The sequence below is a fragment of the Nicotiana sylvestris genome, chromosome 10 (assembly GCF_000393655.2).
Source record: "Nicotiana sylvestris chromosome 10, ASM39365v2, whole genome shotgun sequence".
In the NCBI taxonomy this organism is placed as follows: Eukaryota; Viridiplantae; Streptophyta; class Magnoliopsida; order Solanales; family Solanaceae; genus Nicotiana; species Nicotiana sylvestris.
Genome location: NC_091066.1, coordinates 38,213,602 through 38,285,690, shown reverse-complemented (window position 1 = coordinate 38,285,690; position 72,089 = coordinate 38,213,602). Strand labels below are relative to the sequence as shown.

General features: G+C 37.3%; 2 protein-coding genes and 1 non-coding gene across 3 annotated transcripts; 2 read left to right on the top strand and 1 right to left on the bottom strand.

The window, feature by feature from the left end:
- Positions 1–18,269: 18,269 nt before the first annotated feature.
- On the bottom strand, positions 18,270–18,374 carry LOC138880596 (small nucleolar RNA R71). Its single transcript, XR_011403325.1, has one exon. It is a non-coding gene; the product is annotated as a small nucleolar RNA R71 (small nucleolar RNA).
- A 673-nt stretch (positions 18,375–19,047) lies between these two features.
- On the top strand, positions 19,048–20,169 carry LOC104236706 (uncharacterized). The gene is made up of 2 exons (XM_009790690.1): positions 19,048–19,418; positions 19,494–20,169. The coding sequence occupies exons 1-2, from the start codon at positions 19,048–19,050 to the stop codon at positions 20,167–20,169; spliced, it is 1,047 nt and encodes a 348-aa protein (XP_009788992.1).
- A 10,764-nt stretch (positions 20,170–30,933) lies between these two features.
- Positions 30,934–40,769, top strand: LOC104236701 (uncharacterized). Its single transcript, XM_009790686.2, has 7 exons — positions 30,934–32,326; positions 32,426–32,491; positions 35,441–35,585; positions 35,695–35,913; positions 39,548–39,734; positions 39,823–40,018; positions 40,335–40,769. Exons 1-7 carry the CDS (start codon positions 31,173–31,175, stop codon positions 40,447–40,449), a joined length of 2,082 nt encoding a protein of 693 aa, XP_009788988.1. The 5' UTR covers positions 30,934–31,172; the 3' UTR covers positions 40,450–40,769.
- Positions 40,770–72,089: the final 31,320 nt, after the last annotated feature.

The following is a 72,089-nucleotide window of genomic DNA, read 5'->3' as shown; positions in this document are numbered from 1 at the left end:
GAGGTGTGACAGCTCTGGCGACTCTACTGGGGACTTTTATTGGTAACCCAGAACCACTGGTTCGGGGTTAGAGATTCGAGCTTAGATAAATTGTTATATTTGACTTTATTTGATTTTTACATGTTTGAGCCTAATGTGCTAAATGTTGCTTTTACCGCTTTGATATTATTTGACTGTATATATAAACTGTGCCGAACCCTTCTCTCTTCACCTCCGGGGATGTGCTTACGGGTTGAGACTCCCTATTCTGTTAGTGTTATACCCTGAAATAAGAAAGAGGTCGGACAAGTTACGAAGCCGGATGGCCTTTTGGTTCCCGGTAAGTTGCCCCCTCCTCGACTCGAGTTGTCCGCTCGGGTACACACTCTAGTACACTGACCCAGGTTTTGAATATAGAATAACGTGACTTCATGTCGGATCCCTAGTAGGAACGCTTATTTGCATCACGTTGCATTTGACTTAGGGGACTCAACATAGGGGTTGGGTCCGTCTAGGACTAGCAACCTGAAATGAAAAGACCATTCTGATGCATCCTACTTGCTATGTACATATATTTGTTTCGAACTTGCATGTTGACCGGTTTCTGAATCTCGGGAAGGTTGGAAAATTGAAGGAAAAAAAAGGAAAAAGAATATATCAGTTAGGAAGTTAATTGATTATTTTAGAAAAAATCAATGACCAATTACTGGCGAAACTCTGGCGAAATTTTGAAAAAAAAAAGGAAAATATTTTATTTTGTTTTACTAAAAAATATAAAAAAAAGTCTTTTATTTTTTTTGGAAAAATAGATTGTTTTATTGTTTGTTGAAAATGAAAAAAAATCGTTATTTTGTCTTTTTCAAAAATAGAAAAGGAAAACAGATTGTCTTGCCAGGAAAAAATAAAAATGGAAAAGAGTCATGTTTTAAAATAGTTCGGTTAATTTGCCCGAACTACGCATGGTTTGATTCTCACCGGATGTGAGATACGTAGGCAACCCTCATCGGGTCCAACCCCCTTTTTTGCTAAAATAGCCAAAACCAATAAATAAATAAAAAACATGTCAAGATTTTTGATTTTGTCATAAATAAATCGGGTGATGTCCAACTTCCCCTTTTACAATAAAAAAATAGCAAAAACATATATGTCAAATTTCTAAGAAGTCGGGTGACGTTGTTTTATCAAAACATAGTCGAATGTTCCCGAACGGGATGCCGGAAGGCTGACTTTGCATAAACAGTCACTTTTGGGGTCATATTTAAGATTTGGTCCAGTTGACCCACACAGCCTTAAAAATCTTCGTCCCCGAGACGTTGAAAGGCCGTGTTTGCAATATTGAGTTTTCCAATTTGAAAAACGATAAAAAGAGTCATAAATAAGTCGGGTGATGTTGTTATGTCATAAATAGCCGAATATTCCCGAAAGGAACGCCGGAAGGCTGACTTTGCATAAACAGCCACTTTTGGGTCATGTTTAGGATTTTTGGTCTAGTTGACCCACACAGCTCTATAAATCTTCGTCCCCGAGGCGCTTAAGGGCCGTGTTTGCAACACCAGGTTTTTATTATAATTTTAAAAGAAAAAAAACAAAGAGTCGGCGGTCAGGTGAATACCGTTTGAATTTTGTCATAATAAGCCGAGCCAGCTTCGGCCGCGTCTTAAACCGTTCTTGCCGAAATAGCCTTAGAGTATCTTTCAGTTGTCGAAAGGTTATTTTCGTAAAAGAATGGACAAGTTGGTAAAGTGTCATAAAATAATCCTCCCCGGCCTCAAAATTCATGTGAGAATTGGAAGGGGCCACATTTGCAAAAATAGTCGTTTGGTTGCATTTGACAAACGGGGAAAGGAAGCTGGCCGTTTGTTTTTGAGTTTGTAAATCTTTTGATTAGATTATGCCGGTTGTTTGATTTTCAAGTTTGTAGGTCATCTTTAAACCTTTGAAACCCAGTTTGTTTTAATATGAAAATTAAAAAAAATGTTGAGTATTGTTTATCTTTATTGGTCCGAACTACGCTCGGTCTGATTCATGCGGGGTCATGATACGTAGGCAATCTCCATAAGATTCGACCACCACTAAAATAAAATAAAAAATAAAAAAATATAATAATAAATAAATAAAAGAGAGTGTGGAAGATTTTCAGGGGGCACAATTGTCTAACTGCTTAGGTACATTGTATCTCTGATATATGATTGTCTGTCCAATGCCCTAACACTAACGTGATGGCTTCCCTTTGATGTGTCCATATATAGAAAGTGGTTGGTTGTGGTAACTCCTCCCTGCAAAGCAAAATCAAAGGACAATGGCTCAGAACCGCAGAACCGAGTGGGTCGGTACTGATGACCGACAACAATTGGTCGAACGGAACAACGGGTTGGTAGAAGAAGTGAAAATGCTGAGACAGCATGTGGCAGACATGTATCAGGCATGGATAACGGGAAAAGCACCACCCCTTCCACCGCCAAGTCTTTTGAACTCGGTCATTTCCCAAGCACCCAACACCATAATGGAAGATCCCCCATACTCTCCATCCCAACCCACTTATGGCAGCTTTCCCAGCTATCCGAGTAGCTCCATCACTCCTCAATGCTTCTCCGCTCCCCAACACCACTTCTTTCCCCGTGACCTCAAAAGCCATACCTCACTTCCCAGGGACCCGACTCCATGAAATGCTTACATACCAATACAAGCACATCAAAAGCCATCTGGATCAGGTTTCTGGCCCTGTCAACATGCAAGAATGAAGAGGTTGCTGAAACGAGGAAAGGCTCTCACCCCCATCGGGGTATCTTATGTCAGTCTGTTTGAAAGGCTAAGGCATGCTGGCTCGATTGAGCCACTCCCCGCATGTACTCTAAATCCACTTGCAAGGAGCTTTGATCCGGCAGCGCGATGCGCCTACCACTCCAATGTCATAGGGCACAACATTGAGAGCTGTCATAGTTGGAGAAGGGAAGTAGAGAAAATGATCCGAGAAGGGCGGGTTGTGATTAATAACAGTGACATGGAGCACTCGAACCCCCTCGAGAACTTGCCGACGGAGGTTGATGAGATTGAAGCTGGTAATGGTCTCGGCAGTATTGATGCAAAGCTCAGTGGCTAAAATGCCAATTTTGATAAAGTGGGAGGACGTTTCGTTCCTTGGTCAGCAAGAGAGAAGCTTGTGGTGGCTCATTTTGTTGTCATTTCTGTTGTTCGGATTATTAGGGTTATAAGTCGGATGTTGTCTTGTCCAGTTTGTTTTAGGATTTTGTTCTGGATTGTTTTGTTTGTTTTGTTATTTAAACCATTTCACCGGTAGTCTAATACAAAATCCGGTCTTTTATTATTTCCAGTCATCTTTTTGTTTAGTCCTTTTATCATTTTTGTTCAATGCCGATTCTAGGGACATGACATGCGCACCCAGTTTGGGCCTAGTCTTAAAAGTTAATCATAAAACCCTGGGAAGGTGATCAAAGCATTTAAAGGAAATAAGAACGGTTTGAGATTATTTGGAGCCCGAGTCATGTGGAACTGGGGCAAGTTAAACACAAAGAAAACCGTTAAAGAAAGATTCGCCTAAATTGGCATGAGGGTCGTTCATAATAATGAGAATGAGAGTGTCGCCCAACGGTGCTTTAGAAGTGACAAATGAACAAACAGATGTTGAATATAATTGTCAAGTCCAGCACCATCGGAAGAGACTATAAATATATTGTTTAATCGTGTTGTTTGCACTTGGCATGTTTTGAAGACTGCAATGACGAAGGCATTTTGTTCTGCTACCCAAACACTCTATCCTTCGTTACCCCTTTTGAGCCTTATTTATTTTTCTTTCATACCCCTCGTTCGGAATCAGTAGCAACGAAGAAAAAAAAGAGAGAAAGAAAGAAAACAACAACGAAAAAAAAGAGAAAAAAAAGAAAAGAAAAGAAAAGAAAATTGATAACAAAGAAAAAAAGAAAATCAAATGAAAAAGAGGAATTGGGAACTACGTTTGACCTGATTCCTCAAAGAGGATACGTAGGCGCTTCATGGCTCGGTCATAGGGTGCATAATGGCCACAATGGTCATAGTGTACATGGTGTAATAAAAATAATAAAAAATAAGTAAATAATCCCCCAAGCAAGAAACTGGGTCAAGGGTTGAGCTTGTGGTAAGCAAAATTGGTTCCGAAGGTTGTAATTTTAAAACCCCAAATTTATTTTGTTTTTGAGCCTTTAATACCCTTTTTTCTAGCCTGTCCAAAAACCCACATTACGGTCCAAAGAAAGACCTTCTGACCAGTCTGCAAAAGATGCCAAGTCAGACAAATGAGAGTCTTACCGGCGAACATAACATTCTGTTCCACAGCAGAAAGGACTCTAATCTCCAGCAGAGAGAGTCATACCGGCAACACTCCAAATCCCCAGCTGGAAAGTGATACAAATGAGAGAGTCTTATCGGTGAAAATCTTCGCGGACACCATAAGGCGATGAAAGCTGAGAGAAAAACCAAAATGAGAGAGACTTGATAGTGAAAACCCTTCGGGCATTACAAGTCGAATAAGATTGAGAATCAGATGGGGAATTGTCAATTGAAGGTCTTGAAAGACGATTAACGACGGAGGATAGGCCACATATGCATGTCATGACCATTAGAGTCAGTGTCTGCATTTGATAGGTTTTTATTTATAGTTTCTTTTGTTACAGAGTCATTTTTTTCATTTGTCTTTTATTCTGTTCCCTTTTATCTTTTCCTTTCATAGAAAATTCCCCAGTAGAGTCTGTTTGGTTAGAACCAGCGGGAAATGATTTCAAAATAGGCCATCATCTATCCAATCATGCAAGATGAGATTTGACTAGTACATCCAAATGGTATAGTCAGCAAGGAACAAGCGCGAGGCCAGTGTCAAAAAAGATATCCCCAGCAAAAGGGAATTGACAAAAGGATTGACGAGTGTCAAGAGGGATATCCTTGCCAAAACCAAGGTTATAAACCTCAAGGCCAAGGCCCATGAACAAAGCAAGGAAAGCAGTGAGCATGATTTGGGGAAATTCATACTAGACTAAAAGGTCGGGGAAATGCCAGTTTCCGAACTATGCCACAAAAGAAGAGGGATATCCTCAGCAGAAAGGGATTATCCCCAGCAAATAATATCATCCCCAACAAGTTGTGGAACACACAGCAAGGAAGGAGAAAGGGAAAACCATCCCAGTAGGAGTATCAGAACCAACCACCACGTTTTAAAACTAACAAATTTTGTTTGATTTGAAACAGGTAAAGGAAATGGCATTGATGCCAGAAATGCATGCCACAAGGGATATCATCAAACTGGGGCAGAAAATTTTCCTTCCATTTAGAAAATTTTCTGGAAGTCAGGTACCCATTTGGGGAAAAATAAAGATAACAAGGGAAGTGATCTCTGAACCAGTGTTGCCCCCAACATAATAAGTTTCAATGGAGGAAGTTATTCCCCAGCAGACAGAACAAAGAGATGAAGCTTGTGCTCAGAAAAGCAAAAGGCCAGTATCATTCCCAACAGCCTTTCGAAGAGTGAAGCACTAGTTCTGAAAGAATCAGAATCCCCCAGCAGTGTTATCCTCGACAGCGTTATCCCCAGCTGATAACATTCTATCCCCCCAACAGGTAAGTAAATAATTCCCCAACAGTGTTATCCCCAGCAGTTTCGAGGAGTCCAACACAAGTTTGGTGAAAATCGGTATCCTCAGCGGTTCCTTTCGGGGAAAGGCAAAACGAGTCTCAAGGGAGTTAATCTTTGAAGGAAGAAGCTATGCATAAAACAAAAACACCAAAAAAAAAGAAAAAAAAAAGAAAAAAAAAGAAAAAAAAAGAGAAAAAAAGGAAGCAGTTTGCAGAGGAATGAAACATCCTACTTAAAAGGAAGTAATTTTGGAAGGAGTAAGATAACATATTTACTCAGCAGATTTATCCTCAGCAGTGTTATCCTTAGCAGGGTTACTCAGCAGTTCGCAGTGTTATCCCCAGTGGCTCATCGAGATGTAGAAGCATCCTCGACAGAGTTTTGGGCAACCCAGAGTGGGTAAGGAAGAAAAGGAAAAGTCATCCCCATCAAAATAATCCCCAGTAGTTTCGAGGGAAGACAACACAGGTAAGTAAATAATTCAGGAAGAAGGAAATGGTTCACGCATAGGAAACGCACTTCCTAAGTGAAGATTTCATTAATAGGAGAGGCATTTCCTCCTAAGTTTGTTTTACCCATAGGAGATGCATTTCCTCCTAAGTTTGTTTTGCCCATAGGAGAGGCATTTCCTCCTAAGTTTAGTTTCACCCATAGGAGAGGCATTTCCTCCTAAGTTTAGTTTTTACCCATAGGAGAGGCATTTCCTCCTAAGTTTAGTTTCACTCATAGGAGAGGCATTTCCTCCTAAGTTTAGTTTTTACCCATAGGAGAGGCATTTCCTCCTAAGTTTAGTTCACCCATAGGAGAGGCATTTCCTCCTAAGTTTAGTTTCATTCATAGGAGATGCATTTCCTCCTAAAGTTTAGTTTCACCTATAGGAGATGCATTTCCTCCTAAGTTTGTTTCACCCATAGGAGATGCATTTCCTCCTAAGTTTGTTTCACCCATAAGAAATGCATTTCCTCCTAAGTTTGTTTTAGTTTCACCCATAGGAGATGCATTTCCTCCTAAGTTGTTGTTGAACCAATAGGAGAGGCATTTCCTCCTAAGTTTAGTTTCACTCATAGGAGATGCATTTACTCCTAAGTTTGTTTTTACCCATAGGAGAGGCATTTCCTCCTAAGTTGTTGTTAAAAGCAGGAGTCCGCCTGGAAAATAGAGACATTCAATTTCAAATTTAGCAATCAGGAGTCCGCCTGGAGAATAGAGACATTCAATTTTAAATTTAGCAATCAGGAGTCCGCCTGGAGAACAGAGACATACTTTTCAAGTCTGATGTCAGGAGTCCGCCTGAAGAACAGAGACATACAGTTTAAATTTCAAAAGTCAGGAGTCCGCCTGGAGAATAGAGACATTCAATTTTAAATTTAGCAATCAGGAGTCCGCCTGGAGAACAGAGACATACTTTTCAAGTCTGATGTCAGGAGTCCGCCTGAAGAACGGAGACACACAGTTCAAGTATTGGTTGAAGTCAGGAGCCCCCCTGGATAACAGAATGGCGATTTATTGGTTGAAGTTAGGAGCCCGCCTGAAGAGAGGAATGACGTTTATTTTTAAAGTTGTTGTTGAAGTTGGGAGCCCGCCCATAGAACAGAGGCATACATTTCAGTCTTTTTATTCCAAGTGTTGAAGTTGGGAGCCCGCCCATAGAACAGAGGCATACATTTCAGTCTTTTTATTCCAAGTGTTGAAGTTGGGAGCCCGCCCATAGAACAGAGGCATACATTTCAGTCTTTTCATTTCAAGTGTTGAAGTTGGGAGCCCGCCCATAGAACAGAGGCAAACATTTCAGTCTTTTCATTTCAAGTGTTGAAGTTGGGAGCCCGCCCATAGAACAGAGGCATACATTTCAGTCTTTTTATTCCAAGTGTTGAAGTTGGGAGCCAGCCCATAGAACAGAGGCATACATTTCAGTCTTTTCATTTGAAGTGTTGAAGTTGGGAGCCCGCCCATAGAATAGAGGCATACATTTCAGTCTTTACATTTCAAGCGTTGAAGTTGGGAGCCCGCCCAGATAACAGAGGCATACATTTCAGTTTTTCATTTCAAGTATTGAAGTTGGGAGCCCGCCCATACAACAGAGGCATACATTTCAGGATCAAGTCAGAGGACAATAAAATAGAGGGTTACAATAGGAATCCCCAGCAGGAAACAATAAAAATCCCCAGCACCGGGAAGCAGAAGGTTGCAACAAGAGGTTCCAGCACAAACTCAAGTGCATGTGTCAAAAGGAAGAAAAGCATCGGAAGAAAAGCACTGGAAGAAACGCAAGCAGACAAGAAAGCAAGGCAACAAGAACAAATTGCAGTCTAGCCTAGCTTCTTGTTTTCTTTTAAGCATGGTGTAACAAGGAGATCGGTAAGCAGTGGTAATAGCATGCAACAACAGTAACAATGCAGTCTCACGGTAGTCCCAGCTACCAAAACTTCCCGAACTACATTGACCTGATTTCTGTTTAGCCCAGGATATGTAGGAAACCTTTGAAGCAAAGGTTCGGTCAAATCTTTTTTAAAAAAATGCTTCACACGGAGTACTCAGATGGACAAAAATCGCTCGCTTTATCTTTGCACGAAAACCCTTCGTGTCTTCGGGCAAAGAGGGGCAGCTGTAAGTACGTGATTTTTGCCCTATATGAGAATTACTCCCAAAAAATTCAAAAAATAAAATAATTTTCCTTGGTGTGCAATTTTGTGATATTTTGTGATATTTTGAATAATTATTTGTATTTGTCTGTGCATGTTTATTTGCTAAATTAATAAAAAAATACAAAAATATGTCGCATTTTGCATGTAGGATTTAATTCTACAATTTGTTAGTAATTAAGTTTGTTTACAAAAAAATAAAAATTTACAAAAATAGGCATCGTTTGCATTTTTAGCATTTAATGTCCAAATATATAATTTTATGCTTAATTACTACTTAATTGTGCGTTAATTGTTATTTGGAGTTAATTTGCGCTTTTATAACTTAATTTAGTTCTTAATAATAATTTAAGTATTTTTATAATTTAGTTTTAGAGAAATAAAAGAAGAAAAGAGAGCGAAAATATAAAGAAAGTCGGAATTGGGCCTCTTCTTCGATTTCAAGCCACAGGCCCAAAAATTGGCTCAATCTTCCCAAACGACCCAGTCCATTTCGAACTGGGTCGACCCACCCCATAACCCAACACCCCTATTATCTTACAAACAACACAAAACAAAACAAAAAAGAAGAAGAAAACCCTAAAAAATACTAACCCATCCGCCCCCCCCCCCCCTCTCTCTTTCTCTCTTCTCCTTCACCATCTTCAAGCTCCATCCATGGCTGCCCTACCCCCAACGACCACCCCCTCCAGCCCTTCCCCCTCACCCCGTCACACTCACACAAACACGCACAACTCCTTCATCTTCTTTCTTCAATAAGAAAAAAAACGCAGCCAACCCTCCGTCGAACCCCGTCGCGCTGCTGCATCGTCTGCTTCTTCGTAGTTGCTGCTGCATCGTCTGCTTCTTCTACTGTTGCTGCCCGCTGCTGCATCTTCTCCTTCTTCTACTGCTGCTGCCCGTCGAGCAGCTGATTCCAAACCACCTCGTCGTCGCTGGACAGAAAACCAACGAGCAACATGAGGTGAAGAAGAAGAAGCAGCAGTCTTGGAGATGTTGCTGTCCGCCACTGCTGCGTTTTGCTGCTGCCCACTGCTGCGTTTTGCTGCTGCCCGCTGCTGCTCCGTCATGCTGCTGCTTGTTTTTGCTACGACCAGCTATGGACGAGCTTCATCGAGCTCGAACTCGAGCTCCCATGGCTGCCGTTGCGTCTTCGTCTCCATTCACGCTGCTGCTACTATGTCGCGCTGCTGCCTGCTCCGACGTGTTGCTGCTGCTGTTCCATCGTGTTGAGCTGCTGCTCCTGGAACTGCTACTGTACCTGCTGCGTCGTCTTCAAACGACGCCAAACGACCATCTTCTTCGATCGTCGTTTCGATCCGGTTAGTGGGTTTAAGATTTGGGTTTAACATTCTTGTCTTGTTCATCGTTGAATTAATTTTTTTTAGTTTGTTCATGTGTTTTGTTGGTTTAATTTTCAGATTCAAATGAAAATTTAATTAATTGTTTTTCATTTTGTTTCATGTTAATTTTATTTATTTTTGTAAAAAGGAATTGTTAGTTTAGTTTTAATATAGAAAGGTATTAGTTTAAATCGTTCAAATCCGTTGTTTGTTGTTAATATAGATTTAGTTAGTGTTCATCTTGTTTGAAGTTCGTTTTTAATTTAGTAATATAATGAGAAGTTATGTTTTGGTTTTAATTTTTGGATCATGCATCTTTGTTATAAGTTTTGTTGGATTTAATTTAAGAAAGATTAGTTGATTATTTGAATATTAGTGATTTGAATATGTTTATTTGTTTTGTTTAAGTTTAATTCGAAGTTTGAACAAAGTTTGTTTGTTATTGTTATTGAATATTTTCATTCATGTTCATACTTTGTTTGGTTGATCTTGAATCCGAAATTTGTATAGTTTGATTTCTTGTTTATCATTTATGATTATTTATTGAATTTGTCTCATAATCTTGTTTAAGTTTAGTATAGGAATTGTTGGTTGTAATGTTGTTAGGGTTGATTTTAAGTTCAATATTATTGAATTTAGAAATCTGAATATACTTGTTTGTTGTTGTTGTTGTTGAATCGGAAAATAGGTTTGTTTGTTGCTAAAATATTGTTCAATCAAATTTTAGTTGTTCTTTGTTGTTCAATTTGTGTTCATGTGATTTGTTGTTGAAATATTGAAGAAATCATGTTCATGTGATTCGTTGTTTGAACATTGTTAGAAATTGATCATATTGTCTATATTTTGGTTAAGTTTGATTAATTGATTTGTTATAGCTGATGGGGTAATTTGGTAAATCGCAGTACGTTTGGGGGTAAAATAGTAATTGCAATAAGGTCGGAGGGGTAGTTTAGGAATTGTACATTTTTGTAATTTTTTATGTGAAGCATGGGTGACAAAATGAAATGGGGTGGGTTGTGATATAGTTATTTAATATAAAGGGGGGATAAGACAAATTTTAGTGTGGGGGAATCTTGTATTTGTTTATGTTAGGCATGGGGGACAAAATATAATGAGGTGGTGTGATATATTTATTTAATGTAATGGGGATGAGTGAGAAGATAATGGGTTTGGTAGAGAAAGGGATTGATTTTAATTGATTAAAGGGTTGGGATTATATATAGGAAGTCTTGAAAGACACAAGGAGAATACAGAGAGGGAAGAAGAAAGGACAGACAGAACAAAATACAGATAGAGAAAAAAGAGAGGAACGAATTTGGAACAAAAAGAAAATAAGAAGAGAAAAAAAAAGGCTGAACATTTAAGAGAGAAAAATTTCGAAAAATATTCTAACCTTCAAATAAAAAAAAACAAAAAAAAAATATTCTTCTTTCTTTCATTGTTTAAAATCAGCATTAATTGTTGTTGTTTCAAAAAGTTGGAAGCATTTGTTTTGGGATTACTACTCCACCGGTCTGTTGCTGGGTTGTTACTGTTGCTGGGCTATTGCTGCTGTGTTGTACTGTTATTACTGCTGCTGATTCTCATCTTCATTTTCTTTTGCTTCCAATATCAGGTACACAACTGAAAAGCTGGTTATTGTAATCCGAAATATGAATCATGAATACGAAAAAATGAAGAGTTGAAATTCTGAATTATATTCAATTATATTCTGAATTTTGTTTGTATAAATTATTTAGCTTGCAAAAAATCAGAATCATGTAGATATTTAATACATATAGTGGAACATTCAACGATAGCTTAACAAATGAACTATCTACATCTATTGCCTAAAAATAAATAAATGGTGTAGTAATTCCGTCGAGTCAAAAATCAAACGAATAGGCCATCTAGTAGGAAGTTGGTAGAAATATTGTTTAGTTAAATAATATTGGTTAATTTCAGCATGTAAATGGTCTAGGATTAAAATTAGAATTGCTATTTTTTTTTAATTTGACAAACTGAGAACATGCCTAGTATAATGTAACTAGGTAATAACATGTAAATAAATTAAGATATTTCTCCTTTATTTTGTAGAGACAAATTTCAATAAAAAATGTAGGCATTTTAGGACTGTCCTTTTAAAAATAAAATGAGATGAGCCTCGCCCAATAAAATGCACTAATTGCGGGGCCCTCAATAAATATTTAATTGAGTATTTAGAATTCGGGATGGACTGTTTAGTGAATTCCACAGTCTTACCCATAAATAATAATACGCTAATCGCTTTAGGCACGATTTAATAATAATACATTCTTAAACACGGGTGCGCATTTATGCGACCCAAATCCAAATCCTAAAACATTGAATAAAAATACGTTCCGGATCGCGGGTGCATTTTATGTGACGCAATCCAAAGACATGTTTTTAAACGATGTTCACATTCTTGTAAAAATAATAATAACAATTATGAAAGCGGTAAAAAGATAAAATTTGCACATAAGTTCATATTTGTATAAAATCAGATAATCAAGCCGAATATAACAGTTGAGCGACCGTGCTAGAACCACGGAACTCGGGAATGCCTAACACCTTCTCCCGGGTTAACAGAATTCCTTATCCGGATTTCTGGTTCGCAGACTGTAATACAGAGTCATTCTTTTCCTCGATTCGGGATTAAATTGGTGACTTGGGACACCCTAAATCTCCCAAGTGGCGACTCTGAAATAAATAAATAAATCCCGTTTCGATTGTCCTTTAATTGGAAAAAACTCCTTTGTCCCCACGCGGGGGCTGAAAAAGGAGGTGTGACAATAATTGTTATGACTCTGTTATGGTTTATTGCGCTTCATATGTTATTATCACCATTGTTCCCTTGCCGGGATATTTGTTTGATATTATTGTTCCCTTGCCAGGATATTTATTTGATAGTACTGTTCCCTTGCCGGGATGTTGTTGAAATATTATTGTTCCCTTGCCGGGAAGTTGTTATATTACTCTTGTTCCCTTGCGGGGATTCCTTGTGATTATTGTTGGCTTGTAACTAGGAGCGGGTGGTACACCTACCACAAGATATAATGAAATGGGAGCGGGTAGTACGCCTACCACAAGATATAATGAAATGGGAGCGGGTGGTACGCTTACCACAAGATATAATGAAATGGGAACGGGTGGTACGCCTACCACGAGATAAATGAAATGGGATCGGGTTGCACGCCTGCGACATGATGTGAAAAGAAAGTGAAACCTGCCTTTGTTTTCCTTATTTTTGTTAGTGGTTGGATTTTGACTCCTTTATAGTTCTCTTGATATTCTGTTTTACATTTTATTCCTCGAAGCATGTTTTCCCCCTCCCATCTTTACTTGTCTATTTCTGCTTTACTTTCCGCTGTATATTATATAACTGCACAGGTTTATTTGGTGGTCTGGTCCTAGCCTCGTCACTACTTCGCCGAGGTTAGGCTAGACACTTACCAGCACATGGGGTCGGTTGTGTTGATACTACTCTCTGAACTATGTGCAGATTCCGAAGCAGCTCTTAGACCGTAGTTGGAGGCTACCTTCAGTCCACGTGGAGATCCAAGGTAGACCTGCAGGCGTCCGCAAGCCCTGGCGTCTCCTCTATCTTTTATTTCCTGTTTCATCTTTTTGCTTCAGAAACAATGTGTTTTTTATTCTTGGACCTTGTATTTAGTAGTCTTAGACCGTTTGTGACACTGTGACACCAGGTTTTGGGTGATTAAGGCTTAAGTAGTTGTAATAGCTATAGAATCAGATATTTTATTATTTTTCTTCCGCTTAATTAAATATTTCGTTGTTTATACGCTATCGCTTTATATCTGTTAAAAATTAATTGGTTAATGGAGTAATTAGTTTAAAGGATTGACTTGCCTAGCTCACATTAGTAGGCGTCATCACGAGTCCCGAGGGTGGTAAATCCGGGTCGTGACATAATAATACAAAGAAACTAAGACAAAAGCTGAAAATAATAGTACAAAGAAACAGTACATACTTTCTGCATATCTGATATAAATGTGATCCCTTCACCCATTTTAAAATCTAGTGAAGTCTGTAGGTGAACAAAGAACCAGTTCCAAGTAAGTTTTATTTCTTTGTCAACAATAGCCCAAGCCAATGGATAAAAATGATTGGCATAATCTTGACCAACAGCCACCAACAGTTGACCTTTAGCTTTCCCTTTCAAAAATGTTCCATTCAATCCAATGAAAGTCTCAAACCACTCTTAAACCCAGACTTTATTGCTTGAAAACAATATACATCCTTAAAACCCTCCTTTTGCCTTCTTCAAGAGTATCTTTTTATAAGTTAATTATTACATCGCTCCCAGGATTGCTAAGTTTCTATTCATTGCCATAGGCAACAAGCTTATTATATTCATCTGAAAAACTACCTTCAAGTTTCTCCAAAATCATTTTTTTTGCCCTTTTGCACTTAGATTCACTAACATTTATATTAAATGCAACTTTCAAGCTTGTTATCATCTCTTTAACCTTAATTTTGGGATTATCTTGCAAGCCTTTTTAAAAGTAAGTAGCTATTGTATTTGCATCAACTCTTTGGTTTTCAAATGCAGCTTCACATGTGTGCTCAGGCTCTAAAGTCTTGAATTTAACCCCACCCCCTGAAGAATCTTTAGATATATGACAATCAAAGGGACAGTCACCAACACAGATGTACCTAAGCCTTGTTAGGTCACTTTTAACTTGCTGCTAGTCATATCTATTTGCAAGAGAATACATGTTGATCATTTTCATAGCTTCAGGTATATCTTTAAATGTCATTGACCTATCTAACTCTTTATAGTCAATTAACTTACCATTGATGTCCCTCTTCTTTTGTTAAAAAAGTTGCTCCAATCCATCAGAACTTAATTCAGGAGAATCAGAATCATTTTCCTCACTATCATTATCACTACAATCAGTAGCAGCTTCAACTTCTACTGTGTGTGACTCAATGTGACTGACTATATTAGGTACATCAATTGCTGGTTCACACTCTTCTACAGCAAACAAATTAATAACATTACACTGCTCACTAATAAAGTCTAATAAAGTCCTAATCCCAACATCCCCATCTATTTTATAGTATCTACTACCGGGACCCTTTACTATTAGTTGTTGCACCCCTATATACCCAAACTTGGTATCATATTCATCAACTAAATCAGCATAAGAGAACAAGTCAGAGTCAAAATCTTTATTGATGTGCACATACTTCTCTTTATATATCAGATGTGGCTTACTAGTCCATTCCCCACCATGAAGAAAAACTAACTCAACTAGCACCATCTATAAAAGGCTGCATAATAACCATGAATAAAGTTATTACAGCCTACCATAGTAAATGCATAAAGAAGTAACAAAGACAAGAGGTATAGAAATAATAAATAAATATATAAAGGAAAGCTTGAATAAACAAAAGAGGGGATAATAAAGGGAATAAAAGGTACAGAGGTAGATGAATAAAGAAACAAAATTGAATGAGGTACTATGATAAAGAAATGGACACAAGCATGCATAGGGGGGACCATATAATAAAGTATCAAACTTAGAGTCCTACCTCAATAAAATAAGCACAAAACATATCTTTAAGAGACCCACATGAGCATCATCTTCAAAATAAATGCAGGTGAAACAAGGGACCAAATAACAACAAGTCAGTTATTAACAAATACTTCAAATCCTTTTTCAGTTAAAAAACCAACCATATGCGACCCTTCTTTAAAAAGCAAAAGGGACCACACATACTTGAAATCCTAAACAAGAGAAAGTTCTTCTAAAACAAAGTAATAATAAACCAAATATTATCAATTCCACCAATGTACCCTAAACGACCAACAGAAACAGACAAATAATTAGGGTATAAAGTTGAAGTCACATGCAAACACAAACAACGACAAAAACACAGACAAAGTAAAACCCTAAATGACAAATCACATATCTCAGCATAGAATAGTGAAATCCCCAAACCACTAAGCATAATCTAAAAACCCTAACTTTAACAGAAAAGAAATGTGAACCCTAAGACAAAAATGCTTCATTTATAAACAACAAGCATATGAAACTAGCAGAAAAGTTTAGATTTTGGGGGGAAATTTTACCTTGGACAGCACTAAAAACTGAAAATAGAGGATTTTCTTTTGAACCTTCCACACTCTTCTCTCTTGTTTCTATTGAAAGTATGCAGACCAAATGACCCTCTTTGTAAATTTAGATGGATCTACTTATTTATTTAGTTGGCAAACGGGTCGCGGGTCCCGGGTGGAGACAGAAATATAATGGGTCTGTGGGATTTTAATTTGGTAGGGTCGATGACATGGCAGCTGACATGGATAAAATTGATGGGATCAGCTGTCACAGTGTCAAAACGTTAGGGTTAGGGGTAATTTTTAAAACATCATTAACGGTAGGGACGAGAATGGATGAAAAGTATAACGGCTGGCAGAAGTAAACAATAAACAATAGTATAGGGGCAATTTTGAACCTTTTCTCTTTATTGTATTGTATTGTATTGTTACTTTAAATACATTATTTTTTTGTTTTTTACTTAAATTTTATTGTATCGTATTGTTAAATTTGTAACGACGAAAACTGCCACTTTATGGAATGAAGGATTTGATGTGATGACGTCGTTACCTTGCTTTTTTTTTTATCTTGCCCTTTCTTATTATTAAATTATTATATTTTATCATTTACCCTACTTTTTTTTATATAATAACTCTACTCCATATCCTATTTTTTCTTAGTAATATTGCAAGTTTATTCTTCATATTGTTAGTGAGTGACATCATGAAACAACGGTAAACGATACAATCTTTTTAAACATTGTTGATGTTTAGCTTAAAGCATATATATTTCTATGTATATCGCCTCATATTTTACATTTGTTTCATAAATTTGGGATGTTAAATGCTATGATTTATATTAATTTGAAGTGTTTTTATGTGTGGGAATGATTCGGGAGCAACTGGGGCGAAACGCGCGAGATTTGAGCCAAAACGAACGAAACCGGGCAATGTGTGAATTTGGGCGCCACAGCCCTACCTGTGGCGCCAAAAATAGTAGCTCAAAATTGTGGGGCGCCGTGGAGGGTGCCTGGAGCTAGCCAGGGCACCGATGACGTGAAATTTCTCCAATTTCACCCGGGACAAGGTTATTCGGCCCTAGACCTACACAACACGTATAAAAGCAAGACTAAACCTATTTTTGAGGGGAGAGACGCACCTTGGAGCAAAAAGACACGCAGGAAACATTGAGGATCAGGAACATCTCAGAATTCTTCATCTTTTCTAGTATTTTCAATTAATCAAAACTTATGCAATTGTTTGATTATATCATGAGTGGCTAAGCACCCATTGTTCTGGGGTTGTGATTTAACCATGAATATTGTTGTTTAACGTTGACTTGACCTTGATTATAATTCACCAATATATTGTTGTTTCTTCAATTCTGTGTTTAATTGCTTAATTGTCTGGCCAGCAGTTAGGTTCTATTTACTATCTATGTTATGCTTGGGAAAGCCATGTTTAGATTAGAGAAGAATTGAAGAGAGCATGATCTTAACCCTTAGGGGGAGCGGATTTGTGGTTAGGATAGGAATATGCCTAGTCACCATGCTTAATTAAATATCGTGATCTTAATGCATTCTTAATAGATTGATTTCATAGGAATATAGGCGTTAATCTATTAAGAATAGGTGAGTAGTACTTCGGGAGAAGGCTATGAGAGCATTTATCGATTAATTAGCAACCATAAGTAAATTATATGAAAGGGAGAGTTAATTAGAACACAATACGAATGGTGAATCGATCACAACCCTGGAATATTTGTCTCTACTGAATACATAACAATCAACTCGTTACATGATAACTTAGTTATTATTTAGAATTGTAGTATAATATAATCATATTATTGGACTTTGATTTTAGCTGGATTGAATAACAATTTTAGTGATTTAGTGAGTAATTTACACAAGTCTCTATGGGTTTGACACTCAACTTATCATTATATTACTTGTCGACCACGTATACTTGTGTATGCATTTGGGAGCAACAAGTTTTTGGCGCCATTGTCGGGGACTTGAATATTAGCTACTTGCTAGTTTTTGCTTTAATTGTCTATTTCATCGAGTCTAACGTTACTTGATTGTTGCTCGGATCTCAGGAACTTTGATTGAATGCGTAGGGTCAGGAGCCAAGACCGACTTAAAGGCTTTGATCCTGAACCTGAGAGAACATTTCACAGGAGGTTGAGGGAAGCAAGGGACACGAACAATATTCAGGCACTTGTTCAATTTCCTGTGGACATGGCAGAGGAGCAACCCATGGCTGTTCAGGAGATGGCAATGCCCAACATTGCTAATGTCACCTCCAGTATAGTGAAGCCCAGGATCACTGGGCACTTTGATTTGAAACAGAGCATGATCCAGCTACTTCATGCAAACGGGCAATTTATGGGTCTTCCACACGAGGATCCACAGTAGCATATTTTGAACTTCTTGGAGATTAGTGATACTTACATCACTAACGAGGTCACTCCAGATTATGTGAGGCTTACACTTTTTCCATTCTCTCTATTGGGCGAGGCGAAGCGATGGCTAAAAGCAGAACTAGCTAATTCAATTACATCATGGAATGATTTGGCAAGAAAATTTCTGGCAAGGTTCTTCCCTTCAGGCAAAACTGCAAAGATCAGAAGTGAGATAGTTGCCTTCAAACAGAAAGTAGGAGAATCTTTATACTCAGCTTGGGAAAGGTTCAAGGGGCTACTCAGAGACTGTCCTCATCACAATCAGACGAATGAAGTGTTATCTCACACTTTCATAGAAGGGCTACAATCTGAAACAAAGATCGTGGTAGATGCTGCAGCTGGGGGGTCAAGTGTTGGAGAAAAGCTTTGACGAGATATATGCATTATTGAACAAATTCTCCAAGAGCAATCCGGATTGGCAGAGAGAGATGGGCAGACACACAGTGCAAAAGTCTGTAGGGGTTCTTGAGTTAGATGTCGTCTCAACATTATCAGCGTAAATTTCTACACTGACCAATCAAGTCAACCAGATGAACTTGAGTATCAACAAGCAACAGGTACAACATGTTCAAGCTTTTTGTGAAATATGTGGAGAGGGGCACACGAGCGACATATGCCCCGCAAACCTAGAGTCTGTCTACTTTGTGGGTAATTCAAATAGGGGTCAAACAAACCAATATGGGAACACTTACAATCCCAACTGGAGGAACCACCCAAACTTCTCTTGGGGTGGAAACCAAGGCACTCAGAATCAATACAGGCCTCAAACACCTCAACAGCAATATAGACCACCTCAGGTTGAACAACAAGCGAGTCCTACAAGTCACCTTGAAGACATGTTGAAAAAAGTTATGGCTGAACAGTAGGCCCTCTCTCAAAAAATGATGGCTGAGCAGCAAGCCCTCGCCACAACAGTGAGAAATTTATAGCGTCAAATGGGACAGCTTGCCAGTGCTCAAAACACTAGACCAGCTGGAGCTCTTCCAAGTGATACTGAGCCCAATCCTAAAGCTCAAGTCAATGCGTTTACCTTGAGAAATGGAAGAGCACTAGAAGAAGTTCCAAAGAAAAAGAAGAATACAGATCATCCTGAAGGAGAATTAGCTCCCAAGCCAGTTGAGGGGAATGAGCAAGATGATAAAAGACCCAAGCCAGTAATTGAGAGTAGGCCACCACCTCTGTTTCCACAAAGACTGCAGAAGCAAAGAGATGATGCTAAGTACAAGAAATTCCTAGATATTTTGAGCCAAGTGAGTGTGAATCTGCCTTTGGTGGAAATTTTGCAGGAAGTGCCTAAGTATGAAAGGTATCTCAAAGATATTGTGGCAAACAAATGAAGACATGCAGAGTTTGAAACAGTTGCACTTACTGAAGAGTGCAGTGCCACAGTTCAGAGTAAATTTCCTCCTAAGTTGAAGGATCCTGGGAGTTTCACAATTCCTTTGTCTCTTGAAAAACAAGAAGTTGGTAGAGCCTTCTGTGATTTAGGGGCCAGTATAAATTTGATGTCATCCTCTTTGTTCAAGCAACTCGGATTGGGGGCACTTAGACCTACTACAATCACTTTACAACTAGCAGATAGGTCACTAGTCATGCCCGAAGGAATTATTGAGGATGTGTTAGTTCGAGTGGGAAAGTTTATTCTTCTTGCTGATTTTATTGTTTTTAGTTACGAGGCAGATGAGGGAGTGCTCATTATTTTGGGGCGACCATTCTTAGCTACTGGTGAAGCAATTACTGATGTGAGAGCAGGGAAGTTAAAAATGAGAGTTGACAATGAGGAGGTCACTTTTAATGTGTACAAGGCACTTAAGCTTCCTAAGCATTATGAGGACTTGTGCATGATTACTGTGGTAGAATCGAAGGGGATAAAGCAGAGTCCTTATGTGAATTATAGTGATCCATATGGGACAACTGAGTTAAAGGAGGTGGTATTTCCAGCTGAGCGTGTTAAGATGATTGAGAAAAGAACTAGAGATGAAAGAGGAGACCTTCCGAGAGCGTGCAAAAAGGCTAGACTTCATGGGAGAAAGAAGAAGAGAAAGCGCCCAGCCTGAGCAAAATAGCAGAGTCGTGCCACGACTATAAATAAGGCACTTGTTGGGAGGTAACCCAACCTGTATATCTTTTATCTATTGATTACTTTTTTTTTAGTATCAAGTTTTGTGCTGTTTTTATTTTGCAGAGCAGGGGAAGTCTGAGTACCCAAAGTTGAAGTTGAGGAGCATGTTTGATCTTAAGTGTGGGGTCGTCACATTCCTTTAATATTGAGGATCATGTCCGAGCTAGGTCTGAGAGGGTCTCAAGGAGTATTTCTCACCCTTGTTTTAATATTTCTCTATGATCCTGCATTGAGGACTATGCATAATATAAGTGTGGGGTGGGGAAACTACTTTCTGGAGTATAATTGTTTTTATAACTCGTAGTAGACATAGTCTAGGTTAAAAAAAATAAGTAAATAAAAAAAAAGTTGCAAAAGCTCGGACTTTTCCCGACAATGGATCTTTTGGACAGTTTTCTTGAGGGATTAAAGTCTGATTTAAAAACACCAAAAAGATTTTCTTTTTTTTGAATATCTAGGTAGTATTCCTTGGTTTTTCTTTGGGCACCGGTTCTTTTCCAAGGATGTAGCTCGAACCGGGCACTTTAATTTCTTTTTAGGAGTAGTTTAGGAAGAAACTGAGTCGTTTTGAGATACTCATTGACATGGATTGATGCTAGCACATTAGGCTATGACATACATTCTGTTTTCCAGTGTATTTGGTTTGACTTGTGAAGCCTAAGTAAAGTAAATAGCCTATTTTGTGACGCCGTTTCTTAGTTGTTTGACTTGTATACTACATAGTGCAATGTTGCTTAAATTTCTCATTTAATTGTGCTTCCTTGACTTGAGAGTTGAACAAAACCGTCTTGATTGAGTCATGTGCAACGTGTGTGTGAGGATTTGTGATTTTCTGTGCTATCCTGTGTAGTCTAGAACTTGCCCCGTGTGTTAATTGAAGCGAAATTGTAAGTTGTGCTATATCTAGGAGATGACGTAGGCATTTTATTGCTTGATCATGGATGTGCTTGTCACATAATAATAGAATTTTTCGTTGCTAGCCTCTTTGAGCCTATAGACCTTTCTTTTGGCACCCACATTACAAGTCATCCCCTATTTTGTTCTTAATTTGATATTGATTGAACCTTTACCTCCTAAGGCACTTAGTCGCTAAAAGAAGTAAGGTTAGAGATTGGGGAGTAGCTTTTGAGTGGAACCATGGAAGGGCCCGTTGGTGCACTAAAGTTGAAATCAAAAGTCACTAGCCGATGAACTTTAATGTATGGAGTGTGTGAAGAAAAGAAAAAAAAAGAGAAAGGAAAAGAAAAATTGAAAGAAAAGAAAAAAATGATAGTGAAAGTATGTAGAAAATACTTCCAATTCTTAATAATTTGTGCTAGTGGGAGTATAGAAGTTCTTGAATGAACGTAAGGGCTATGTGTATATAGTTTGAGACAAGTAAATTGGTTGAGAAGAATATGTGCTTGAATTGTGAATGTAGTGTAGTAAAGTGCTTAGGAGAGTTAGTCACTATTTCTAAATGCACCATACCTGTCCCTTAGCCTACATTACAACTATAAAGTCCTAATTGATCCTAGATTTGGCTAGCTTAAATTAGTAGAGATATACACTACGGGCAAGCTTATGGTACAACCATGGGATGCATATGAATTCTTTGTGAGAGTGAGCGAATTTTGTTCAATTGTGCGATGTCCTTAATCTATATTCAAAAGTATATTTGAATGTGTGGACTATCTATATTCACTCTTTTGTTTGTTGGTAAGGGCACATGATCTCATGAATGATTGGTGATGTTGTAAACTTTCTTGTTGGGTAGGTGCATGAGTTGAGGGTGCTTAGTGGTTGCAAGTCGGCTCTTGAGTTTAGGTGGTGACAAATAGGTTGTTGGAATTTATTGAATTGAAATATTATACTTGGGTATGCTTAAACGGGAAGAATTTGAAATTTTGTGTGTTCATACTTGTGTGCCGATATTAATAATAGTCAAGGGTAGAGTGTGTGGTTAAAAGTTAAAGTGCTCCTCTAAAATTGATACTTGTACGTAGTTGGGGGGTTTATTAGATAGTCTCATTGCTCGAGGACGAGCAAGAGTCTAAGTGTTGGGTGTTGATGTTTAGCTTAAAGCATATATATATTTCTATGTATATCGCCTCATATTTTACATTTGTTTCGTGAATTTGGGATGTTAAATGCTATGATTTATATTAATTTGAAGTGTTTTTATGTGTAGGAATGATTCGGGAGCAACTGGGGGGCGATACGCGCGAGATTTGAGCCAAAACGAACGAAATTGGGCAATGTGCGAATTTGGGCGCCACCTGCCCTACCTGTGGCGCCAAAAATAGTAGCTCAAAATTGTGGGGCACCGTGGAGGGTGTCTGGCGCCGGTGACGTGAAATTTCTCCAATTTCACCCGGGACAAGGTTATTTCGGCCCTAGACCTACCTAACACGTATAAAAGCAAGACTAAACCTATTTTTGAGGGGAGAGACGTACCTTGGAGCAAAAAGACACGCAAGAAACATTGAGGAGCAGGAACATCTCAGAATTCTTCATCTTTTCTAGTATTTTCAATTAATCAAAACTTATGCAATTGTTTGATTACATCATGAGTGGCTAAACACCCATTGTTCTGGGGTTGTGATTTAGCCATGAATATTGTTGTTTAACGTTGACTTGACCTTGATTATAATTCACCAATATATGGTTGTTTCTTCAATTCTGTGTTTAATTGCTTAATTGTCTGGCCAGCAATTAGGTTCTATTTACTATCTATGCTATCCTTGGGAAAGCCATGTTTAGATTAGAGAAGAATTGAAGAGAGCATGATCTTAACCCTTAGGGGGAGCAGATTTGTGGTTAGGGTAGGAATATACCTAGTCACTGTGCTTAATTAAATATCGTGATTTTAATGTGTTCTTAATAGATTGATTTCATAGGAATATAGGCATTAATCTATTGAGAATAGGTGAATAGTACTTCGGGAGAAGGTTATGAGAGCATTTATCGATTAATTAGCAACCATGAGTGAATTATATGAAAGGGAGAGTTAATTAGAACACAATACGAATGGTGAATCGATCACAACTCTGGAATATTTGTCTCTACTGAATACACAACAATCAACTCGTTACTTGATAACTTAGTTATTATTTAGAATTGTAGTATAATATAATCATATTATTGGACTTTGATTTTAGCTGGATTGAATAACAATTTTAGTGATTTAGTGAGTAGTTTACACAAGTCTTTGTGGGTTCGACACTCAACTTATCATTATATTACTTGTCGACCACGTATACTTGCATGTGCGTTTGGGAGCAACAATTGTATTCATCAAATAATGCAATACAATACAATACATTATGAAACAATATATAACAAAATCCAAACAAGTTGTTGAGTGTACCCAAAAGGCTAAAAAAAAGGAGTAGGATGAGATAGAGGCATATTTAGAATTTGAAATTTATAAATTTTTACACGGACTTCAAGTTAATAATATAATAATAACTGAATTCATAATTAAATATTTATAAATACTTAGTCGATTTCTTAATACATAGGATCTGACTAAAAGTTAGTGGATCCGCACAAACCCATAGATTATACTATAATCCAGTTTTGGGGGAGGGAAAGATAAATAAATGATGATGGTCAATTAGGAAATTTTGCTTCATATTTGTACTTCTAACAATTTTTAATACGGATCATAAAGCAGATATCGAATATCGGATAGGAAACGGAAAAACTCTTTTATTTCTTTCTGAGATCTGATTGTTAAATGATAATTTTATAAATATAATATTTTTTTTATTTATCATCACCTTCCTCTATGTAGATTTTTTATTGTGTGATATGATTTTTCTTTCCTTTTTCATGTATGCTATTGGATTTTAGCAAATCAAATGTTACGCATGGAAATCCGAGTAACATGTGAAAAAAATCAAAAAGTGAAAATTGTTGTTATCGTTAGTTACATTATATAATACCAATCAAAGTTTAACTTATGCAATTTGAGAACAAAATAAAGGCGATTTAAATTTTTAATATACAGGGAAAAGAGTCGTATCACTATCCCTTAAATGATCTCTTAACGACAAAGGAGGCAGGAGTGCAAAGACAATAAGAGATTCGTATAGAAACAGACACCCTTAAGAGAGTGTATAATAGCTCATTGATCCGAGTATTGCTCCTCATGATTAATCTGAAGGGTTACTAACTCTTCTTGATGATGCCCGTTTGGCCAAAATGGCAAAAACTGCTTATTTTAAAAAGTACTTTTTTAGAAGTACTTTGAACATAATAATTTATGTTTGGCCAATTCATTTAAGAAGTATTTTTTACAATATTTGGTAAACAAATTGTGTTTGGCCAATCTTTCTGAAAAGTGCATTTGAGTGTCAAATTACCAAAAAGGATATTACCAAGGTCTTATAATTATTTTAAGGAGAAAAATGAACTTAAATATTTATCGTAAGAGACTTTTACTATTTTTTATTTTATTTAATTAAAATATATAATATAAAGTAAACATACATATTAAAGATTTAAATCAATATAACATATATAGTTATACCAAAGCATATAACATTATCTAGTATAATTATTTATTGTCCTAATCCAGTATGAATTAGAAGTCTATTTCACAAATTACAGTATATTGATAATCCACCGTGAAGTAATAAGCAAAATCACTCACACATGATAATATTTCTCAATAATTTCATCTCTAGTTATATCACACAATGCCTCCATATTAGTAGAAGACTTGCCTTGCATTTCTAAAGGACTACCAGAAGACCCATCTCCTTCCTCAATCTCTGCAGTAATGTCTTCATTAGCATAATAGTTGAATTCCTTATCGGTAGAAAAATGTGGTCGGATGAAATTAAGTATAACCATGGTAGTTGTAAAAAGATGATTCTGAGTGTCAAACTTGAAAGATGGCATTGAGCGTAAAATTTAAAAAACTTAGATATATAAAAAATTATTGTTTTCGTAAAAAAAATAGTTATGTATGTTTAAATTCAAGTTCAAGAAGAATAACTAATTATTAACAACACATAACACATATTTAATTTTTTAAAAATTTAAATTAAAAAAGAAACTAATTATTACCTAACCTAATTAACTTTGTCCTAAATTGTCATATGACCTATTGTTGGACTGTCACTAGGCTTAATTTGGAGGCTTTTTCTTCTTCTTTTAATAATATAAAGATTTTGTGATGCAATTGTAAATTTATTACCTATATGTGGGTCACAAATTAGATTTGATAATTATTTTAAAGATTTGGGATTAATAGCCTATAACATAAGAAATTATAAATGATTATTTGTAGGAAGAGCATAGATAATTCAAAGAAGGATGTAGTTTAGTGTGAGAAAGAAGAAGATAATTTGGAAAGTTACACGATATTACACAAAGAAAAAATCAAAAAAGAATTTGGAAAGTTACGATATATCCATATATATATGATATCTCCAATTTTAAAATAATGGTAGAAACTAGAAACATGGCGCAACTGGAGCTGACCGAGGACATGACCCTAGGCAGGAGAGTGTGGAGGTCGAAGATTAGGGTATAAGGTTCATAGGTAGTCAAGCGTTCCTCTTTGTCTTACTCAGTTCGCTAGTATTAGTGTTAGTATGATATCTTTTATTCATAGATGACTATTACTACCTATTATTAATCTCATAGATGACTATTTTTTGGAGGAATAGTCATCTATGAATTAAAATGAGAGATATGTAGGCTTTTTTCGTCCAAACATATATGCAGGTATTTTTTCAAAGGGAAAAAGGCCATTATTGCCCCCGTACTATTGGAATTTAAGCACGTTTGTCTCCCGTTACACTTTATGTTCAATCTCCACCCTACCGTTAATAAAGTTGATGCAATTACCCCTAACCCTAACGCCTCATCGATGTGGCTGCTGACCCCCTCTCTTTTTTCCAAGTCAGCTGCCAACTCAGACTTCCAACTCGTTATAAGCCCCAACCAACGGCTATTTACTCCCCAAAACCCAATTTTACTCCTAGTAATTTGACCCGTACCCAACGTCTTCTTTTCTCCCCCAAAATACACTCCATTGCTAAGAACTTAGGGCTCGACTGAAATCTTCCCAAAATTTCTCTTTTCTTCATTCTCGTCGTAGCTTTGGTTAATAAATGTCGCAAGGTAGATGTTCATCACAAATTAGGTGTCGTTGTGGCATTATAGCCAACCACTTCACTTCGTCGACTCCATATAACCCTGGAAGAAAATTCTACAAATGTCCGAGGCCTAAGGTTACCATATTGTTCTGGTTTTTTTTATTAGAATTTTACTTTAATTTTGAGTTTTCTTTTTGAATTATGTTTGAAAGCCTAGTTCATGCAGGTTTTGGGAATTTGAAGATGAAATCTTTCCGCAAAGTAATTGGACTAATATTAAAGATATAACATCGTCGATGGAGGAGATTAAGATGCAAAAGGACAAATTGATTGAAGAAGTAATTGTCATGAAGGCTATACACCAATATGAAATGGATAAAGTCGTCAAGTTGGAAGATAAACTTGCAAAGACAAGGATGTTTCTTATGATTTCTTGGGGACCGTTTCTTGGTTATTTTGCAACCTCGATGATGAAGTGACTTTTTTGCAACTTCAAAGTTGCTGATTTTGAGTTTTATATGTGTAGCTGACTTTTAGGTCAATTAAGCCATGTTGTAATAGTATTCTATTTTATAGTAGAATTTGTTGCTTTCCAGCAATGTTCTTTGATGATGATGTTGTAGTAGTATTTATTGGTTAGTTTTTCCCCTTATTGTATACCCTAAAGAAGGAGCTTTTTTTCTCCAACTCCTAAAGATGTTTGTTTTCTTTATAGGCTATGATAATATATTATTTAGTATACAAAAACTTTAAGGTTCCATTTCCAGCCATGTTCTGCAGATTCTATTTTGGCATGTTGAATAACTACATTCCAAGTGCAAAACTGGAAAAACAAAAGACAGCAGCAATCCAAGCTGCAGATTCTAAATGGCATGTTCTAAATTGCTTCCAATCCATTTCATTTGACACAAAAGATAGCAGCAAGTGTAAAACTGAAAAACTTACATTCCAGACATAAAAATTGTTAACTAGATAACTGAAAAACTGAAATTGGAAAGGGAACAGAATGGACAATAATTAACTGAACACCAACTGTCAACTTTCAAAGTATTCACCAACTATCAACATTCATAAAGTGAGTTTAATAAGACAACTGGATACCATATTATAACCCCCAAAAGATGTCTATCACCTAGTTATATCATGACATCCAAATGTCACAACTAAATAACCACAACCAAAATATAAAATATACTAACATGGCAGTAATTACAATACATCCAAAAATTTACAAATGTTTAATACTAGAAGCAAAGTCCCATTACTTTTGCTCCTTACCACTACCCTTTCTTGCTTTCAACTTGTTCAACCTTTGTTTGTTCAACTGATTTTTAGTGATGGCAGATTTTTCCAGCCATGTTAGGCCTTTTGCTGAGAAAGTAAGCTTTGAAGGCTGACTTGCACCTCTTGAATCACCAACAAATTCAATTTGCCTGGTTGCAATTGGTACATTTTTCTGCCTCAGCTGGAGTCTTGTCCTTACTTCTGAGATGCTCTTTGGTCTTAAAGCTATGTGAGGCTCAGGTTCAAAGTTAGGGATCTCAAAATCTAGATCATTGCTAGTTGGAAGTTGCCTTTGAACTGTAGGGGTTGGCATAAACACAAAGTTGTTGGACTGACTGTTTTGACTTGGCTGGGATGCTGATAAATGGAAGCCATCTTCAGTTGGAATATCTGCAGCAACTGGTGATGTAGGCTGTTCAGAATTAGGTTCATCAACCAAAGTTCTTTGTTTTTTATGCTTCCCCCTTGAATTGCCACTCATTGGTTGTTTTCCTTTAGAGTACTATTATCAAATAGAACAAAATTATATGTTAGAATAAGGCAGAATAAAATAGAAGTTCAAAGTTATTATTCAAGAGATAGATTACCTTGGCACATCCCCTAGCATTATGTCCATGTTCTCCATAATTATTACACGTCATTACTCTCCCTTTTCTAGATTGAAACCATTGCCCTTGTCTATTGGTTGACTCATTTGCCTCTCTTGTTCTTTTCACTTTTGGTCTGCCAGTCTGTCTTACAAATTCAGGTGGTTCTATATTCTGGGAAGGCTCTAACTTTCAGAACTTTTCTCCTCTCACAGGTTGTAACTTATGAGAATAAGTCTGGAGATATGCCTCTTTTGAAAGGTACCAGTGAATCTCACTTAAAGGATCAACCTTCTTGTACAGTAGGGCACAAATTGCATGAGGACATGGAATTCCACAAAGGTCCCGTATCCTACAAATGCATTTTTTTGCCCCCAGATTGACAATATGCCTATCACTACCTTCTGCCACCTCATAACCTTGGTTAGCACTATCATTCACATGACATTTTTGTGCAATCCTCATGAATTAGTTATGCAATCCCCACCCATCACTTTAGCTTCATTATCATTCAACATATTTATAACCTTGATTCTGATCTCCTCTAATATTTTTATAATTGGCTTGTATCTCGCTTGCAATATACATGCATTGAATGACTCAGTCAGGTTATTATCCACTGACTAGTTCTTGCAGGTAGTATCGAATAAGGCCCTACTCCAACAAGTAGGTGGATACTTGAACAGATCTTCACCAACAACTTTACCATCATTATCCAATTGACTCATACTCTTTAACTAATTTTGGAAATCTTCTTCATAGGTACTCCAAGCTGCCCACCACAGATAGTTCTTATATTCCCCAGATCCCCATCTCTTGCACCAATTTGCTTTCATGTGTCTAACACAAAATTGTGGTGTGCCTCAGGAAGAAATCCCTGAGATTGAATAAATCAGCCCCTACATATAAAGGAAAGAAGAAGTATGAGAATCTATATGTACAGATTGATAAAATAATTAAATAATTAAATAGTAAAGTAAACTGTTCATACCTTTTGCATATCTGAGATAAAAGTGATTCCTTCACCCATCTTAAGGTCCACTGACATTTGTAGATGACCTAAAACCATCCTAACTTCAGCAATATCTTTGAATGTCATTGATCCATCCAACTCTTTATAGTCAGTCAATTTATCATTAATGTCTCTCTTCTTTTGTTTAAAAAGTTTCTCTAGTGTGTCACAATCATAGTATGAAGAAACAACATATTCATTGTCATCACAATTATCACTTTCATCACAATCAGTGGCAGCTTCAAGTTCATCAGGTTCATCATGCTCATTGTGATGGGTTATGTTAGGTACATTAATACTTGGCTCACATTCTTCTACAACAAATATGTTACTAACATTAAGCTGGTTGTTCATAAAGTCTAGTAAAGTCCTAATGCCATAATCACCTTCTATTTTATAGTATGTACCAGAAGGACCATTAACTATTAGTTGTTGGACTCCTATATACCCCAAGTTAGAAACATATTCATCCACTAAATCATTATAGGAAAGCAAGTCAGAGTCAAAACCTTTCTTAATGTGCAGAAAATTTCTTGAGTATGCTACGAGTGGTTTCTTGACCCATTCTCCACCATGATGAAAGACCAAATCCAGGAGGACTATTGTTAGTAAACTGCAGAATAAAGTTAGTTAAAATTAATAAACTAATAGATATAAATAAAGGCATAAAGACATATAGATAATAAAATAGAATCAACCACAAATTGAATAAGTCAGTCAACATTAATAAACTAATAGATGCATCCATGGATATGGGGACCATACATTACAATATTAAAGGGAATAAAGCGTCCCAGCCCCACCCTCCAATAAATAACGCAGAAAAGAACAAATAAAAGCCAATATTAAAATTCTGATTCACTTATTTTCTATAAAAAAAAAAACCAAAAGAAGTTGGGACCACAAAATATTAAAATTGAAACCCTAAATCACCAAAAGACTATTTAATACCTGATGAGTCATATGCAAACAAAAAGAGTAGAATTAGAGTTTATTACTTTAAAACCACATGCAAGTGAATACAAAAATAAAACACACACTACCAGCTTGAAATTATCGACAAAGATAGGAGAAGTGAAAATCCTAACCAACCAAGAACTACTCTGTAAACCCTAACTTCAATAAATACCAAATTAGCAAAAATTAGAAACCCTATGACAACTACACACACCTATAAGCTTCAAATAATCGAAAAAGAAAAGGGGAACTGAAATCCCTAACCAACAAAGAACAAATCTGAAAGGGATTCGAAACACCAGTAAAACTTTCTTGGGAATTTTTTTTTGGGATAAAACAAGAAAGAGATAAAGCTAACAGAAACATCAAGTTTTTGGAGAAAAATTTCTTACCCTTGCTTGAAATCGCCACTGGAAGCAAGGATCCTGACCGGTTTGGTTCTCTCGTTTTCTTTGAAGTACCAGAAGGTTGACCAAAAGAGGTGAATAAGGTGTTTTAAAAAGGGTTAATTCTATTTATTTAGTGGGAAAACAGTTACGGGTTACAGATCAATCTGATTTGCGAGTGGGATTGGGTCAATCTGATTTGGTCGTCCGTTGGCAGCTGACTTGGAAAAAAGAGAGGGGTCAGCTGCCACATCGACGAAACGTTAGGGTTAGGGGTAATTACATAAACTTTATTAACGGTAGGACGGGAATTGAACCTAAAGTGTAACAGAGTACAAACGTGCTTAAATTCCAATAGTACCGGGGCAACAATGGCCTTTTTCCCTTTTTCAAAATACCTCCAGAAAATTTCTCTCCCTCGCGCTGTCTCTCTCCCCGACTCCCACATCCACGCAAAAAAGGAAAAAAAAGAAGCATATCTCTCTCTTTCTTCTTTATCAACCCTAATCCTCTGTATTTCAATTTTCTGTATTTCTTACTTTCAATTCAAATCCCTTCCTTCTTTATCTGCATATTTCAATCCCAACACCGACTGTCAAATCATTAGCATTCGATTCATGGCGAACAGAGATGCAGACCCCAATCTGGGGTACCTCACTCGAAAAGAAACAGAGGTAAAGCTTCCTAGACCTACACGGGTGAAGAACAAAACCCCAGCTCCAATCCAAATCACCGCCGAGCAAATCCTCCGGGAAGCTAGAGAACGTCAAGAGGCCGAAATCCGACCGCCGAAGCAAAAAATCACTGACCCGACCGAACTAGCCGATTACCGCCTCCGCAAGCGCAAGGAATTCGAAAGCTTAATCAGCCGAGTCCGCTGGAACAAAAGCGTGTGGGTAAAATATGCTAAATGGGAAGAATCACAAAAGGACTTCAAACGTGCTCGTTCAGTTTGGGAGCGAGCACTCGAAGTCGATTACAGGGATCATACGATGTGGCTGAAGTATGCTGACGTGGAGATGAAGAATAAGTTTGTGAATCATGCTCGTAATGTGTGGGATCGTGCTGTTACGCTTTTGCCTAGGGTTGATCAGTTATGGTACAAGTATATTCACATGGAAGAGATGCTTGGGAATGTAGCTGGCGCGAGGCAGATTTTTGAGAGGTGGATGACATGGATGCCGGACCAGCAAGGGTGGTTAAGTTACATTAAGTTTGAGTTGAGGTATAATGAGGTGGATAGGGCGAGGGCGATTTTCGAGAGATTCGTGCAGTGTCATCCGAAAGTTAGTGCATGGATTAGGTTCGCGAAATTTGAGTTTAAGAATGGGGAGGTAGCGAGGGCGAGGAATTGTTACGAGAGGGCTGTGGATAAGTTGGCGGACGATGAGGAAGCAGAGCAGTTGTTTGTGGCGTTCGCGGAGTTTGAGGAGAAGTGTAAGGAGACAGAGAGGGCAAGGTGCATTTATAAGTTTGCACTTGATCATATTCCGAAAGGGCGAGCTGAGGATTTGTACAGGAAGTTTGTGGCTTTTGAGAAACAGTATGGTGATAGGGAAGGTATTGAGGATGCTATTGTGGGGAAAAGGAGGTTCCAGTATGAGGATGAAGTAAGGAAGAATCCGCGGAACTATGACGCGTGGTTTGATTATCTTCGGTTGGAAGAGAGTGTAGGGAATAAAGAGAGGATTAGAGAGGTTTATGAGAGAGCCATTGCTAACGTTCCTCCTGCTGAAGAGAAGCGGTATTGGCAGCGATACATTTACTTATGGTAAATCTGATAGCTTATGCATTGAATGTGATATTTGAATTCTTTTTTGGATACCTTAGTATTGCAATTATGTTTATTCGCTGACTTTGCTCTTTTTAGGATTAATTATGCATTATATGAAGAGCTTGACGCACAAGACATGGAAAGGACCAGAGATGTCTACAGGTAAAATATCATTGTCGCGATTGAAAATGTAGCTATGTAGTTCATTTGGTTGATGAACCATGTTATTTATCATGCTTTATATTTAAAACTGATTGACCTGGATGGAGGGCCAAATGTAGTAATCTAGCTTTATCAACAGTGCTTTCCCTTATGTCTAGATTATCTCTTCCTTAATTAGAAGGCCTGCAAGGGTTCTGCGGCTTGTCTCGAAATTCTTCTAGTATTCTCCTATTAATTGCATGGATTAGGTATACTTTACCTTATCAAAAAAAAAATGCATGGTTTAGGTAATTATCGAAAAGAATTGCATGGTTTAGGTCGTTATACACTGACAGTAGGAGTGCTGAGTCAAACTGGTAAACCCAGAACTCCACCTTATAAACACAACTTATCAGTCTTGATTCTGCTCCATTCATTTGTCTTATTCGGCGTTGTAGCATGATCAGTATGCAGCAATTACATCTACCATTAATTTCTGGTGTACCGACCCCATTACTAAAGGATCATTACTTGTATTAAATGATCAAAACCATCCAAGGAAGCCTTCCAAGAATCCAACAAATAGTAGCGAGGGTTTAGTCAAAATAAGCGTCAATAGAGGAAGTGCGCAGAAGCAGCACATCAAGCTAATCACAGTCAAAGTATATAACAATATGCACAAATAGAGCATATAAGGTTATGCACCCTATCTCGACCAAGCAAGGTTAGGAATGCTACAGTTGAGTTCTGATATGCCTTTTGATGTTTTATACTGTAAACAGGGTAGATTTATCTCTATGAGTTAATACGAGACTAGTTCTTGCACAGTAAACATTTGGGGCAAAACATTTTATTCCTAGGATTCCTCAGCTTGCATTTATCCAGCAGAATTATTTTTTTGTTACGTAAAGTAAAATTTTATTCATGTATCAGCATCAATTGTATGCTGGTATAGACATCTGAGTACAAAAAACGTATCGTACATTGTAAAAAAACATGTTGCTCCAAAAAGAAAGTAAGAAATACAGTTAAACTTAAGAGTAGATACATTCTTCTTTTGTCTTTCATAATTCTTGAGTTTCTCTCCTTTCATATAAACTCCTAAATTGTCCCAGGTATTGTGTTCCAATTTCTTGAATGAACACCCCTCAGAGTCCTTTTCTGGCAACCTTGCAGCAGCTTCACTGTGCCTCTTGTCAGTCTACTGTTAACCCAACAACAACAACAAAACCCATAGGTGGGGTCTGGGGAGGGTAATACACATTACCTTACCGCTACCTTGTGAAGGCAGAGAGGCTATTTCCGATAGACCCTCAGCTCAAGGAACAGTGAAAATAAAGTAACAAACAGTGGCAACAACAATGCAATAGGAGCAAATGACACAACATGTAATAATAAAGAACCAGGAGTAAGAAAAATACAAAAATAGTACTAGTACTACAAGATTAAGAGACACTAACGACTACATGTCAACCTTCCACCCTAATTCTCGATCTCCAATGTTAACCCAAAATATTGAAAAAAAAGTCCCACAATTGTGACGTAATTTTGCAATGCATAAAAATATAGTTTGTGTCTTCTGGTGCTCTTCACAGAGAGGGAATCTACTGCAGATGTTCAAACTTGTTCTTCGTACATTTGGCTGTGTTAGGCATGCACTTTTGCTTACTAACTAAGTGAGAACACTGAACCTTGTAATGGGCATTGCTTTGCCAAATCTGTTTCGAAGGCCACTTGAGTACAGCGTTCTGTGTATTATGCAAAAGTGAGTAACAAGACTTGACTGTAAAAATACCATCCTTCTTGCCTTTCGAATGGATGCTGTCCTTTTTATCTAAACGTATGCAACAGGTTCCCAACTGTTGAAGCAAATGTTCTGTCTACTCCCAGATCATTGCAATCCCTTCTAAAGTATTCTGCCAACCACTGTTTGAGTAGTATTCTGAATTAGAGGCTTCCTGGTTTTATTCACCAGAATTCTTCCTTGTCTGTATATCCAGTTGATTTCCCTGTTTTCTGGTTGACTCTGTATTGTCGTGAGAATTATGTTGCATGAATTAAGGTCATTCACATTAATTATTACATATTCCTTTTTAATTTTATCAGGGAGTCCTCAAGCTGATTCCTCATCAGATGTTCTCATTCGCAATGATTTGGTTGTTCCAGTAGTTCAGTTTGATTCTGATTGTCCTGAATTGTGGGCTAAATGTGGTGATATGGAGGTGCTATGTTACTGGTGACAACAAATTAGCTTACAAACTGTTCGCTTCCCCTGTCTCTAGAGCGTGTCCTCCTTACTTATTAGCTTACGGGGTTCTATGGCCTCTTTGAATTTTGAAAATAAACCCACTATTCCTCTACTAATTGCATGCTTTAGGTAGCTATGATATGACAGTGGGAGTTCTGTAGTCAAAATGTTAAATCCAGAAACTCCTACTTAAAAACATAAAACTTATCAATATGAGCTCTGTCCCATTTAGTTGTTTTCTTCAATGTCTTTTCATAACCAATATGCAAGCAGAATTACATCTGGCATTTTACTGATTCCTTGGATTGATTAATATTTGGGGTGCTAAACTCATTATTAAAAATTCATTAGTTGTATTATCAAAAAAGAAGGGTCATTGGCTGTATTAAACAATCAAAACTATCAATGAAATCCTCCCAAGAATCTGCAAGGAACAGAAAAACGAAAGAAAGTATGTGACACATCTTTAGGTGTTCTGTGCTGTAAGCAGGTACATTTATCTCTTAGGATATATAGACAAGACCAATTACTTGTATCTCTGTAGCAAGCATTTGATTACAGGGATATCTTTCTTGCATTTAGCTACCTGAATTCCTCTCTTCTCTACACGTTTGAAATCTTTACCATCTTCTGTTGATTATCTGTTTCCTAGACCTGTGTTAACATAATTTAAGGTCTTTCAGGTAATTTCATATGTTACAGATTCCTTTTTATTTTATCAGGGAGTGTCTTAAGCTGATTCCGCATCAGAAGTTCTCATTTGCAAAGATTTGGTTGTTGGCTGCCCAGTTTGAGATCCGGCAGTTAAGACTCAAGGAAGCACGACTGCTACTTGGAGAAGCGATTGGAAGAGCTCCTAAAGACAAGGTATTTCCCCAAACATCTTTATGTGGATTGATTCTTCTTCTGATATTTCTGAGGTATTCCTTTGCATGTAACCTTACCTATATGTGTTTTTTTGTACTCTAACATACAGATATTTAAGAAGTACATTGAGATAGAGCTGCATCTTGGAAATATAGACCGTTGTAGAAAGCTTTATGAGAAGTACTTAGAATGGTCACCAGAAAATTGCTATGCTTGGAGCAAATTCGCCGAGTTAGAGAGGTCCTTGGATGAAACGGAGCGAGCCAGGGCTATTTTTGAGCTTGCAATTGACCAACCTGCGCTGGATATGCCAGAGTTACTATGGAAGGTATTTATGTTGTTCTACTGGCTGATATGCTTGTGTTTTGTCAATAAGTTATTTAGAATGTAATTATCTTCTATTGACTCATGCTCTTGCTTGGTGCTGCTGCTGGGACTCCAGGCAGTCCTATGCTGGATGTTGCCTCTAGCTCATTGTAATATTGTATAAAGATGGATTTCTTTCAGCATAGTTAACTAACTTGGCTTTGATATCAATCCCGGAAAAGGAATCTGCTCCATAGTCACTTGTCTAACTGAAGGTTAGCAGGTCACACCAGCAATGTTGGCATTATAAGAAAATTTTTAGCACCACTTGGTGCTTTGTGTACGTCAAGCCCATTTAGATTCCCAATGTCTAAAAATAAGCCTGTCTTTGAAGGGTGCACACGTTTTCTAATTACTGTAGAAGTTTTACCATGGACATCCAATTGACTCAACTAACTATCCTGTATGCTGTCCATACTCATGGCTATCATTTTGAAAATCCATGGTCTTTGTAAGTGCCATCAATGCCTGCAACTTATATGATCTGAAATTTCGAGGAAGTCAGTAATAGAAGAGTAGTTGTGAAGGAATGTCTGCACTAGGGAAAAACAACTAACTAGTCATGAGTATAGGCTTACCCTTTTTTTTGGATGGTAATAAAAATGGGATAAGAACTGAATAAGGCATGAAAAGAAAACTAAGCATTTGGAAAATGCTCCTCATGTTTTCATATGTGATGCATTTTGGAGACTAATGGACAATAATAGTAAGGAAGGAATTTAGCCTACAAACATTGACGACTTGGGACCGGTGCTGCGCAGCTGCGGATTCATTATTTGTCCTGCGTTCCATGTGTTCCTTGTTCTTTAATGTTTGAATTCTCTCAGACAAATATCATCAGGTTTAGCAAATCTTTGTCAAAACCATTTTTGGACTGACCTTCAGTTTGCTTCCCCCTTATATAAAGAACTAGTATTCTCATCCAGATACACAATGGGTTTTTTCATTAAGTGCTGGGATATTTTGAAGCACGACATCATGGAAGCCTTCAACAACTTCCATTCCCAGGAGATGTTTGAGAAAAGCTTCAATGCAACATACATAGCCTTGATTCCAAAGAAGACAATTGCGAAAGAATTGAGAGATTTCAGGTCAATTAGTTTGATAGGGAGTTTCTACAAACTGCTCTCAAAAGTTTTGACTGAAAGACTTAAGAAGGTGGTAGGAAAATTAGTAGATGCTTAACAAATGGCTTTCATCAAAGGAAAGCCAAATAATAGATGCAGTGTTGATTGCTAATGAAGCTGTGGATTCAAGAATTAAAAAGAAAGAACCCGGAATCCTATGCAAGCTAGATATTGAGAAGGCTTATGATCATGTCAACTGGAGCTTTATACTGAAATTGTTAGACAAATGGGTTTTGGGCAGAAATGGATCAGTTGGATGAAATTTTGCATATCTATTGTTACATTCTCCATTCTCATAAATGGATCTCCTGAAGGTTTCTTCCATGCACACAAAGGTCTAAGACAAGGCGATCCTTTATCTCCCTTTCTATTCATTATAGCCATGGAAGGATTGAACAACATGATTAAAACAACCAAAGTCAATGGATGGGTTAAAGGTTTCGAGGTTCACAGGAATGGGGCAAACAGTCTAGAGATTACACATCTTCAATATGCTGATGGTACTCTAGTCTTCTGTGACGCTGAAGAGGAGCAACCCAGGTTTCTAAGGATCATCTTGGTCTTATTTGAAGGAATTTCGGGACTACACATCAACTGGAGAAAGAGCCATATTTATCCCATTAATGAAGTTAATAACATGGAGCAACTGACACAGATAGTGGGAGGAGAAGTAGGGTCCCTACCTACTGTATACCTTGGGATGCCTCTTGGTGCAAGATCCAAATCCAAAGAGATTTGGAATTCAGTCATTGAAAAGTGTGAGAAGAAGCTGTCAAGATGGTAATCGCAATACCTATCAATGGGGGGCAGGCTAGTTTTAATCAACTTAGTATTAGACTCACTTCCTGCTTACATGATGTCTTTGTTCCCAATTCATGCCGGATTCATACAGAGACTGGACAAACTCCGAAGAGCCTTCCTTTGGCAAGGGAATAAGGAGAAAAAGGTCTTCCATTTAGTTAATGGAAGATTCTCACAATGGCCAAAAAACAAGGTGGTTTAGGAATAAGAAATTTGAAGAATCAAAGCAAGACTCTTAGATTGAAATGGCTTTGGAAATATTCTCAAGAACCTCAAACTTTATGGAGCAAAGTGATCAAAGCTAAGTACGGTGAGGAAAATAACTGGGTGTCAAACAAAGTCAGCACATCATATGGAGTTAGTGTGTGAAAATCCATCAGAGAACTTTGGCCTATAATGAAGATTCACTCTTCCATAAGAGTGAACAACGGAAGGAACACATCATTCTGGAATGATAATCGGGTGGGACATGGAAGCCTAAAGGAAAGATACCCCGATATTTTTGGTTTGGCACAAAACCAGCATAGGACAGTAGCTGATATGTGGAGTTATCAAGGATGGGAACTCACTCTTAGAAGACAGTTGAATGACTGGGAGATAACAAGATTAGCTGACCTCTACAAAGAGCTGGAAACATTTAAAGGATTACAGGAAGGGGTGGATTCACTTTGGTGGCAGAGGCACAAAAGAGGGGTCTATCAGGTGAATGATGCATATAAGATTTTGAATCAAAATGATCTCCAGATAGATGTTTGGCCATGGAAGCATATACGGAGAACAAAGATTCCATATAAGGTAGCATGTTTCTCTTGGCTACTAGCAAAGGATGCTGTATTAACCCAAGATAATCTCATAAAAAGAGGAATTTCTCTGTGTTCAAGATGTTTCCTATGTGGGGAAAACGCTGAGACTATTAGCCATTTATTTCTACATTGCAAGATAACTGACTAACTATGGAAAATCTTTATTAGTCTTAGGGGTATTTCATGGACAATGTCATGCAGGATTAATGAAGTTCTTTATAGTTGGGAAGAAGCTGGTGTTGAAGCAACTAACAGAGATAGATGGAGGACAGTCCCGACTTGTATCTAGTGGACAGTCTGGAGGGAAAGGAATGCTAGATGTTTTGAAGATAGAAGCAACTCAGTACAGAAGATCAACTCAATTGTATTCTTCTTTTTTGTTGTTGGTGTAAACAGATTTACACAGAAGATACATTGACAAAAATACTAGGATCTTGCTAGGTTGCACACCAGCACATCTACTTACCACCTACTGGTAAATTTGGTTTTCAGTACAACCTATGTACTGATGTTATTAATATATACAAAAGTTATCAATTTCAAAAAGTATTCTCATCCAGATTTGCTGATCTGGTTTAGGTCAGTAATAAACATTGCCTTTCCAAGTGTATAAGACAATTTAGTTGGAAAACTAGCATGCACAACGGTGAAGCTTCCCAGAAGCGTTCCTCTTGAGGAAACTATCTTGTATAGAATGCCAACAGATTGTCTTTCCTGTTATATATGTAGGCCTTTTTTACTTTTAACTTTTTCACAGTTGATTAAGAGTGGTTCAAGACCAAATCATGATATCTGTGCAATTTAGTCTTGGGACATGTATTTACATAGATTCTAACAAGCTACAACTACCGTGCACTTATGATAGGCTTACATCGACTTCGAGATCTTTGAGGGTGAATTTGATAGAACAAGAGCACTATATGAAAGACTTCTTAACCGCACAAAACACTTGAAGGTGTGGATAAGTTATGCGAATTTTGAGGCCTCGGCTGTGGATTCAGAGGTTGAGGAAGATATTGAGCAGAAGAAGAAGCGCCTGCAGCATGCCAGAGGTGAGAAAATGCTATCTTTATTAGTTTCTCCATTAATTTTGAATTTAATGTTGATAATAATTTTGTCTCTCTTTTTTTGCGCATTTAGATGTTTTTGAAAAGGCCATTACGTACTACCGAACTTCTGCTCCTGAATTGAAAGAAGAACGAGCAATGCTTTTAGAAGAATGGCTGAAAATGGAAAGCGGTTTTGGTGAGCTTGGGGATGTTAACTTAGTCCGTGCAAAGCTACCAAAGAAACTCAAGAAGAGAAGGCAAATAGACATGGAGGATGGTCCAGCAGCGTATGTTCTTTTACTATATATTTGCCTATTTCTGATGTGTTTGATCTTTTTCAATGTTTGCCGGCAAAAAGCAGTTGGGGAGACAGAAAATTTTCAGATGGTCGAGTCCCTGCATGTTGGTTTTACGTTGCAGAAAGAATGGATTCTGCCAAAGCTGTTTGCATATATGGCAAAGCTTAGTTTGTTTTTAGTCTGCATTCCTTTATGTAACTTGATAAGTCATCACTCCCAATTTATTAGTACTTGAATTAGCAAATTGCTGCAAGGACTAACTTTGTTTTGTACTGTTTGTGATGATGGTTCTAAATTTTTGCAGGTACGAGGAGTATATCGATTATCTTTTTCCCGAGGAAACACAAACCACCAACCTCAAGATCTTGGAAGCTGCTTATAAATGGAAGAAGCAGCGTGTCGCATCCGAGGAGGATTAGTATCTTTCTCTGTTAGCTTCCATTTGATTTTCTGAAATGTGGCTAGCACATTTGTCTTCCCCCCCCCCCCCTTCTGTTTTGTACTAATTGTTGGGTAAAAGTAAGAAAAGAAAAGATGAGAAGTGTTTGTAATTGACATTTATACCTTTCTATCTCAACAAATCTAATCTGGCATTGTTGTGTAGTCAAATCCAATGTTGTAGAGTGACGGAGAGTTCCAATTTTGGTCTTGACATTGTTTAGCTGTATTTAATGTTGGCCATATTTATGATGTATAAATTATATATCAGATGTAATTTTCTATCTTGAACATTTCCTCATATTGCCTTTTTTGGTAGCATAAGATAGTAGTATTTCGTTTGCCTAATTTCATTTCTCGTGGGATAATTAATTTCCTTAATGCTTGCAAATAGTGTCATAGGTCTTCCTAATGCCGCATTATTTGGTTGAATAAGTATTTTGGAACGTCTTAAATTTGTGGTTGAATTTTTTAATAAGAATAAATTAGCTAGAGTTCTCCTTAGCCTCGAGTAATATTCTAAGTGTAAGTGAGTCTCAGAATTTACTGATGGAGTAATCTTTCATTCTCCTTTATCGTCATTCTTTTGTCTCTTTGTCGAAGCAAAGGCTAGAACAAATGGAAATTCTTGCACTTTGCGGTCAGAAAATTGACAGGAGAAAAATAAGAGGAATATTAGTATCTTTGTTGATTTGCATAGAAGAGGAGAGCTTTAATGTAGCTGGTAAAATTGTTCTATGTGACTAGGAGGTAACATGTTCAAGCAATAACCTCTTGCAAAAATACAGGTAAGGGTGCATACAATAGACGTTTGTGGCCCAGTGAGCTGCCCTTTTATTTGCATAGAAGAGAAAAGGTAGAAGAAGTACAAATCAATAAGTAATTTAATTGAAAATAATGGATTGATTGTCGTAGTAACCGAGTATAGACTAGTCCTATTATACAAATGGCCGGCGGTTACTACATTATCGTTCAACAAATCTTATTGCGAAAATCTAATCACGATTTACTTGATGCCAAACTAATGTGTTGCTGGCTTTCGTTGTCCCCCTTTTATTCGTAAAAATTGCACGGGCGACTATACCCATTTTTTTAAAAAGTTTTAATTTGTACCCTTTTTTTAAATAACTTCAGCCCCTTTCTCCTTCTCCTTCTCTTCCTCTTCCTCTTGGACAAATTTAAACTCAGCTTACCTACACAACATTCAATCAAAAGATCCTGAGCATCTCGGGCAACACGAACATCTGGGGGCAACATTTCTTTAATAAATTTTATCATAGTTGTTGAAAAGCGATACACTGGTCAGTATAGTGAAAGAAAGCAAACCATTAATGAAACTAAGTTATTTAAATCAAATACTAGCAAATTCGTGAAAATTAAACGAGTTTCAGAGATTAAGAATAAAAAGCAACATTAAATATGTTCCAGTGGAGATAGAAACCTTTTAGTTCATCAATTTGGTATTTAAGAAGTATGCCAAATTGGAGGAATCTGACCAGGAGGATTACATAAGTTAGTGAGCACCTGTATTTTAATTCGCCAGTTACAAACAAAAACTTTAGCTATAAAGCTGAAGTCGCCAGTTACAAAATAAAAACTTCAGCTCTAGAGCTGAAGTTCGTCAGTTACAAAATAAAAACTTCAGCTCTTCGCCAGTTACAAAAACAAAAACTTCAGCAATTACAAACAAAAACTTCAGCAAATAGAGAACAAAACTTTAGCTACTATGCTTAAATTCAACAATTACAAACAAAAACTTCAGCACACTTGCTACTTCAGTCTCGTCTACTAGAATGCTGAAGTTTTGCGTGATTGTCTTTGCTACTTCAGCCCCGTATGCTGAAGTTACGCGAAAAAGTGAGTACGCTTGTAATTTTTTTTGCAAAGCGAGCACAAATTAAAATGTGACCCAAAAAACAGGTATAGATGCAAATGCCCCAATTATTCCTTTGGAAGGTGATTCTCGGCTATTGTCGATCTAAGCCCGTATAGATGAAGATTAGGCCCAAGTTGTGCTGGTCCAAATCTAGGTCCAAACTTTTGTCTTAAATGAAGAATTAAGGAATTTTTACACCCTATAGAAAACCTTAGTACCCTATTTATTCTAAATAAATACCATTTTAAAATATTACATCCTATAGATACCTTTTATACTTTATAGCCAAATATCTAATTATAGTTACATCCTACATTTAAGGCACCATATATGCTAAATAATATTTTTCTCTCTCCTTTTTAGTCTTTTCTCTCACATAATCACAGTAAAATTGACTAACCACGTTCTCTCTCTTTTTGCATACACTTTACTCTTTCTCTCTCAACCCACGATTCATACTTCTCCTCCCACCCAAATTCTCTAGTTCTCCTCCATTATCACTCCATTACAATCGCCTAGGGTAAGTTTAATTCGTTGATTTTGATAGACGAAGAGCAATTGGTTCAACTGTAGCGGCTCGATTCTACTTTGGCAGTGGTCGTTGAAGTAGGGTTCACAGCTTTTGCATAATTCATGGCTTCGTTTGTGGGATTTGAGGGTTGGGGATTGTTTGTAGTTGTTGTAGGAGGTTGAGCAGATGTGTTAAGGGGCTGACCAGCCAGAATTAATGGCTGGCCGCCGGCCGGCGAAGCCATCAGGCTGCTTCTCTCTCTAGATCGCCCAAATCGCCTATTTGTATTCAGTTGTATTCGAATGTATATTTCAGTTGTATTCACATGTATTCAGTAGCATTAATTTATATATTATAGATGTATTAAAAAGTTATGCGTATTCTCTTGTATTCAGTTTTAATCAGTTGTATTTAACTATTTTATTCAGCAGAAGTTAGTTGTATTTTGTTGCATTCAAGAGTTTTATTCAGCTGTATTCAGTTGTATTTTGTTGTATTCAAGTGTTTTATTCAGATGAATTAAGTTGTATTTTGTTGTATTCAACTGTATACAGTTCTACTCAACTGTATTATTCATATGTATTTCTCTTTATCCAGCTATAATCTTTATTATGTATCTTTCAAATAAAGATTAATAAGGGATCGTTTTAGTTCGTTGAGTTAAATTAGGAGAATATCATGTGATTTGATTTCCTTAGTTCGTGGAGTTAAATTAGGAGAATATCATGTGATTTGATTTCCTTAGTTCGTGGAGTTAAATTAGGAGAATATCATGTGATTTGATTTCCTTCCGTTTTTAACCAGTTTAACCTTCTGTATTTAACGTTAATGCCGCTTGAATACAGCTAAATACATGTCAAACTTAGCTGGAATTCCAGTTTTTACGCCTATTTTTTTGGTTGTATTAATGAATACAACAGCTTAAATACATAAAATACATTGTATAAAAACATAAAAGATATCTATAACACGTAATATAGCAAAGGGTATCTATAAATGACTAATTAGACTTAAAAGATGGTGCTTTATGAAAAATTCCCAAGAATTAATATAGCCAAAATAGAGGGGTTCTTTAGCAAATACCCATGGGGTGGAAAGTATTTATCTGCCCCTACCCACTTTATTTTTCCCAACCCATTTTTTTTATTACTCAACCAAATAAAGTCAAACTAAACTACTCTAAACCAAGTCAAGCCAATTCAAACAAAAAACAATGCCAAGCCAAACCAAATCAAGTCAAGTCAAGCCAAGCCAAATCAAGCTAAGCTAAACCAAAATAGCTAAGAAAAAAAAGTTGGGATGGGTGGGTAGGTAGGGGTAATTAGTTTTAATTGGGTAGGTATATATTATAAATAGTTTTCAAATGGGGAGGAAAGAGTAATTATTTTAAGCTTAATGAGTATTTTGCATAAATTGCTCAAAAATATACATTCAAATGTTTACATAGGTAATAGTACTATTATTTTGTTGTACCTATTGGTATTTTTAGATGGTTGAATGGCAAGTACCGTGTCATGTTTTACTTTCTTAATGTTGCAAGTAGAGGCGGAGTCAGAATTTTGAATATATGGGTTCTCGAATCCTAAGTTACTGTGTTCGGAATAGAATATTTTACACATATTAAGTAGATTTTTTAATACAAATATAAGATTTGAGCTGAAATTATTGGGGTCCGCGGAACTTATAGCTAGGTTGCAAGTACTTTAACCGTTGGTTTTCTTATTATTAATTTTTGTGCACGAGGGAAACACTTTGTAGGTTTAGAGTTCACACGCCTACGTGAAGCCGTGAAGCCGTCAAGCTTAAACAAACACACGTTCTTCACATAGAAAGAGTAACTGACGTCTGACAACAAGAAATAAATAAGAGTTTTAAGAAAATGATACCTGAGAAACGGTCCTCTTCAATTATTCCCAGATTAGTATACCGTAATTTTATCCCAACCAAATGTGAAATAAACTTATCTCAAATTTAATTGCGGAATTAGTTATCCCTTATCCCTCGTACCAAACAAGCCTATACCTTTCGTGCCACATTTTGCAACATGAAAAAGAAGAAATTCCCCGTATTAATTGATAAAGTTAATGAAGCTTCATTTCATGTATTCCAGGTTTTCAGCTGTACTTTTGCCCAAGGATGCCTATATAATGAACACTAAGTTGAAAAATTAAAGAAAGCAGAAACCAAAGAAATTAACACAAAGAAAACCAAAAAAAGCAAAGACATGTTTGAGTTGAGGCAAAACGGCAACCATAATATTCCAGAACACCAAACAACAAAAAAGGAAAAGGCTACATGTTACAGTACCAGAGTGTTTTATCAGGCACTGGTTTTCAGATACCACTGCACTATCCAAAAATTAACTATGAGAAAATGCCAGAATGGAAACAGTATGGATTGCTGGTGAAGGGCGATGCCAATTATAAGAGGAAGTTTGCTATGGGAGCTTTCCTTTGGCCTGACCAATGAACCAAATAGAGTATTATGTTACAACGGAAAAGGAGTCATTCACTCGCCTTTATCATTCTAGTGGACTTCCCAATTACAATTACTTTATTTTCCCTCTATTATGTACGTGTTTCTCCGTTTGAGAGAAATGAACTTTTCTATTAAAGCTACTCTCTTAAATGATGTGATTTGGTGAGTGATTGGCCATATATATAAGCTATGTAGCTACAGTTTTATGCGCTTAAAATTTTAACTAGGAGTACTTCTTATGGTAGGAGAGGTATTCTTTTTATGGGTGATTATTCAAAAAATAAATTTGGTTAAAGACCTCGTTAAATCTGATGGAAAAGTCAAATATGCATGCCAAATCAGCTAAAATGCCAAGGTGGTTTCATATCAGCAAGCAAAGTCCAATATTTACCAAGATGAAAGTGATCCAAGAACGGCTCAGAATAATTCAAAGCAGATACAAATCTAGAGTTGCGAGTTCAAGTTCGAGAAGAAGGGCAAGCTTAGCCTATTGAAATGGGTTAGTGTAGTGACTTAGAAAACTAGATATGCCACCACAGTTATGATAGGTTACAAGTACCTTGTTTTATGTTTTGATGATCTAACAAACTTACTGTCAAGAACCAGATAAGGAACCTGTTACATATTCTCAAGACCTTAAGATCAAGGTTCCAGCTTGGGATATGGTTCAACTCTTCAGAGTCAGAGGAACAACAAAGGGAACAGATAGCTACCATTTCCCGAGGAAACTGCACAAGTCAACTGCCGCAGCTGTAAAGTTGCTGCCTGCACACACTACAGTGCAGGAACAGTGCAACAGTCAACTTTATGGGGAGTGTCTTTTACCTATCTTGCTTACATCATCCCAAGTGATGTCACAAATGTATTATTAACACCAAGGGAGGTAAAACATATCACTTCAATACTTAGAGCTTTTACTCAAGTACTTCCACGCTCATTGATCATCAAGTAAACAATTCTCAAGTGCATCAAGAATAAAGAACAATACTGCTACGAACCAGTTCCCCACATCAAGTTATTGAATGTCCTTAATTGAGTTGTAACTTTGTAATAGTTCTTCAATTGTAATTCATTCTTAGCTTGTTTAGAAGTATTCTGTAGGAAACCCTTTATAAATCTTAAACTCTTGTGTTTGAGTCTTGGATAGAGTTAGTCGAGTTGTAAAGTCTTTGTAATAGAGTTATTACAAAGTGGCTTGTAATAGATTATTACAAGTTAGTGAGGGATTAAGAGGTTAATTCCTAGGTTGTAATCTGAAAGTTGCTTAGTAGTGAAGCTGAAATCCTACAAGGGTAGGTCGTGGTTTTTAATACCGTTGAGCTGGGAATTTTCCATGTAAAATTCCTCTTGTCATTTACTTACTGCAATGTGTGTGTTCTGTTGAAACTAATAGAGAACCCGGTTCTCTATAGAGTTTGGTGGACCCGTAAATTTTATCAATTGGTATCAAAGCAGGTTCTTTCTATCAGGTTAACACCTAGAAAGGATCCTCGTGGCTGCTATGCCAAACTTCGAAGAAGGCCAGTCTACTTACAGACCACCAAGGTTCAACGGACAATATTATGGATGGTGGAAGATTAGAATGCACGACTTCATCATGGCTGAAGATTCAGAGCTATGTGATGTTATCTGTAATGGACCCTTTGTTCCTACCAAGAATCTTGGCGACCCAGCTGTAACCACTCCCAAGACGAGAAATGAATTCAATGACGCCGATCGAAAGGCAGTAGAAAAGAATTTTTGTGCAAAGAAAATTCTTGTTTGTGGCATTGGTCCTGAAGAATACAACAGGATATCAGCATGTCAGTCAGCCAAGGAAATTTGGTAAGCCCTTCACACAGCTCACAAAGGAACAACACAAGTTAAGCAATCCAAGATCGACATGCTCACAACTGAATACGAGCTCTTCAGGATGAAAGATGATGAATCCATCCAAGATATGCATATCGGTCCACCTCTATCATTAATGAGCTTCACTCTCTTGGTGAAATTATTCCAAGAAACAAGCTTGTTAGAAATATCCTTAGTGTGCTACCCAGTTCTTGGGAAAGCAAAGTGAACGCTTTTACAGAGGTGAAGGACTTGCAAGAGCTAACCATTGATGAGCTTATCGACAATCTGAAAACACATGAAATGAAGAAGAAGAAGAAGAAGAAGGACAATGAAAGAAGAGAGCCCTAAAGGGAGAATAACATGGTCCTCAAGACAGACAACAATGATTCAAGTGGTGAGGATGGTGATATGACTTACTTGACAAGAAGATTCCAGAAGATGGTTCACAGGAATGGAGGCATTCTAAAAAGGGGAAGTTCTAGCAAGCCAAAAAATTATGACCTCTATCATAAATGTGGTAAGCCAGAACACTTTATCAAGGATTGCCCTCTCCTAAAGCAAGATCAGTACAAAAACAACTTTGACAAAGTATCTGAGAGGAACCTGGTTCCTGATAAGCCAGGAGGAACCTGGTTCCTGATAAACGTTTCAAGAGAAAGAATGACGCTGACAATGTTGTAAAACAAGCTCTTGCTGCATGGGGAGACTCCTCCAGTGAATCTGAAGAAGAAAATTATCATGGTGATAGTTCAATGATGGCAGTGGAAAGTAAAGCAACTGAGTATGATTCAATCTTTGCCTTGATGGCTCAGTCTGATGATGATGAAGATGACGATGATGATGAGGTAAATTTTCTAGATGTTCAGAGAAATATAAAATCTTGTTCTCCTAAAAACTCAAGTCATTAGCAAATGTGTTAATTGATGCTTATCACAGTCTTATAAATAATAAAGATGCTTTAACTGTGGAGTTAGGAGAAGCAGAATAGACCAGAGATGACCTAGTAGTCGTTGTAGTTGATTTAAAGGAAACAATTGAGAACCTGAAGAAAGAGAAGGATGTCTTAGATGAAAAAAATTGCAAATATAGAACATGAATGAGATGATCTAATGGTCGTCATGGTAGACCTAAAAGAGACCATTGAGTGTGTAAGAAAGGAAAAAGAAGTCTTAGCTGAGAGAGTTACTAACCTTGAGCATGAGAGAGATGACCTATTAGTGGTGTTAGTGGACTTGAAGGAAACAATTGGGGAACTTAAAATGGAGAGTAGGACTGAAAATTCTCAAAAGGGAAAGGAAGTCACACATTAAGCTTGAAAGTGACTTAAATTCGGTGAAGTTTAGTCTGTGTGTTGAGCTTGAGAAAAACAAATAACTTCAGGAAAAACTAGGTAGAGTGAAGAGTGATCTTGAAAAGTCACTCAAATGGACCTGGTCCTCTGATGCTATCATTGTCATGTACACCAACAATGGGGAAAACAGGCAGGGGATTGGGTTCCAAAGGGAAAAGATTCCCTACAATCCTCATAGCAAGTACATTACTGTACTTGAGAATTGGCTTTGCACTCACTGCGGTAATAATGGACACTTTAAAAACTGTAAGGCCAGATTTCAGTCACAGCAGAAAAACAATTTTTTTGCTGAAAAAATAACTACTAGTAGAGAACCTGGTCCCTCATATAAAAAAGGCATGATGCCTGCATGGACCAAAAGATCCCTTCACCCCTTTTCTCATTACAAGGGACCCAAACTAGTTTGGGTTCCTAAGTCTAACTCCTGATTTTCTTGTGTAGGGAATAGTGAAAGGAAATAGCCTATAATAGTACATGGATAGTTGCTGCTCAAATATGACTGGAAGTACAAATGATTTTCTTTCACTTAAGGCCATGCAATGAGGGAGTGTATCCTTTAGAAATGGAAAGAAAGGATACATTCTGGGAGTTGGAAGGATTGGGATGTCTCTTTCACACTCAATCAAAAATGTGTACTACGTGAACGGGTTGAAGTATAGCTTGCTAAGTGTTTCCCAGATTCGTGACAAGGGAAACAAGGTGAAATTTGTGTGAAAAATTTGTACAGTCACAAACCTAGTGACTGGTGAGGTGGTGCTAGTAGCAAAAAGATACAAAAATATCTGTGTTGCTGATTTTAAGTCTTTACAGAATGGTGATCTCAGTTGTCTAAGTATTGTAGATGATGATACTGAACTATGGCATAGGAGGCTGGGTCATGCAAGCTTTACATTGCTGAACAAATTGGTCACGAAGGACCTGGTTCGTGGTCTGCCCAAGTCAAGCTTCACGGATTACAAAGTATGTGAGGCATGTGTAAAAGGCAAGCAAGTCGGATCCTCATTCAAGCCCAAAAAGGAAGTCAGTACCTCAAGTCCACTTGATCTCTTTCACATGGATTTATGTGGACCTATGAAGGTGTCAAACAGAGGAGGAAAGAATTACATCTTTGTGATAGTTGATGACTACTCCAGGTTCACCAGGACCTTGTTTCTCAGAACCACAGATGAAACCTTTGAAGTGTTCGTTGCTTTTGTCAAAAAGATCCAAGTGAAGATGGGTAATAAGGTAGCCTGCATTAGGTCTGAGCATGGGACAGAGTTTGACGACGCCAAATTTGATGAGTTCTGTACTGAAAATAGTATCACTCACAATTTCTCAGCTCCAAGAACACCTTAACAAAATGGTGTTGTGGAGAGGAAGAATAGAACTCTTGATGACATGGCAAGGACAATGTTGATTGACAGTGGGATTGCAAACAATTTCTGGGTAGAAGTTGTCAACACTGCTTGCTACTTGGTGAATAGGTGCATGATTAGATCCCTTCTAAACAAAACTCCATATGAATTGTTGAATGGAAGAAAGCCCAAGCTGACACATCTAAGAACTTTTGGGTGTAAATGCTTTGTTCTCAACAATGTAAAGGAAGCTCTTGGAAAATTCAATGCCAAAAGTGATGAAGGAATCTTTCTGGGATACTCATCTCAAAGCAAAGCTTACAAAGTGTATAACAAAAGGACTCAATGTATTGAGGAAAGTATACATGTGATCTTTGATGAATATCACCTTTCCTGTGAGAAGGACAAACATGTTGATCAAGATGGAGAACCCTTATCTTTTCCAGGAGAAATTATTGACATGGCAAATGGAAAAGCAAACATGATGAGTCATGTAAAGGAATCCAGTGAAAATGATGCAAGTACACCTCCATCTATTGGAGAGGAACCTAGTCCCATGATCACACCAACTGAAACTGAAAATAGAGTTGTTGATGCAGTCCAAGGTACTCCACTTGCTGAAGTAAGAAGCGCCCAAGAACCTCAGTCAGACATACTTGGGTCCTCTACCAATAAGATTCAAGTACCAAATTGAAAGCACAAAAGCTCACATCCTCTTGACAACATAATCAGCCCTCTTGACTCAGGAGTTCAAATCAGATCAAAAGCAAGAAACTCACTTGCCTTTTCAGCCTTTATTTCCCAAATAGAGCCCAAAAATATCAAAGAAGCGTTGAAAGATGCAGACTGGATCACAGCCATGCAAGAGGAGCTGCATCAATTTGAAAGAAACAAGGTATGACACCTGGTTCCTCGACCTGCAGATCGAACTATCATAGGAACCATGTGGGTATTCAGAAACAACTTGATGAGTTTGGAAATACAACAAGAAACAAGGCAAGACTTATAGTTCAAGGCTACAATCAGGAAGAAGGGATTGATTATGATGAAACATTTGCTCATGAATGGAAGCTATTAGAATTCTTATTGCCTTTGCATCCCATATGGAGTTCACATTGTTCCAAATGGATGTCAAAAGTGCATATTTAAATGACTACTTGAAAGAAGAAGTTTATGTCAAGCAACCTCCTAGATTTGAGTGTCATGAGCATCCTAAGCATGTGTTCAAACTGGAAAATACATTGTATGGGCTAAAGCAGGCTCCCCGGGCTTGGTATGAAAGGTTGTCAAAATTCCTTCTAGAAAATGGCTTTACAAGAGGGAAAATTGACAACACTTTTTTTCTAAAGAAACAAGGGAGGAACTTGCTCATTGTTCAGGTATATATTAATGATATCATTTTTGGAGCCACAACTAACTCTCTTTGTGAAGAATTTGCAAAACTCACGGGGAGTGAGTTCGAGATGTGTATGATGGGGGAGTTAAATTTCTTCCTAGGACTTCAAGTGAAGCAATCTCAAAAGGGAACATTGATAAGTCAGCAGAACTACATAAAGGAGCTGCTGAAAAGGTTTGACATGGAAGCATCAAAAGTTATTGACACTCCTATTGCCATAACCACTCGTCTAGACATGGATGAACCCGGTTTCCCTATAAATCAGACTATGTACAGAGGGATCATAGGGTCACTCCTGTATCTCACTGCAAGCATACCAGATATTGTTTTCAACGTGGATCTTTGTGCAAGGTTTCAATCCAATCCAAAGGAATCTCATCTAAAGGTTGCCAAGAGAATATTGAGATATCTCAAAGGAATGCAGGACCTGGTTCTCTACTATCCCTCAGGTGACAGCTTTGATCTTATTGGGTATGCTGATACTAATTATGCAGGATATCTAGTGGATAGAAAAAACACGTCTGGAATGGCACATTTCCTGGGTTCTTGCCTAATCTCATGGGGTACAAAGAAGCAGAACTTAGATTTTTTTATGGAATGATATGATCGGCTAGACTTAGCCGCATATCAGCATCAATGGCACTCTCAACTGCAGAAGCAGAATATGTAGCAGATGCTTCTTGTTGTGCTCAATTACTGTGGATCAAGCAGCAGCTGGAAGACTTTGGAGTGTTCGCAGATTGTGTGCCTCTCTTATGCGATAATATAAGTGCACTCAACATGGCCAAAAATCCAGTCCAACATAAGAGGACCAAGCACATTGATGTGCGTCATCATTTTCTCAGAGACAATGTTGAAAAAGGGCTTATATGCATGAAATTCTATAGTACAGAAGATCAAATTGCAGATATCTTTACTAAATACCTAAGCAGAGAACACTTTGAGAAAAATCGCCTGGCACTGGGGTTGATAAAACCCAATTAAGAGCATGGTCCCTCAATGATTGGCTATGAAATAAATGTTCAGGTAAAATTAGCTAAAAAGTGTTTTCTAGCAAGGTCTAACTCACCTCTATATCGTTATAGGTAGACACCCATGATGATTACATAGCAAAATAGGCAGTTGATGCAGTACGCGCTGGTAAAAAGGGCAAAGCTTATAGATGCAAGATTAGTTAGGGAATCTCGTTCTCCTGACACAGGTTAGTAGTTTCTTTGGTCTCTCATGCACAATTTTGAATGGTTAAAACAAGTGCCACATCATCAGTGTGTCAGTTTCTTTTCTTTGCATCTCTTGAACCCAAACGTCTCACCTGTTAGAAATCGACCCGACTCCTAAAACTGGCGCCTTTTCTAACCGGTCCCTCATCAATCTTAAATGCATCCATCACTATCAAATCTCCTCACATCAAACGTTAAAACTTTCCTTCTTCTTTCACTCTTTCAAACTACTCATCTCTTCTCTTCAACTCATCACTCCTCTTCATGGCTGAAAATCATGAAACCTCAAGTGTCCCTTGTGACACCCCATTGAGTCCTCAACCATTCAAACACCGATATTAGACTCCTCCCTCAACACCACTACTAGCCAAAACCCTAGGGCAGATTCACCCCCACGCTCCATCTCTTTTCCCACCCAATCGAGTTCTAGTTCTCATAGGAGTCGCAAAATCTCGACTCCTAAAAGTTTTGTAGCCCCGAGCTCTCCTTCTATTTCGCCGGAAAAAGGGGATGTAAAGAGTACTGCTGACAAAGAACAAAATCAAGAAATTTCAAGTTCTCCTATGAAAGAAGGGTCAAAGGTAGATCAAACTGATGGTTCTGAGAATGTTGACTCAACAAAGGTTGTTCCTGATCTTGCGTCCACAGGTAACACTCCTTCCTCTCCTGAGTTTTCCATGGGTGTACACAAGAAAGAAGCAATAGAGAACATGTTGTCCATAACTGGTAAAGGGGTTATTGCTGAAGAAAGTAAGGTTGAGACTGAGACTCAGGGTGAAGAGTCTAGGACTGTGGTAGAGGGTGGAGAACTTGTGCCTGTTGCTCAATCAGCACAGGACCATACTACTGTGGTTCCTCATGAAGGACCTGATCCCTCCTCGGAGGATCCAACTCAGTGGTCCTCTCAAGAGCCCAAGTCAGTATTGACCTTGCTCCATCTCCTCATTTTGATACTGAGCCATTATGTGTGGTGGTGCTTGAGGAAAGATCTGTGTCTAGGGAAGAAAAAAAGGGATAGTGAAGAGGATTCTGATGATATGCAAATAGCAAGCTTGACTAAGCGTAGACCAATGGCTGCTCAAGATTCTACTCCTAAGCGACCCATTACAAGGTTGCAAAGGAAGGAGGCTCTTGAGTATACTCTTAAGAACAGCAATGCTAAGTCAAGGAGAAGAAAGTTGGTGAAAGATGGGAAAGCTGTGAGTGAGAAATTAGTACATGTTGTGCATGTGGATGAGGAAGAAGCCGAGGAACATGGTTCTTTGACTAGAAAGCTCTCACAGAAGCATGGTCTCCCCAAGCCAAAAAGGGGATCTTCTGTGTCTGCTAAAATCTAAACAAGTCTGATGATTTTGTCTCTAGTGAAACTGTAGTGAAAGAACCTTGTGATAAGTCTGTAGAAGAGTCTGGTGCCGGTGTGATGGAAGAATTGGATGAAAAGTCTGTGAAGTCTAGTGAAAAAGGGAAGAATGTTCGCAAGTTTGCTAAAAGAAAAGTTGATTCTGATGAGGAACCTGGTTCCTCAAAAGAGGCCAGAGTTGGTGATCCAAGAAGTGCTAGGAAAGAGAGATTGAGGAGTCAAAAGGTGCTATGGGACTGCACATTTGCCTTTGATATCTTGGAGGAGGATGGTACGTGACAGCTGGTTGAGATCTGTTAGTTCCAACAGTGGACACATTTGTTCACAAATGATGCTCCAAAGGTGTATGAGGAGGAAGTTCAAAGTTTCTATGCCAACTTATTCAAAGTTGAGGATGATCACATCTGTGTGTTGATGAATAGAGTTGATATGGTAATGGACTCTGCTTTGTTGGGGTCTATTCATGGTGTGCCTGCTGAAGGGTTGTCTAGTGTTCAGGGATCCTGTTCTCAAAACTTCAAAAACGCCATCTTGAAGAACAGAGCAGTTCAGTAGGGGGAACAGGTTCAGAGGAAGGGCCTCATTTCTGTATATTAACTACTATTTGAGATGGTGAACAAGGTATTGCTGCCTTGAGCTGAGAGAAGATCTATCACCTCTCGTGTAGACCTGTTCCTCATGGAAGGATTTGACAACTTCATTACCATCAACCTGCCTGAGATCATGATAGAGCACATGAATAAAGTGACAGCTTTTAAAGATGGTAATCATGGGCTGCCTTATGGGTTCCTTCTCACCAAGGTCTTTAAGCACTTCAAGGTTCCTCTGGGTCAAGCTAAAATGGGCACTAAGAAGTAAACTTTCTCCAAAGCTACTCTTGAAGAATGTGAGTGTATTGAGAAAGTTGGAGGGGTTGGAAGAACTTCTACCATATCTCAGTTGATCAATGCTCAGAACAGTGTTACTGCTGAGATAAGGCAATTGAAAAATGGGAATGCTATCCTTGAAACTCAGTTAGGTCAGCTGCATGAGGCACCTGGTTCTAGTAGTTCTCAAAGCGAAGAGGTTACTCGTCTGACAAAAGAGAATGTTGAGCTCAGAAAATAAGTGGAGGACCTGAAAGAGAGACTGATCAACAAGTAAATGTCAGCGAATGCTCGAATGAATTTAGTCTTCCAAACCCTTGCCTCTGCATCCTAGCCCTCTCCTTCTAGTGCTCCCTAAATAGTATCCCCTCAATGTCAAGTCTTTAGTGTTGCTTTATTATGATCTAGTTTGTGGTCAGGTCCCTCAGTGTCAGTTCTTATGATGATGTTTGCGGTATTTTTTTTTTTGTTCAAAATTGTGGATGGTGGTAGTAACATTGACTCTGCTCCTGTTACAAAATCCAAATTATGTTAATGCAAGCTTTTCCCTTTTTGCTGTCTATGCCTTGTCTTTATGCTCTGTTTTTAGTCATGGTGTATGCATACAAGTGGCATAAGTTAGCTCAAGCTTGACTTCTTTTTGCTATAAGCTTGTTACTATAATTTTTATGATGCCAGAAGGGGGAAGAAATGTGCATAATTGAATAATGAAATAATGATGCTATGCACTGATTAAGGGGAAACTTACGGTCTTTCTAGTTCATTGTCTGGTTCTATGCGGCTCTTTCTTTTATGGTTCACAGTTTGGTTCTGTGTGGCTCTTTCGGGGATTTTCAATTATAAGTTTGTCATCATCAAAAAGGGGAAAATTGATAGGTTACAAGTACCTTGTTTTATGTTTTGATGATCTAACAAACTTACTGTCAAGAACCAGACTAGGAACCTGTTACATATTCTCAAGACCTTAAAATCAAGGTTCCAGCTTGGGATATGGTTCAACTCTTCAGAGTTAGAGGAACAATAGAGGGAACAGATAGCTACCGTTTCCCAAGGAAACTGCACAAGTCAACTGCCCCAGCTGTAAAGTTGCTGCCTGCACACGCTACAGTACAGGAACAGTGCAACAGTCAACTTTATGGGGAGTGTCTTTTACGTACCTTGCTTACATCATCCCAAGGGATGTCACAAATGTATTATTAACATCAAGGAAGATAAAACATATCACTTGAACACTTAGAGAATTTACTCAAGCATTTCCACGGTCATTGATCATCAAGTAAACAATTCTCAAGCGCATCAAGAACAAAGAACAACATTGTTACGGACCAGTTCCCCACATCAAGTTATTGTATGTCCTTAGTTGAGTTGTAACTTTGTAATAGTTCTTCAATTGTAATTCCTACTTAGCTTGTTGAGAAGTATTCTATAGGAAACCCTTTGTAAATCTTAAACTCATGTGTTTGAGTCTTGACTAGAGTTAGTCGAGTTGTAAAATCTTTGTAATAGAATTATTACAATGCAGCTTGTAATAGAGTATTACAAGTTAGTAAGGGATTAAAAAGTTAATTCCTAGGTTGCATAGGTTGTAATCTGAAAGTTGCTCAGTAGTGAAGTTGAAATCCTACAAGGGTAGGTTGTGGTTTTTAATACCATTGAACTGAGAATGTTCCACGTAAAATTCTTCTTGTCATTTACTTACTGTAGTGTGCGTGTATTCTGTTGAAACTGGTTCTCTATAGAGTTTGGTGGACCCTTAAATTCTATCTAATTTATAAGTCGTACATTAAGCATTCATTCTGTATCTGATTAGCAGGGAAATTTTGTGCATACTATCGTCAATCCGTCAACCTTTACTGTAAATTGTACCACCAATACCAAGAATGACTGACAACTTCTACCTAACAAAGTGTTGAATAGGAAAAATCTAGCATAAACCCTATGTCGTAATACTTTTCAGATCAAGAGGAAACTAAAATTTGATCATTAAGAAAGTCTTAAAATGCTTGATGTAAAATGAAATGACAGCAATGTATTTAGGACATAATTTTACACGTCAAAAATCTATTTTCTGTTAGCACAAGCAGTTAAAATTCTATTGCGCTAGACAAGCAAGGTACCCAGTGGTCTGAATTACAAGAGTTCAACATCACAGTTCACACTCTGACTCCACCAGGGATTAACTTCTTTTCTCAGTGGTCCCTTCTGTGTTCCCAAAGATCACTTCAGCAAGCAAGAATTTCTTTATTTTCTGCAAGAGGAGATGAAATTACTGATAATGAAAGCCTAATAACCACTATGCACAAGGAGCTAAAACATATAGCATCTCCCACTGAAATAACCATTAGAGTGCTTAGACTCGTTGGAGTATGATTAAAAGCAGAGGCGGACCTACATGGTGGCTTGAGGGGTCACGTGATCCCGTTAGCCTCGGCATAAATCCTGTATATACATATTATATATATTTGTACATATATATGGGACCCCTTAAATATTTTAAGTGTACCCCCTAAAACAAAGAGGTGGATGAGAGAAGTGATTACTTTGGGCCCTTTAATTCCCAACTATGATGAGGACGTTGGTTCGAAACTCCCCTTTAGCTTTTTTCTCCTCTTTTTATTTTTATTCTTTGAGTAAAATGTAATTTATATTTAATAGCAAATTGATTTATCTTTTACTTTTATCTTCTTCTTTTTAAATTCAATTATAATTTAGTACTAATATATAATAGTCAACTTTATTAATATTTTAGTTCTTTGAATACAATATAATTTATATTTAATAACAAATTGCTTTTTTTTTTTTTACTTTTATCTTCTTTTTTATTTCATTTATAGTTTAGTACTAATACACAATAGTCAACTTAATTAATTTTATTCCTTCTCTTCCCATAGTATCCATTTTGCGAAGAAATCTCTCTTTCTCTCTCTCTCTATATGCTAATCACCAGCGATAGCATATAGAGATTAGCATATATATATATATATATATATATATATCGCTGGTGATTAGCATACAGTGGTGTGCCCCAGTCTTGCTCAAATCCTGGGTCCGCCTCTGATTAAAAGAACCATTTCATCCAAATCTGGAACAGAGACTGATACAAGTTTCTTATACATATTTTCTGCTTAGATGCATAACAGAAAGCCTCATTCAAGAACATCTAAAAACCAAATGTTCATTAATATATTTTTCTTTGCAACACAAGAGTAATTTTCCTTTCAGGAATTAGCCTTTACTAAAGAAGCCGATTGCGGCATACAGAAAATAAACTAACAACAGGAACATGCTCCATAATGAGCTTTTGGCAATTACATCTAGCAAGATATTTGATGAGCTTAAACAGAGTGAGAGTGACATGGTAACCGAGAATTCATATAGCTGACCTTAACTTGCTTGGTATTGAGGAGTGTTGTTGTATCTAGCAATAGGGGTGGGCATCGGTCGGTTCGGTTCGGTTTTGAACATTATCGGTTTTGTCTATCGGTTATCGGTTTACAAATATCATAACCCGATAACCAAACCGATAAGATATTGGTTATCGGTTAATCGATTATATATCGTTATCGGTTCGGTTATCGGTTTACCCGATAACATAAAACTAAAAAAATTTGCAATATATAAAACAAAGAAATCAAACTGCCAGAACGTGTAAACTGCCAACTTTTGTTGTTTCTTAACAAAAGCACGCTCCCACTTCTGTGCAGTATCTACTGATGTCTGGCGGAGAACTGGTGGTGAGTCTTGCGTCTTGACTCTTGGGGGCTGCGACGGAAACAAGAATGAGAACTGAGAGACTGAAGACTGAAGAGTGAAGAGGGAATTAGGAAAATAAATAACCCTAGTATATACTTAAGGGTAAATTAGTAAATTACATCATTCTTATTGGGTTATCGGTTTTTACCCAATAACAAAAATGCAAACCGAGCCCGAACCGATAACCCAATAAAAAAAAAATTTAACCAGTTACCGAACCGTTAACCCAATACTGATAACCCAATAAAGAATTAACGGTTCGGGTTATCGGTTTTACCCGATATATGCCCACCCCTATCTAGCAAGATAGTTGGAAGGCTCCTTGGAGCTCAACACACTTAGGCCTTAAATCAAAACTGTAAATGGTGAATTCACTCTACAAGTAGCATTTTTTTTAATTATTGATTGGCACAAGTAGCATTTGCAACAGGAATGGAAATATAATCACATTGCCAATAGATACACAAAACAAACAAAATGGCTCGTTAATAATATCAATTAGAAAGATATCAAACAGAAAACCAAAGGCAAAAAGGAAGTCTTAACAAAGCAATTTAAAGTGTTTCTTCACTCTTCTACAAATCCAATAATGATCTGGACGTTCTAATTTCTTTAGGATGAAAACTTACAAGACAACAGTAATATATGAAGAACTGAAAGGATAGAAGCACATGGAACAATTTATTACCACCACCTACCCGTCTCTCTTTCTCATCACTCTCTCCTTTCTTTTTTTTAATGATAATGACCGCTTTCCACGACTGTTTGTGCATCTTTGGTAATGCACATGACTTACGTGGTTATCTTGGTTACAAACTGTAAATTGGCCTAAGTTTGAGATTCATTTTCAATAATTTAATTTAGGCCAAATCCATGTGTTTTGCACCAAATCAGCCGACTGGGTCAAATTCCGCTACAAATGTATTCACTCTCTACCACCAATCCACCGCTAAGTTATTTTTTGTCTTTGCACATTTTTCTAGCACATTGTACCTATAAACACAAACACGAGCTCACAATTCTCCACCTAACCCAAACAGATTTTGCAGGGAAAAGGTTTCTTTTGATCATATCGTCCATATAAAACTTCAAAAACCTTAGTCTAAAGCATAATGATTTCTTGATATAAGATAATTGAAAGGTTTAACATGATAAAATTACTAATAAATCATTATTGGAATCAATTTTTGATAAATTTCTCTTGCATTTAGAAACAAAAGCTGCAACACAAACTGAAAACAAAAGGATAATTATTTGGATTGCTAATTTAGAATTCCGAATCTCTATTATGCTGGGAATATACTGGGTATGTTGTTGTTGTTGTATTATGTTACTCCCGAAAAGCTGAGCCCAAGTTGCAATGGCTACAGGATTAGAAAATCACGGTAACTTTGGGGAAAAAGTTAGAGCGGAACAAAAGTTTGAGAATGTGTTTCTTAATTCTTGTGTATTTGTACATACAATGATGCCTTGTTTACTGCAATTCCTAACGCCAAATGACATTACTAAAAGAGTTGTTTAATTTATGTTATAGCAATTAAGTCACTGTTTAATAACAATAAATCATTACCTAATTACTTTACACTAATGAAGCGGTTGCCTAATAAACCTAGACATATTCTACAACCTATCCTCATGTGCTTCAAACTTCCAACCAATACACCTTCATCAAAAACTGTTTGCTACGAACACAACGGATTTTTTATTTTTTATGTGGCAAATAACTTAATTAACATTGGGAACACTCCCGTATACAACAGGTATACCAAAAAGTAGAGAACCTACAGGCTACAACAAAACATGATTTTCTATGAATAGGAGTTTCATGGGTGCACCAAAAAGCGATCAAAGACAAAAGTATTCCTCAAGTGTACAAAATCATTTTCAATCCCCTCACATGCTCTCGTGTTTCTCTCCCTCCATATGACCCACATAAGAGCTAGTAGAGTAGCCTTCCATGCCCTTTGTCTTCTTCTCCTACGTCTACTAGCCCATCTATGCAACACATCTCTAACAATGTCTGGCATCACCCACTTTATACAAAACCAGTTCAAGATCACCCTCCACAAAGGCACAGACCCGACACCACCCTACGATGCACCAAAAGATGATCAACTTCTTCATCCGAACATTTACACATACATCACCAACTACAGAAGTAATATTTTTCTTCCTCATATTCTCAGCCGGCAGAATCGCCTCCCTCGCTGCCATCCAAGTGAGAAACCACAGTTTCCTAGGCATCCTTGGGATCCAAACAGATAAGTGTGGCGAACATGTATTCTCTCTCACCAGCAACTTCTGGTAAAAAGGTTTGACCGTGAACAAGCCATCACTCCTCAGCTCCTATCTCCATGAATCCTGATTGGATGCATGTACGATCTGTTTATATAGTACCTCCAGCAACCTTTGGAAATCCCCCAACTCTGAGTCTAGTAAATTTCTCCTAAACCTTAGATCCCAAGAGTACTTCTTCCTCTTGCACCCTTTGAATTTGATGACAAATCACCTTGGTTCGAAACTCTGAACACATTAGGGAATGAAACCCTCAATGCATCCTCCCCACACCACTTAATCACTTACGGTTCCAAAAGCTAATTCTTCTCCCATCCCCAACCCTAAAAGTAATATGATCACTGAAATCTTCCCTCCCCTTCATAATATTCAGCCACATAGTACACCCAAACAAGATCGTGATAGATTTAGTCCTCCACCACCCTCCTTCTATAAAACCATACTTCTCTACTACTACCTCCCTCCATAAAGCGTGCTCCCCTATGAACACAATTAATATTTTGTCTCTGGTTTGAATATGACAAAATAGTATGCTAAAATAAAATCAAACATAGTAAAACTCCAGCCAACTTTCTGAAAACTTTGCCGACTAGGTGTGTGACTATTGATTAGACATATCAGGTAAGTGAAATGGCTGTATGACATCAGTTTAGACAAGAATGAGCGGCAGTGAACATTCGCATTGTTGGCAGAAAGACTTCAAGCCAAGCATGTAGGTGTAGGTGGAGGATTATAAGATGAGATTTTCATTGTTGTGTTTCTCTTGACGAGATAAAACTCCTGATATGGTTTGATTGGTTAATTTCGTTATATGAGACTCATTTGCCAAGACCGCAAAACATGCATCATCTCGGACAAAATTACAAGGTAGTTATGCTGGTGGGAGGTGGCAGGTACCCAGTAGAATAATCGAGGAGCGTGCAAGCAGTCCCTTACACCAATGTTATTAAAAAAATCGCTCATAACTCAATTTTGTATGTTGGCACTATCTAATGTATTATATGCACCTATGGAAACATCATGCTTCGATCACGTCAATATAATCTTTCTATCACTCCCCGGAAACAATTCCTAGAACCTCATTTTCTTTTCTTCCATATCTAAAATGCACAAGCAATAAGGGTTAGGCACTTCTTAATGATTGTATTTTCCCCTGATCCTTTCCATGATCTAAAAGTTGCACCATAAAGTATGAAAAAAAGCCAGTAACTCTAGATATAAAATGAATTTTGCTTCACTCAACAGGTAGTTTATACAATCTAAAGATAGTGCAAAACAAGAAATCCACTAGCTTGCATTTGTTTAACAGCTGAGTCCAACTCAGCTCGCGCATAGGTCTACTAATCCACTGAGTACCTAATACACCCCTCCAGCAAGTATTGGACAACTTTGTGTACCAAGGCTTAAGCACATGAAAATTCACATAGGTGGCCTTAGTAATTTGAACCTTGAGTCCTAAAGTTGTAACTCCAACTCATTGACCGCTAAGTCACCCCTTGCAATAGTTATAACTTAATTCAGTTTAAAAAAACAACGAACTTCTGCTTTAAAACCCTTAATTACAGTTCCTCTAGACGGATTATCCAGCTATTCGCCTAACTAGCCACCCAAAGGTGAAAAATGCAGATCAAAATTCAAGTGGAGTTAAAAAAAACAACAGTAAGGAACAGAATCAAAACCAATAATAAGCATCACAAAACATATTTTTTTAAAAAGAGGCTCACACCATAATAAATTTTAATTACCTTGTTAAGGACGCATTGGCGCAAGGATTCGAGCAGACGTTGGCATTTCTCCTTATCGTAAGGCTTCTCAGTGGTGCAATTTAGAAGATCGAGTGTTTCTTGTGCGCATAAAGGATTTTGGGCGGCGTCCATGTCACTGATGAGGATTTTGTGAATTAGGGTTTAATGCATGTGTGAGAGGTGAAGGGAAGTGTGAATTTAGGAGAAATTCTGGAATCTCTGCCCCCTGTTTTGTTTTTCTTTACATAAACAGTGGGTGTTCACAGAAATTTTCTTCTTCTTCAAGAATGCTCCACATAGAGGGGATATATACTTCTCGAAAATAATGTTTACTATTTTGGTTAAAAAATCAAAATTATTCAACTAATATATAAAATATTTGGGAAATTTGCGCTATTAATCCCATAATTATTGATAAATTTTAATTTTAATCCTTGTGATATCTGGTTGAGTATATTTAGCCTTCAATTATTTGAAATATGCTCTATTGATCCCTCTTCTTGTGATCTCTATTAACCACTACGTCATTAAATCTATCCATGCTTGATGTTAAGTTTGTACTTCTATTCCATATTTGAGTGTAACATAGTTATCCAAATAGTCTAAATGTTTAGTACATATTTTCCATATGAAGGGACCAAAAACACATATTTAGCTAATTGAAGTTTAAATGTGTTTAATTAAATATCACATCGGAAATAGTCTCTCTATCCCGATGATGTAGAGGTAAGGTCTGCATACACACTACCCTCCTCATACCCCACTTGTGGGACTATATTGGGTCGTTGTTGTTATTGTTGAGGGATCAAAAGTTGTTATCCTAAAATATTTTCAATAACCTGTTTTATAAATCAGACAGCAAGCATCTAAGTAAATGTTATCAATGGAGCATCATTTTTGGAAATCGCAATCTGAAAATCCGATTATCTTTGTACTTTATATATGGCTCTTGAGCCTTAACCACTAAACCAAACGTATCCTGACATTAGCCACATCCCAAACCCAATAATCGATTAAATCATCAGCTTAAGACTAAAGTTCAACAATCAACATATGAATAATGTTTCATATTTGGTAAAAATAGCGTGGGGTAACCACTATTAAATGTGGTATTTATTTTTTATCCAGCAATTTTAATATTGAGCAAAAATAATCACAACTCTATTAAAAGTAATATAAAAAGATATTTTTACCCTTTTTTCCATTGCTTTTCTTCCCAAACCCTCGCTTCTCTCTCAAGTTCGATGCAGAGACATGTTATCATTCGCAAAGGTGGGCTACATTGTTCAAAAGCCAAGATGCTTTTGAACAAACTGCAAATTACGGTGACAAGCATTCTTCACTTCCACCAAATAAAGGCAAGCACTCATCACACCCATAAACAATTGTGATGATTTGCTTTCTAAATTTATTACAGAAAAAAATGATTACTTAACAGCTACTGAATGTTATGGAAGTGATGCAACACAGTTTCCTTCAAGCAACTTCTTTGCAGCAGCTGGGGAAGGGATTTGGGACAATGGAGCTGCTTGTGGGAGACAGTATTTCATCAGTTGCATTAACTCAATATTACCTAGAGCTTGTAAACATGGAGAAACAATTCAGATAAAGATCGTTGACCGGGCGCAAACTGCACTCTCTAAGCAAAGTAGAGATTTTGCTGCCACTTAATAGTTTGAAGTTCAAAAATTAAGGACACTTGGTCCTTAACTTAGAGTTACAAGCACAGAAATTAAGGACATGTAATCCTGAACTTAGAGTTACAAGTTCAAAAGTTAAGGACATGTAGTCCTGAACTTAGAGTTACAAGCTCAAAAACTAAGGACATGTAGTCCTTAACTTAGACTTACAAGCTCATAAATTAAGGACAACTAGTCTTGAACTTACAATAACAAACTCATAAGTTAAGGACACTTGGTCCTGAACTTAGAGTTGGAAGTTCAAAAATTAAGGACACTTGGTGCTTAACTTAGAGTTACAAGTACACAAATTAAAGACAGACAGTCCTTAACTTAGAGTTACAAGCACAGAATTTAAGGACAGGTAGTCCTGAACTTCGAGTTCCAAGTTCAAAAGTTTAGGACACGTAGTCCTGAATTTAGAGTTACAAGTTCAAAAATTAAGGACACTAGTCCTAAACTTAGACTTACAAGCTCATAAATTAAGGACAACTAGTCCTGAACTTACAGTAACAAGCTCATAAGTTAAGGACACTTGGTCCTGAACTTTATGAGCATAAGGGTATTTTCGTCCGGGCGGGTAAAGTCTATTAAAGCAGTGACTAAAAACTAAAGACAATTTAAACAGTAGCTTAAAAGTAAATGCATGTCTTATTAGTGGCTAACCGTGCACTTCCCCCTCATATTTGTCACTGTCTAAATCTATAGTGTCGTTTTAGCCTAATAGATCTCTCAAATTTGTCCTTTAGGCCGAAGCCATTATCGAGTTCAAAAATGGCCATACTATGATAACTTGTGCTTTGCCTCATGAACTAATTAAGATTGACTTCTACCTTCCTTTCTGGTGCGAGATTTGCATAAGGTGTCATATACAATTCTTATTCGGAAGCTTGTTAGATTGCAAGTCTGCCAATCATCTTTGACCTGCCCTTATCGGCTTGTCGTTTGTCATGGGTGTCACACACCTTATCCTTAGGATTCAACGTCCTCGCTCAGAGCAAAACACCAACATATTGTGAAAGTCTGGTTTTGATACCATATTGATCGTAACTAAACTAAACAAATTAATTATTAGAGAAATGACACTATATAGTCGCTCTCAAAATAATATCCGGAAAAATATATATTTATATATATATATATACACACACACATTCTGTATGTTATATAAAATTATATACAAAAATTATACAAATTTTATACACTTTTTCGACTATCATATAAATAGTTTCTGACGCGGGCTAAAAATGAAAAAAGCCCTTAATTATTCTGCTCTACTCACGTCCATCGGCCCTTTGCTCTATGCTCAAACACCATAGTTGAAGTTTGAGAATTTTTTTTACTTGCGCAGGTAAAATTTTACTCGCGCAGGTAATTCTATTACTATATTACTGTTTCTTTTTTCTTATTGGCTTTTTCTTTATATAAAGGGTTGGTATACTTGCTATTATCAAATTTCAAGATGATTATGATTTGTATAGAAAGTTATTAAGGCAACTTAACATAAATATATTATTTGAAGCTCCTTTTTTCCGTGTTAAAAAAACAGCCTAACCTATAAGCTCCAATCGAAGAAAATAATCAAGCCAATTGATCTAAAACTGAACTCTAATAAAACGAACTAAACCGGGCTTACTTGAATTGCAACACTATGAAAAGTTATAGGAAACTTCTAGACATTTTGAGAGCAAAATATCCCAAGTTGTAATTTTCTATTATTGTCCACTAACTGTACAAGTACCTGTATTTATACATTGTATATAACTGCCTAACTAACTTAATATGTACACAAAATTATTTTAATGGGGTACAACTGTCTTGGACGGTTGAGATTGAAAATGTCCAATGATTCAGATTCTTCCACGTGGAAATTGCTATGTGCCACTTATCAGCTCATTTGTGTCTCAAATGAGAGACTAAGAAATGTCTTCAAGAAAACCCTAGCCCGCATCACCCATATCGCCAACACCTCCGAAGGTGGAGGGTGAAGAAAGAACCCCCGGCTTGCCTAACAAAGAATGATGAAGTGGACCAAAGAGGGGTTAGGTGAAGACGTCGGCCAACTGTGAGTGTGACGGAACAAATGTTAAGGAAATCAAACCAGCCTAAAACTGCTGACGCACAAAGTGGCAATCAAGCTCCACATGCTTCGTGCGTTCATGAAAGACCGGATTTGTGGCGATGTGGATCTCCACCTGACTATCAGAGTGAAGGGGAACCGACAAGGATGGTGGAATAGAAAGGTCATCAAGCAGACGAACAAGCCAAGTGAGTTCAGCGACCACCTGACGCATAGATCTGTATTCAGCCTCAGCGGAGGAGAGGGAAACAGACGGTTGTTTCTTGGATTTCTAATAAATAGGGCAACTACCAAGGCTGATAAAGAACCCACTAATAGAACGGCGAGAGTCCGGGCAAGAACCCCAATCAGAGTCGCAAAAAGCCATCAAATCAAGAGACGGGGCAGCAGACATGAACAAGCCCATGCCAGGGTCAAGCAACAGATAACGAAGGCAGTGGAAAGCAGCAGATAAGTGAGAAACACGTGGGGCCTGCATAAATTGGCTCAAGTGCTGAACGACAAAGCTCAAATCTGGGTGAGTGTGTGTCAAAAAATTTAATTTCCCAAAAATGCGACGATACACAGTAGGGTCAGGAAGAAGAGTACCATCATCAGCATGCAACTTAACGGAAGGATCCAGAGAGGAAGAAGTAGAGGTCAGGCCAAGGCAATCGAATTTAGAAAGAAGCTCAAGGGCAAATTTGCGCTGAGTCGGGATGAGCCCAGAAGACTCACGAAGAACCTCTATTCCCAAAAAATAAGATAAGTGTCCTAAGTCTTTGATTTTGAATTCAGCATCTAGAAACAATTTCAAATCATCTAGTTCTGCCACATTGTTACCCGTAAGAAGTATATCATCAACACAGACACCGAAGAAATAGAATCCCCAGATTTCTTATAAAAAAGGGAGTAATCATTTAGGGAATGACTGAAACCTTTAAAATTGAGAGAAGCAGTGAGACGAGCATACCACTGTTGTGAAGCTTGACGAAGACCATAGAGAGATTTCTTTAAACGACAAACCATATTAGGAGCAGGAGGAGTAATCCCAACTGGAAACTTCATATAAACCTCTCCATGTAAATCACCATATAAAAACGCATTATTAACATCTAATTGATACAAACCCTAACTTTTCTTAACTGCCAAAGCTAGAATGCATCGAATAGTGGTCATCTTGACCACAAGGGAGAAAGTCTCCGTAAAATCAATACCTTCACGTTGTGTATCACCTCTAATAACAAGCTGAGCTTTCAACCTCTCTACACTCCCATCAGACTTCAACTTGAGCTTATAAACTCATTTACAAGGGATGGCTTTCCCCCCAACAGGTAAAGGAACAACTTCCCAAGTCTCATTGGCTAATAGAGCATCAATTTCCTTTCCCATAGTTTCCTGCCAACCTGGGTGTGACGTTTCCTCAGAATATGAATTAGGCTCATGAATATGAGGTAGGATGCTTAGGAGTTTCTGGTTGGAAGGAGATAGAGTAGCAAAAGAAAAATGTTGTGGAAGTACAGGAGAAAGAAAACAGGAAGTGGAGACATCAGTAAGATGAACAACTCCACAAACATAATCAGCTAGGTAGGTAGGAGCCTTATGCTCCCTAAAAGACCTGCGTAGAATAGTTTGAAAGGTAGGAGAAGAAGAAGTAATATGAGAATCAGAATGGGGATTAGGAGAAGGCAAAGAAGGAACATAATAGGGAGATACAGTAGAAGGAGTACATTGGCTAACATGAGTAGATGAAGGGGGAGAACCAGGAGAGGTAGCAGGAGAAGGTGGAGGAAAGAATGTAGTAGGAGAAATAGGAATAGGATCACAGGATGAGGGAGAAACATGAAATAGAGGTGGAGGTTGATCTTGTAAAAAGGAAAATGGGAAGATAGTTTCGTGAAAGACAACATTTCTGGAGATAAAGAGTTTGCGAGTTGGAACATTGAGTAGTTTATAACCCTTCTTACCATAAGGATAACCCAGAAAGATGCAAGCATCAGCTCTAGGATCAAGTTTACCTCTATGGTGGGATAAAGTAGAGGCAAAACATAGGCAACCAAAACTGCGAAGAAAAGTATAGTTAGGAGCCTTATGAAACATAACCTTATAAGGAGTTTTATAGTTAAGAAGTTTAGTAGGAAACCTGTTTATGAGAAAGGTAGCAGTCAAGAGACATTCACCCCAGTAACAAATGGGGGCTTGAGACTGAAATAGCAAAACCCTACAGGTTTCCAAAAGGTGTTTGTGCTTTCGCTCAACAACCCCATTCTGTTGAGGGTGGCGGTGCCACACAGGATGTCTGATGAATGATGCCTTTGGAAAGAAGATAATCAGTGGCAACAATGCTACTACCCATTTCAAAGGCATTGTCTGACCCAATCTTTTTGATTTTGGTGTTAAATTGGGTCTCAACCATGGAAATGAAAGACTGTAAAATAGTGAAAGCATTGCTTTTAGTACTTAACAAATAAGTCCAAGTACCCCTACTACAGTCATTTACTATTGTAAGGAAATACTTAAAACCATCATGAGTGGAAGTCTTGTAAGGACCCCAGGTATCTATGTGAATCAATTCAAAGGCATGTGAGGAAGAACTGATGCTAGTAGAAAAAGGCAATTTATGTTGTCTGGCCATTGGACAAACAGTAAAAGGAAACTCAGTCACATTAGAACTGTGCTGCATAAAACTAGGAATGTATTTCATACTGGATGGAGGCAAATTCCCCAATCTAATATGCCACAAATTTGTGCAAGAAACAACAGAAGTAGACATAGAAGCATTAGAACTAGATACTGAAGGTAAAGTAGCAAATTTAGTAAATGGAGTGACTAAAGTCTTATTTTGTGTGTGCAGGGGAGCAGAAGACTCTGCAAGTTGATGAGTGGAATGAAGAAGATACAATCCAACCTGAATTTCACCAAGAACCAGTGGCCTCCTCAAAGAAAGTCCCTGCAAGAAATAGGAAGAATTACTAAAGGTAAGAATAGAATGAAACTGTTTACAAAGTCTATGTACATAAATTAAGTTGAACATAAAATCTAGTACAAATAGGACTGTGTGTAAGGTCAATTGGGGATGAACAGTGACTTGACCAGCATGAGTGACTCTAACTCTTTGAGAATTAGGCAAAGTGACATTGATAGGTTTAGCAAGAAGTGTGACATTAGTCATAATGGTAAGATCAAAACTCATGTGTTCAGATGCCCCAGAGTCAATGATCCAGAAATGAGTTTTGGTAGGCTTAGGAAAAGAAGCAGAATGAGGTAGGAATATATCAGCACAATTGGCAGTTGCCTGAGTGTCAGAAGATGATGCACTGTGTTGACCAAATTTGACCTGTTGAAGCTTGTCCATTAATTCAGCAAGTTGATTTTGAGTAATTCCAATTGTAGCTTCATTTTCACTTGTATTCATCTGCCTGTAGTTTCTTCGGAGAATACTGCATTCCCTTGAGCTAAAGAATGATATTTGGGCTGCCTGTTGGTCACAGGATTGGAATTCTGTGGATAGCCATGAAGCTTGAAGCATCTCTCTCAATGGTATGCCCTGCTTTCTTGCAGTAGTTACAGAAGAAAGTCTTCTATTTTCCTGATTGCTTCTATAAGAATTGAGTCCATTTCCTGCATTCATATTAGATTTCTGTCTACTTTGACCAAAATGCTGCCCAGGCACAACAAAAGAACTAGATTCACTAGGATATTGGGCAATATTTTGTATACTCCTCTGTCTCTCTTCTTGTAAAAGTAAGTAATATGATCTGTCAATTGTAGGGGAAGGGTGCATCATCATTATACTTCCTCTAATTCCAGTATATGTCTCATTTAACCCTATTAAAAACTGAACCAATTTTTGTCTCTCTTCAATAGCATGATTTTTCTCAAGTGAGTCACATTTACAGTCTACACAAATGCATACAACTCTAGAATCAATCAGCTCTATTTCATCCCATATAGCTTTCCTTTTGTTAAAATATGTTGCAATATTATTTGATCCTTTCACAGTTTCTAACAATTGTTTTTGCAATTCAAATGACTATGCGAGATTGGATTGACCATACTTGTCCTCCAACTGTTTCCATAAAATCCTTGCTGATTTAGAGTGAATTACACTTGACCTAATTTCAACTGTCATAGAATTAAGCAGTCATGCAAACACCATATCATTGCATCTAATCCAATATTTAAGTTCTGGTGCTCCATCCTTAGGTCTAGGTGATGAAACCCAATTTATTATTTGTTGATAATGCAATTAACACTGATTTTCTCCATCCTTCATATCCAGATCATCAAAAGGAGGAGATACAAGTGCCATACCAGGGGAATCAGAAGCATACAAATAATATGGATGATCACAATTAATTTTCTCCATTGGAGTCACGATCGCAGATTCAGAATTAGAAATTATACCTGAAATTACAGAAATCGCTGCAGAATCCAGCGAAACAGGATTTGACATAGAAATTGGAGTAGAATCCAGTGAATTCAAATGAAACTGGATAATAAATCCAGAAAGATTGACAAATTGTCGTTGAAGAAACTAAATCTAGATCGAAAAGATCTAGCTCTGATACCATTGAAAATTATAGGAAGCTTCTAGACATTTTGAGAGCAAAATATCCCAAGTTGTAATTTTCTATTATTGTCCACTAACTGTACAAGTACTTGTATTTATACACTGTATATAACTGCCTAACTAACTTAATATGTACACAGAATTATTTTAGTAGGGTACAACTGTCATGGACGGTTGAGATTGAAAATGTCCAATGGTTCAGATTCTTCCACGTGGCAATTGCTATGTGCCACTTATCAGCTCCTTTGTGTCTCAAATGAGAGACTAAGAAATGTCTTCAAGAAAACCCTAGCCTGCATCACTCATATCGCCAACAACAGTATATAATATTTCGTGCATTTCACTTGTCTCGCGTTTTACATAACATAATGGTCTATGTAAGAATCAATTTTTCATGACCAAAACCTAAAACCAAATAGCACGCTATCATAAACTTACTAGAGTCCCAAGAAGCTAGTTGTCGGTCCTACCCTATTTCTAATTTGAGTATGGCATAGTCATAAACGCACAATGATCAACCAAAGATGTAGCCAACAGGTTAATCTTGATAATCTAAAAATTAGGGGTGTACAAAGGAAACCAACAAACCGCACCAACCCGATAATTCGAGTCAAACCGAGGAAAAAAATCCGACTATGGGTTGGTTTGATTTGGTTTGGTGTTGGAAAAAAAACCGACCATAATATAATTGGTTTGGTTTGGTTTTAACTAAAGAAAGTCAAACCGAAACCAAACCAACCCGACATTACATATATAGAAATTTTAGATATATTTAATATATAAATATACTTATTGTGATGTAATTTATAAATATTTCTTAAAAGATTTCATAATTTTATCTTTTGAGGTATTATTTCAAGGTTGGACTTAGAACTTTTGAATGTTCCAATAAGTTTTATAGCCATTAACATTAGTAAATTAAATAGTACTAACAAAAGCCCAAACCAAAATCAAATCAATACTAATTCTAACAAAAGAAATTTAATTCAATACTACGAATGAGAATGTATTGAATATCTATTTTTTGTTTTGCAATATTTTAAATAAAATGCATAACCTATTTTTATTTTTTCTTTAGCGTTTAGTCATGTATTTAATACTCCCTTATTAGTCTATTTATTTTAGTATGACTTAATACTCTTAGATTATGTTTATTTTTATTAGAGAAAATGCATAAAGACCCAATTCAACTTGTCTTGGAAAATCATTTACACACCTAAACTTTACGGGTGTCCTAGTACCACCCTATTCTTATTCAAAGTAAAATTAGTACCTCCTTCAAAGGTGAG

What these genes read in the sequence shown, in the direction of transcription:
- LOC104236706 (XM_009790690.1), top strand. Translation starts at nt 19,048, where the DNA reads ATGGGACAGCTTGCCAGTGCTCAAAACACTAGACCAGCTGGAGCTCTT. An exon ending in GAAGTGCCTAAGTATGAAAG is followed by an intron (nt 19,419 to 19,493) that starts GTATCTCAAAGA and finishes TGAAGAGTGCAG; the next exon opens with TGCCACAGTTCAGAGTAAAT.
- LOC104236701 (XM_009790686.2), top strand. Translation starts at nt 31,173, where the DNA reads ATGGCGAACAGAGATGCAGACCCCAATCTGGGGTACCTCACTCGAAAA. An exon ending in GAAGAGCTCCTAAAGACAAG is followed by an intron (nt 35,586 to 35,694) that starts GTATTTCCCCAA and finishes TCTAACATACAG; the next exon opens with ATATTTAAGAAGTACATTGA. An exon ending in TGCCAGAGTTACTATGGAAG is followed by an intron (nt 35,914 to 39,547) that starts GTATTTATGTTG and finishes CACTTATGATAG; the next exon opens with GCTTACATCGACTTCGAGAT.